Below are 69,535 nucleotides of genomic sequence, written 5' to 3'. Positions count from 1 at the left end.
CTTGAGACTTCAGGCAGAAACCTCTCTGATAGAGGGTATATCAGCGTTTCCATGGTTACCAAGGTCAGAGGAGGCTTCCCTAAACAACACAGATGGGTGGATGACACAGTCAGACCAAAACCAAACCAAAACTGCCGAAATTACATCCAACGTGACTTAAACGGTCACGGGTAAAGTGCAGTCCCTTGTTTAGAAACTAGTGAACCAATCAGACTAATTGCTCATATTGTAGGCTGATAAAGACCAGGACTCGGACCTTCAGAGGACAGAACGGAGAGAGACAGCATCCGAACAAAACACTCTGGTGTTTGCTGTTTTTGGTTCTCCACTTGGCCGAGTGCTTTCAATAAACGTTTTCAGCATTGAGAGACATCAAAAGTCTTGTGTGCACCTTTCTCCACTGCTGATCATCGCTCAAAATATCCACAACAATAATGAAGTAACATTAAACTTGGTGAAATATTGCAACAATAGTCTGACTCAGTGTGAGTCCTGGAGCCAACTGTCAATCACAGCTGTCAATCAACGCCCACACGGCAGACATCAAAGCTGCTATAAGTCTACAAATCTTATTAATGGAGCAATAATTCCCAAAATGACCACCAGCACACTTATTAGAGGACCTGAATCTAGAGATTGAGACCAGAATGACTCGTTGAAAACAATGACTGACTCAGTGTTTCTAGAGAGAAGTTGAAGCTTTTTGAATGGGAGTCAGTTGAAGAAGCTAGCGGCAGTTGGTGGTACTTTGAGGAACTTCAGCCTCAAAATATTGGAGCTGCTGGTTGGTTTTTAATAGTTTCTGGACAACAATGGAGGAATACGATATATCAGGCTTTGATACACACACAATACTTGTTAGTAGGTCAGTTCATTGTTGGTTTGGATCCAAACATGAGATTTAATGACAAGAAGAAAAATATAGAAAATTGCTTGTTTGGTTTCACTGCAGAAAACTTTAATTTCCTCTCAGGGTGACATTGGTTTCAGTTCAATCTATAAAAGTTAATTTCTGCAGGGAGAAAATCCATCCATGACAATTTAGTCGACTTTATTGATTGACCAAAATGGTTGGTAAAATAGTTGCACTGGCACACTTTGTTATCAGGAATTAAAACACACACTTGTAAAGCTAAAAGTAAGAAAGTTTAATTATTTTATATAAAACCACAGAAGATCCAGTATCAATTTACAAGAAAGTAGTACACATTACAGATAAAATAAATAACAAGGATTAAAATTCAAGGTAGAACAGAAACCAGTGCTAAATACAGGTTTTTACAAATTGGGATTAATTATTTAACTGCAGGCGAGTGAAAATAGATGGTTGTTAGTCTTGATTAAAAGGTCTCAGTGGTGGAGCTCAGTATGAAAACACTGCGGACTGCTTGTTAATCTTCGGGATGGTTACACAGCCTGCATCCTGTGAGCTGAGCGTCTGTGAAGTTCTGCCAGATAGGACGATGCCGGCGTGAGCTCTGTAGGTGATAAGCAGCAGCTTTGTAATCTGACCGGAGTGAAATGGGAGACGATGAAGTGAGGACAGAATCTGTGTCAGCTGCTCAACTCTTCTTACTTCCTGTAAGAGTTTTTGGCAGCTGCATTTTGGACTAGATGTTTTTTTTTTTGTGTGCAACAGTGAGGACGGACTGAGAACAATAATCAGGTCCGACTGTGTTAGAAATGGACAAACAGACATGGAGGAAAGATACCTTTGTGACGTCATGATGTGTCTTTCAAGTGAGAGTGATGAGTTGAAAAGCAAAAGTTTGGTATGATTTGTGGAAAACACACCAAAATACTCCACAGTCTCTGAGATGGAGAGAATTCAATTGGAAGGATTTAATTTGATATTTTATCACACCTAAAATCAAAAGTAAACAGATAGTGTTGTGTGCAGAGAGCCCAGTATTTGTATTTGTATCTGTATTTGTTGAGGCAACAAAATCATTTGTATTTGTATTCAAATAAAAGAAAGAGGTTTAAAAATCCTGTTTTTGTTTTTATTACGCTTTTAATTTTAGAAAATTAAAGTGTTACAATAAGTGTTCATGAGGTGTTCCCTTGGGAGCATTTCATTTGTGTCAGTAGTTCAGCTTTATCTCTTGGGGAACACCCCCAACTCCAGGAGTGATGTCCAAATTAGGAAAGTGCGTCATGTAGCAGGTGGATGTGACTCCCCTTGTTTCCTCCAAGCGGCAACCTCTGGGGCTGAAAAATGAAGCCAAAAACTGCAGTTCCTTGAACGACCACTTGAGGCTCCAAAAGCGAGTCAATCCCCATAGACCCCCATGTTAAAATGTCCAACTTTACAGCAGAAATTAACATGTTTACAGCCTGGTACAAACAACGGTTTTGGTCTCTGTAGTTAAGATTCTCCTGGTGGCTAGCTCAAAACTGGCTCAAGTCTGACAGCCCCCGTAGCAAACAATGGATGTCAATTATAGATGACATACTGGTGATGGAGCATCTTACATAGAAGGTGAAAATGAAAAAAGATCTCTTTGTAAAAAGCTGGGAAGATGGTTGTCATATAAGGAAAGAAGTGATTCTACATAACTGTACGCAGGCTCTGTTCTTTCTGAATGGTTATTACTGCTTTTTTAGCTGTTTGTTTCCCTTTTATTTAATAATCATATTATTATTATTATTATTATTATCATTATTATTATTATTATTATTTTCTCTTTGATAGTTTCTTTCCTAATCCGTAATCCTGAGGAGATTGTCTTGCAATGTATTGTCAACACTGATAACTAAAATAAGTAAAAAAGTTGTTTTTTTGCATTAAAAAAAGGTTTCTGATCTCTTTTGGCACTCGTCTGTTTTGCTACCTGAAGCTGAACACCAGCAGCTGGTCGGACACTGCATTTATGTGACAAAATCTGTCAAAATACATCCATCGTCTTGAAGTGCTGCTGCTGAATAAATGAACAGGCCCTGCGATACGTGACCAGCTTTTAGTCTTGTAGCTCTGATTGGCTGTTTAGCAGCTGTTTATCACCTCTCCGCTGCCTTCTTCATCACCTTCATCTGCCGTTTCTGATTACAGGCTGAGAGGAAAAAGGAAATAAACATTTATATACAAAAAATTAACAAGGTCTAAACACTGACGACTGAAGATCCAGTTGGACAGAACGTCTCACCTCCCAAACCATCTAAACCAGCTCCACTTCCTGTAAGCAAAGACTGATAAATAATCAACTGGAAAACACATCAGTTGCTCCTGGGTTTCTAAATTCAAGTACATAGTAGATCTGAGGAGATGGAGAAGAAGCTTCTATGACTCTCAGTTTGAACGTTTGAATTTTGCAGAACGATAAACATTTTAAGTTGGGTCACAATCTGCTGATCGAGTTTGACTATTTGTTGTTTTTGTTAAATATTTAAATGTCGTTCTTTTGGCTTCTTTTAGATTAAGAGACTTAAAGAGAGAAAGAATAAGAAGGAGGAAACTGTGCAGCCGTTTGAAGCAGCTCAGTTTGGATTCTTATGATAAAATGTTAAGTTAAATAGAGTCCAGAATCTGCCGTGAGAGATCAGGATCATGCATGAGCTCAGTAAAAGTCATGAAAATCTGCCAGTGAGATTATAAAACTCCATGTGTACAAGTGGAAATGTGGGACAGTTGTGCTGGAAGTATCAGGAGGCTGTGTCCTTTGAAGATGGGTTATTTTATTTTTTAAAGTTTTGAAATGTATCTGTGTATTTACTGGAAATGAAACTTGTGTGAACTGCAGTATGTTAGCAGCAGTTTTCTAGATGTTTTATTCAAACCGCCTTTCCGCTGCAGGAACTTTCCCCTGAGACTAAAGTTTCCTAAAGGACAGGAACTTTGGGGGCGGGGTTAACATGTGTGCCGCTTCATTCACAAAACAAGGAAGTACTTTAGTATCAATTCAGGATGAATTGGAGGACATTTCTCTTTGTTTGTTAATGTTAAAGTAAAGTTTGGCTTTGTTGTCGGCTTCCTGACTCGTTTTAAGAAAAAAGGGAGAAAAAGGCGAACGAGCTAAAGAGTGAATGAAGAGAGGGAGCAGAAATAAAACCTTCAAACACTCAGCAGATGATTTAATGTGGAGACAGACGCAGTAAATACAAAGAACAACAGGACGAATCTGTGCTGTTGTTTCCTCTCGTGTAAATATTTCAAGAGCTGCTGTCATTTTTTAATTCCTCGAGGGTCTAATTTGCAGGATCTGTCTGGTTCCTCAGATGCAAACAGGATGAACAACAGAGACTTTAAGATCCACGTTTAGTTCCTCTGGTTCCAAAGTACCTGGAACTTTGGGTCGAAAAGGGGTTTAACCTTTAACATCCACCTTAAGCCAGTTGTCAGCGGCAGCATCGCGCAGTAATGAGTCAAAGCAATTGGCACAACTTGAGATGACTGGAGAGGTTTGGGGAAACCAGTGACACCACAAACTAAAAACTCCCTAGCTCCCATAAGGTTAGGCCTAGAGGTCTGGAATATTATACATGTTGACAAGATGTAGAAGGTTTATGGTGTTCTGCATAGTTCTGGCATAAAGCACGTCCTAATTATTGTTATTCAAATATGACTCATTATAAATGAGAACCAAAAAACACTTTTTTGAGCCTTATTTGAGCTGATGTAGTTTTGTTTGTGTTTTAGCCGCATGCTAAACAAACACATTTCCAGAAACTAGAAGATGTCACTTATCAAATGAAGCCTAATACATGAATCACGGCCTTACAGTTCTTCTGTTAGAAGCTTTTCCAGTTGGGTATGCCAAATAGTTGAAAATTCTATAAAAAGAGTGGATGTTAAAGGGCTAACTTAACAAAATCAGTTTCTGGTTTGTGTTTTCTCCACATGTTAATCTTTGCTTTCCATATCTGGAAGTATTTTTCAGTTGTGTTACAGGAGGATTGTTAATAAAGTTGTTTATAAAGTCCTCTGATATTATGAACAGTGTATGACGACCTGCACTTCAGGTGTTGTAATTTCTTTATTTTGTTCCATATGCAGGCATTCATACTTTATATACTCACATAGTATTTTAATTATTAAAATAATTTACATATGTGTTCGTTTGTGTGAGTGTATTATCATGTACCAGTTAAAAGTTATGACACACTTTCCTGTTCACCTGAAGGAGAAAATGTGTCCAGACTTTTGACTGGAACTGTATATTTGTATATTTGTATTTCTGTATTTTTGTATATTTGTTTTTTTGTATTTTTGTATATTTGTATTTTGTTTATTTGTATATTTGTATTTTGTTTATTTGTATATTTGTATTTCTGTATTTTTGTATATTTGTTTTTTGTATTTTGTATATTTGTATTTTGTTTATTTGTATATTTGTATTTCTGTATTTTTGTATATTTGTTTTTTGTATTTTGTTTATTTGTATATTTGTTTTTTTTGTATTTTTGTATATTTGTATTTTGTTTATTTGTATATTTGTATTTTTATATTTTTTGTATTTTGTATATTTGTATATTTGTATTTCTTGTATATTTGTATTTTTGTATTTTTGAATATTTGTATTTTTGTATATTTGCAGGCTTTTTGTTTGCTGTTCTACATCAGATTGTAATTGTTTCATTTTTGTTCTTTAGTGTTTTTGCTGGTTCGGTTTAGTCTTTGTTTCAACATGACTCAGTACTAATCAGCGTCGTCAGCAGCTGCTGCTGCTCTGGTCACACTGAGCAGGTAGAAATATCTGAGGTGGTTTGTTCACACTGAAGAAGACGTCTGTGTCTTTGTGCTCGGTCATGTAAATTAATAAAAAAAGAGATTTCTAAGACTTCTTTCAAAGTGCAAAAGCTTTTTTTGACAGTTGAAACATTGTTAACAGCAATGTTTGAACACCAGGACACAAAGAAGGTGAAAATCTGATAAAATTTCCAGTGGAGATCATCATCATCATCATCATCATCATCATCATCATCATCAAAGTCATTACGGGCCCTTTTTACTTTACAGACTCCTCATTTTATACTCATTTCATGGATTTTTTTGAGCAACTTGCAGGTTTTTAACGGTTAATTAGGACATTTGGTACAAATTATAAGAAAAAACTGAAGTTTGCAGTTGGTTTAGTTGGTTTTAGGTTATTGACTCATTATAGACTATCTGGGTTCATACGTAAATGATCTTTTTTTGAAATTTCTTAATAAATGAGACTCTTGACGATTCTTTAACCGGCAGTTTTCAGTTTATATTTTTACATGTTAAACCCAACATTATCACATTAGGTCTTTTCAGTAATTTAATAAGAGTAGCTGCTGTGTAACTGGACATTTCTTTGAAAAGCGTTATGTAATTTGGTATTATGGGAAATGAAACACTGAAAACTAAGTATTTTCCTGTCGGTTGGAGAAAAATTGCCAACTAAACTAACCTAACAGACCCCCCCCCCCGCCCCCCTCCCCCCCTCCCTGAACAGTTAAATACCTGCAAATTACTCAGAAGATTTCCAGGAAATTAGTATAAAATTAAAGGAGCTGTAAAATAAAGTGTTACCAGATTCATCATCTGGGAACAATAACATTTCATGCCAATCCATCCAATAGTTGTTGAGATGTTTGGACTAAGTGGTGGACCACCCGGCATCAATAGGACCATCTGAAAATCTGTCAAAAGACTAAAAGGAAAAACTTTATTTAAAGGTGCATTTCATGCATATCTGACCAGTAGCTTTTTAAAATATATTGTCATAGACAAAAGTAGTGGTTCAGAGGAAATAGTCAGTGCAAGAAGTCACCAAAATAATTAGGATTCATCTTGTGGGACTCAGATATCACTGACAAAAATGTGACTAACAATGTATTTAATTTGATTTAAAACTCTGAATCGCACTAAGGTGATTTATAGGTATATTGGAGCGAGTAGAAGTTGTCTCCTCCAGTAAAAATACCAACATGGCTGCCGTCCAAACAGCCCGGCGTCAGTCTGTTGATTTTGAGTCCAGTCGACCTCTCAGATCTCGATCCTACATCAACACAACAACTGCGTCCGACTCCTCGAGGGCCATAAAACGCATGAGTTTAGTCGGTGGGCGAAGATGGCACCAGAAACAATAACATGACTGCAGGGGAAAACTGGCAACCCTGTAATAAAACACACAGCATGTTTGAAAGAAAAAAAAAAACCCACACAAGACACAAGTACAAGAGGTCACTGACGTCTGCGGATCAGCGGACCCTCGTTCTGCAGACGGTAGACTTCAGCTTCCTGGAGGTCAAAGGTCAGAGTCACGGTAGACTGACTGTGATGAAAGAATGTGTGTGATGGTCAGATAAATAGAGACCAGAGAGAAGATGTATAAAGTTATTCTAAACAGGAAATGATAACTCTGCTTTACTGTAAACTTTGTTACGTAACTCTTCAGATGAGATAAAGCTTCTTTAATTCTATATGGGAAGTTTACAGTGAGGATGAGGAGGAACAACACTGGAACTGGTCTTTGCTGCTTGATTGCAAGTAGAGCTGCAACACTTAAGTCATTAATATCCAGTTGTTAAAGTAATCACCAACTATTACGATAATCTTTTCATCGTTTTGAGTCATATTTTAAGAAAGAATGTTCAAATTCTCTGATTCCAGCTTCTCAAATGTGAATATTTTCTGGTTTCTCTATAACAATGAACTGAATATTTTTGGGTTATGAACTGTTGGTCAGACAAAAAAGACATTTGAGGACGTCACCTCGGGCTTTGGGAAACAGTGATCGACATTTTTCACCATTTTCTGACATTTTATGGACCAAACTACTAATTGATAATGAAAATTATTGTTAGTTGCAGCCGTAACTGGAAGTACTGGAGCTTTCTGCTGCCTGAACCCCTAGTAACTGACAGCTGATCACACCGTTGCCTAGCAACAGCAGGATGCCTTTCACTGTGTTTTCTGATCTGACGTCTCTATCAGCAGGACACGGTTGCAGAAATTAAACCGTTTTCTGATGTGTCACTTCTTCGGTTTGTGTTTGTAAAGTTGAAGCTGACGGTGAGATGTGGGTTAAAATAAACCAACGCTGACTGTCGGCAGGAAAAAGGAGGCAAATCGTTCCCTGACTCATAATTCCTACGACCACAAGAGAACTTTGTCACTCGAACGTAAACACAGTTATGTCATTTTTGCTCCTTCTGTTTTTTAAAGTGTCGAGTGGGATGTTTCCTTTACTCTCTCTATTTCTCTGTGCAGATTTATTTGTTTGTTAGATTTATAGGATTTGGTTCTTGTTCCTTCATCATGAAGAGTTTGGTCACAGAGTAAAAACAGCGATAAGATTGTAACTGTCAGGAGAGAAGTTCCTTGTACGGAAGATGCCACTGAGCACGTGCGGGATCACGGTTCTGTTTACAGCTTCGTTAGCTTGCCGTGCTACATAACACAACATCTGGACTTTGCAGCCTGGTCGCCAGAATAAAACAGCTGGCGGTTTACCTTTCTGCAAACCACAGAAACGTTGAATATCTACGTTTCAACAGGTGTAATACGTAGCATATTAACATTTCAACAAAACGTATCATATTAACATTTCTAAAGTGGTTAGTAAGTTTCTTGGCAGCAAGTTGGATGTCAGCAGAGACCATCTCGAAACCAGTGTCCGCTTCCCGTTTCAACCGACTAAAGCGAGTATTTTTAGCGAGACGTCAGGACATTTGCAGCCGTTTTTCTGGTGAGAAAACCGGCTTTTTTTAGTGAGACACCGGCCGTTTTTATTTTATTCTTCATTTTTATTTGAACCCAAACCATGATCTTTCCCCTAACCCTAACCAAGTGGTCTTTGTGCCTAAACCTGACCAGACCTGAACCACAGCGTTGTCACACCATAAAACATCATCATTCAACAGGTAGAAATGTTGATATGATGTATAATCAACGTTTCTGTGGTTTGCAGAAACGTTTAATGCCAACGTTTTCTTCTAGTGACTGGGTTGGACTTTGTACTACAGTATAAATTTCTTAAAGAACTTCAGCACAAAGTCCCTGCAGGAATTTTCATAAAAACTGACACGAACCAACGACTGCCTGGAAGAGAGAAGATCTAAAAACGTAAGAATTGATTTGGAAAGTTTAAAGCAGATGCAACTTTTAGTTAATGGGCTCAAACATGCAAAACTACTTGCATGTTGAGATGTAAATGAGAGAAAACCAACAGTTCAGACAGTCAGTACGATGACGGAGGCACAAAGATCTTCATCTGCAGCGACCACAGTAATCAGTTTTCAGTTTCCACTCTTTTACAAAATAGATTTAATTTCTGTCGACCGTCATCCTGCAGGGGCAGGCGCCATGAGAGCTTTACAGATGAAAATCATCTAATTTTCTTCTGAAATCCTCCATATCAAACACAATATTGAACACAGGCCGACCCTTAAAGCATCGCTTCCTCCCCGGGCAACTCAATGCCTCATTACAGCCGAGGCCATTAAAGCGGCGGGAGGATCCGTGCTGTCTGAGCCCAGACGTTTCATAACACAGTCCATATGTTCGTGTGGAGGCTCAGACCGCCGCAGCCGGGGGACTCCGAGGTTTCTGTGCAGGGGAGAGTGAGTGAGAGGGAGGGAGTGGGGGGGGGGGGGGGGGGGGGTTCAGGGTGGGCCTTTCATCCACAGAGGTGGTGGAAATGAATCTGCAGTCAAGATCACATCGCCAAGCCAGAGGAATCCAAATACTGCGCCCCCCCCTCCACCACCAACACCACCACCAACCCCCCTCCACTCCACCCACTGTGGGAATGTGGTTTCCTCCACACACACACACACACACACACACACACACACACAAACACACACATGCTGAGGTTCAGGCATTATGAAATCAGTCTGTAGGTGTGTTTTCCTGTGAGCTTGCATTTATTCATATGCATTAGGTGTAAAAGACAGCGTGTGTGTGTGTTTGCACGCTGTTGCACAACCGTCTTTATGAGGACCGGCGGAGTTTTACACATTAAAAGTGGGACATTTTTGAGTAAAACTGGCTGTAATATATAAACCACCACTGTGGATACGCACCACTAAAACCCCCTTTAAGGCCTTAAAGGACAGGTTCACAGTTTTTCAAGAGGAATGATTACAGCGAGTTATCCTTTTTCTACATACTGTATTTCTACAATATTACACGGTTAAACACTTGTTATACTTACATGTTTTATGCATTTATGATTTTTATGTTCTTCTTATGTCAGCATCCATATGGCAATGAAATCTGAGTTCATTCAATCAGCAACGTCTGGTGAAGTCTGCACCGCAAGCAGATTCTCAAAGTCTGCAGAGAGTCTACGTGAGCCCTCTCTCTCGGACTTGATGACTTGTGTATTTGAACAGCTGTTCCGCTTTGAGACGATGATGATGGCACCGTAGATAAAAAGTCAGAGGATCTCCGAAGTGATTACAATTCAAATTAAATTCATATCATGTTGAGATATTTCAGTCTGGTACATAGTTTTTGAGGTGAGGCCATTTTTATGTAGAGTGAGGACTCCATACTGGCTTTGCTGTTGTCTCTGATTGCATATCAAACCCAGCCCTTAAGCCCTTTTTATTTACTTCCTCGTTTGTCTAATTTAACGGCTGAGAGACGTTTGTAGTTTCTGGATTTGTTGGCTTCTCCGGTTCTTGTGATGGTAAAGAGTCTTTAGTTATCCAGAGGGGAAAGACAGGCCAAAAGGCTAATTTATTCCAAACTAAAAACAGCTCTGTTTAAAACAACACATTCTTCAAGAGTGAACAGAACTAAACTGCTGCTGCTGAACTTCAGGAACAAACACAGATGACTGTGTTCCCCAAACAATGTTCCTCAGATTTCCACTCAACAAACTGTTCTCCTGTTTCGCTCCTACACACAAACGCAGCGCATGTAATTACCGACCGCAGAGTGTAGCCGACGGGGCGTCTCATTGGCTGTCAAACTGACCTTCAGCCTGCCCTGGAACACAGTGTGTGTGTGTGTGTGTGTGCTTTTGTTTTGAAAAGATGAAACTGGAAGATGCGTTTAGGTAACATCTGATGAGTTAAGAGAGAAGATCTGTGAGATCCAGGGGAGAGTAATAAACACCTGAGACTGGATCACAGTAGCTGGTTATTTAGATAATACACACACAAACACACACAAACACACACAAACACACACAAACACACACTAGTCCTGATGTCACATCTCATCAGCCCTGCGTTAAAACCGTGGATCTATTATAAGAACTGGATTCTGGACTCAAACGCGGCGCCAATTCAGTCCAATGAGAATTGTTTGTCTGGTGCATGAGCCAAAAAAGTTTGTAGAGCTTCCGGGTTGATTTTCATTCAAAAAGCTTCAACTTCTCTCTAGAAATAAAAAGTCAATGGTTGTTTTCAATGAGTCATTCTGGTCTCAGTGTCTGTGTTGTTTAAGTCAAACATCTGCTGGTTCCAGCTTCTCAAATGTGAGATTTTCATGGTTTTCTTTGACCTTTGTGATGGTACACTCAACGTTTTGCTGATTTGGACTGACTATTTCTTACATTTTATAGACAAAATGATTAAAACTAATCGAATAATTGAAAAAATATTTTGCACATTAATGGATACTGAAACAACTGTTAGTTGCAGCCGATCAGCAGCTCCAACGTCTTGAGTCTGAAACAGCTGAAAGTTCCACCGACGGCCGCTAGCTGCTCCAACTAACTCCTGTTCAAAAAGCCTCAACTTCTCTCTAGAAACACTGAGTCAGTCATTGTTTCCAACGAGTCATTCTGGTCTCAATCTCTAAATTCAAGTCCTCTAATAAGTGTGCTGGTGGCCATTTTGGAAGTTATTGCTCTGTTAATAAGATTTGAAGACTTATAGTAGCTTTGATGTCTGCTGTGCGGGGGTTGAGTCGGACTATTTCACTAAGTTTAATGTTACTTGTTTATGATACCTGCCCTGTTAGCACACATGAACCTGAGCTGTGTCTCAAATCACACATTTCTGTTAGTACACTTTCATGTAGTACACTGTGTACACTATATGTTACTGGTGTTGTGCACGAATTTCTACAGGGAAGTGTTGTCTCAAATCAAACACAGCCGTTGTGCACTTACCGGAAATGACGATCGCAAATTAGCATTAGCTAGCGTTAGCATTAGCTAGCGTTAGCATTAGCTAGCGTTAGCATTCGCGTTATTGTTCCTGCTACCAAATCATTACAGACTGCTAAATTAACCCAAAAAACATACTGATGGCTTATATCCAACAACGGTTTAGTAGTGCTTAGTGCTAAAAAACATATATATAACTTAAATTTGTATAATGCAGCGATGTTCACCGTAGTTACAACGTACCCGGCCGCCAAGTGGTCCCTCCCCTTCTGCTATGTAGCCACTACGTACTTTTTGACCATTTTGAGTGCATTTTTCCATAATTCTGTGTGAACGCACTTATGCACTCAAAATGTTAAGTGTAAGTACAGAAGTATGCGATTTGAGACACAGCGCTGGTTTTAACACATCATGTCTGACACCAATGAAGGTCTGAAACTGCTGATTCATACTGGTCCCCAAGAAACTCCCAGTCCAGTCTTCAGTCACTCTGAACTTTAACAGAAACAGGACTAAACTCCTATATAAAGGCCAGTTTGCTCATAATGCAAAAGAAAACAAACAGACTGTGGAAAAACGAAGAGAAAAAACTTTCCGATCCCGCAAGAAGCCTCTTAGCACGGAAACACGCTGCTGTCTGATGTTCAAAGCTCATAATGAAAAAACACAGATGATCAAACACGGTGATATTTTAATTATAAGTAACACCAGGAAGTTTTACTGATGCAGAGACATTCTGTTTCTGCCATAATTAACCTTTAAAAGACAAACTGTGGTGTATTTCTTCCTACATATTGAAATGACTGTAAATGCTGTTTAGCTGGATGACATATTTACTCAACATGAAAACACAGTTAAAAAAGGGCAAATCCGTGTGTATATTTAACAGAAGGACTCGCAGCGATCGTGTTCGCTGTGACTTTTGTCTTCGGGTTGTAATGTGTGGTTAACCACTGGAATCTCAGCTCTGGCTGGGTTAAAGTGCTGGATCCGCATGTAATGTCATTTAATCAGCATAGTAACACTCAGCAGCAGCAGCAGCAGAGAAAACAAATTAAGAAATATATGAAGAGATAAAGATACCAGTTAAAGCTGCTCCGTATTTATCTTGGCAGATAAATGAGTAGATGTATGTAGTTTATGTGTGACAGCTCTGAGACCCTCATGATTTCCTTCTTTCCTTCTTTTCTCTCTGCGTCACGGATTTTCTCAGGGTTGTTGAGTTTATGTGGTTTCACTTATTTAACTGGTTTGAAAGGAGGAGACTGGCGTGCATTGTATGAGAAATCCCCGTTCAAATGTTCAGCAGAATTAGATAAAGAGCACAGGTTTAAAAAAAAAAAAAAAAAAAAAAAAAGTGCACTTAATGGTGAAAACTGTGCAGAAAAAATACAGTTTTTTTGTAGATTTCAGGATCCCTGAAGCAGAGTTTTGTATTTGCTTTGTTAGCACCTCCAATTTCACAAATGTGCTTCTGAAATGAAGAAATGTATCATTAATATTTATTTTTAAAAAAAACATAAAAGCTTTAAAGTTCAGAACCGACAGGACGAGCTAACGTTAGCTTCAGAAATAACACATTAAAATTTCAGGGGGCCAAACATTTGTTCTGAAGGGCCTCTATTTGCCACTGATGTAGGTGATGTAAAGGTCAATCACACACACACACACACACACACACACACACACATGTATGGACAATTGTTGTTGACAGCCGTGTTTACGTCTACCTTCCCGCCTGATGCTGATTGGAGTGGATGAGTGAGACTTTTCTTCCAGGAGAGGATCAGACCTCAGAGGAGCTCAGAAAACTGGGATTTAAAACCTCTCTCTCTCTCTCTCTCTCTCTCTCTCTCTCTCTGTGTGTCTATGTCTCTCACCCCCCCCCCCCCCTCCTCCCTCTCCTCCCTCCCTCCTTGCCTCTCTGCTCTCTCTAATCGCTATGTTGTGGTGGTGACGCCTTCTCCTCCCTCTCCTCTCCTCCTCTCCTCCTCTCCTCCTCTCAGGGCTGTATATAAGTGTGGATGGCTGGCTTGTGTTTCAGACTGACAGACTGAGGGAATGAACGCGGGCTTGTCGGACGCACGGCGCCGAGGGCCACCATGACCCCTGCCGTGACCCCCCCCCCCCCAAAAGAAGAGACCCTCACCTCCCCACGGACTGCTGGTTTCTGTCAGTGTGCAGCATCTACAGGTGAGCTCTTAAACTAAAAAGGTGACAAGTTTCAATATTTTATGTTAAATCAGGCTAAAATTAAACTTTACTCCAGCTTTTGTTTTTGTTGAGCAAAGAGGAAGATGAAGTGTATTTTTATGCCCCGAGGGAGGTTGCAACCCTGGGTGTTACAGCATGGCTCGGGCTGTTTTGGGTGATGCAGGAAGGGGGCGGAGGAGGGAGGGAGGAGGGAGGAGGGGGGGGCGCCGTGTCATGCCAGGAATGTTGGCTCACCCTTAACAATACACTGGCAGCGGAGAAAGTTTTTCTCATTTAGAAAAACAAAACATTTTTAAGTCTCTCAGTGTTTTGTTTTTTTTTTTTTTTACCCGACAGGCATTAAAGGACTATCTTCTAAGACTGAAGGTCTCATTTAGTTTCAGTCATTTGGCAGATGCTCTGACTCATAACCACGTACAGTAAACAGTCAGGGAAAGCTGACGGCACGAGAGGTCACAGTTTGGAGAAAAGTCATTGAGAGCAGTCGGCTATAAAAAGCTCTTTTCTGCTCATGAGTGGGGTTTTTTTACAGTACAAGGGGTTAAACTGAGGCTGAGAGTGTTGATTAGCTGACAGGATTTCAGGATTGTGCATTAAAAGCTCTGCAGTGAGATGAGATGAGAAAGGATAAGTTAATCTGAACGATGCTCTCTCTCTCTCTCTCTCTCTCTCTCTCTCTCTCTCTCTGCCTTCACTTGTTCAATGCAGCGTGCAAGTGTTTGAATGCAAAGCTTGTTTTGTTTCTACAAAAGTCAGATAAGATCCTCGTAGGGCAGGAATATGTTGAAAGTTAATAAATGTCACATCGTGAGGAGACGCAGCTTAAAATGTAAAGTCAGGGTTGCTCAAATGGCTTTTAATGCCTCAGTTGTCCTTTATTTTGCACTTGTAGAGGTCAGAGTCGAGTTATTAGACTCCTTAATATCTAATGTAAGAGCTAACTGACTTTCTCCAATAAAATTCAGCTGTTTTGCCTTTAAAAACAACCTCATAACACATAAAATCTAAAAATCATTAAAAATAAAAAGGTTTAAGAGGTTTTAAGGTGTTTAATTGAGCTTTAATTCTGCAGACTAATGTGAACCAAAAGAACTCCTTTAAATGAATGATATGCAGCATATTGACATGTCATGATATATATATTGATAAAGGGAGTCACATGTTAGAGTTTGTAGTTGATCATCACACTTACAGCTGCGACCGTTAATCGATTAATTGATTAGTTGCCACTATTTTGATAATCAATTAATCGTTTTGAGTCATTTTTTAAAGAAGAAAATGTCCAAATTCTCTGATTCCAGTTTCTTACATGTGAATATTTTCTGGTTTCTTTAGTCTCTATGACAGTAAACTGAATATCTTTGAGTTGTGGACTAAAAACATCACGTCATCTTGGACCTTCTGACATTTTATGGACCAAACAATGAATCAAACGGTTTCTTGCAGCCGTAATGACACTGCATGATGATGAGAAGACAAATTGGAAGATCTTTACTGTTGCAGATGCATTTGAACTGTTGTGCCAAAGGGGGTAAATCTTAAGATATAAACACATTGGTGCTCTTGAAGAAAGAAGGACTGCAGTAAAACATTTCCAGAAGGAGCAATCTTCTGTTTATTGATCCACAGGAAGGAAACTTTTACAGCAGTAAGAGATACAGACTGGTGACAAATTCATGGAAAAACCAACAGTTAGTGTCTCAGTAAGGTGCTGAACCACATCTCTGCAGACCAGCGCCGATGGTTTTTGCACCACTGAACTCAAATGTGCATTCAGATGTGCATTCATCTTTATAATGAAGGGGTTTAAACACTGCAACCCTACTATAATATCCTTCTCTGTGTAATTGTCGACAGACTGTTCTTGCCGACAGTCTGATCACGTCCTGCGTTGACGTTCTCAGTCACCTGAGGAAGAGTTACTCTTCTGTTTTTCCTCAAATATCACACTAATACACGAGCATCACAATCATCAAACCACAATTTACTGATGTCTTTCCCATAAATCTAAATGCAGACGTCACTTTAATCACTGTTCCTGTTGAAACACGAGCTCAAGATCTTCTCCTCTCACCATCTAGATATAAAATCATAATAAACTGGGCCTGCTCAGTGTTTTTATAGACACCACAGAGCATGACTGGATGTTAATTGCTTAATTATACCATGCAGTGCACCTGTGTGGAAGCATCTGCATTCATTATGTTTCTCCACACATTTATTCAAGGTTTTTGCTTCAATTTGTCAACCGTCTGTACATATTACAGACACACACAGAAGTTAACTAGTTGTGTTAATTTAGAAAAACAAGCAAACTTTTGTGAATTAAACTACACAGTTTCATTACACTGATCACAGTTTATCCATCAGAGAGCACTGACGAGTTTATTTTAATGCTGATTCTTATCAGAAATGTTTGTGTGTGTTGTGTGTTTAGGTAAGAAAACAAATATCGTTAAATATTATTATTGGATTTTTTTTAAAAACTATAAAATATTATATCAGTATCAGCCCTAAAAATCCATCATCATTCTTTTTCATTACTAGTATTTTGAGATTTACAAATTTTAGGTAAAAAACATGGTTGAACGTTCTCGCTTCAAAGTTTTATTGAAACATTTGTTTGTTTTTTAATGGAAGATATAAAACATCTCTGCTGATAAAATATCTCTCTCCACCTTCTTCCTTGATAAACGTGTGTTTACGTTGACGGAAACAAACAGATATCTTAGGAAAAAAAAGTAAAGAACCATCATTTAACTCCTTTTGAAAAATATACGATCTTGGATAGAAAATAATCCTTCTGCCTCCCTTTCATTATTTTCATCGCCATCAGTTTTGTCTTCTCTCTTCCACTGAGGTCATCCATCTGTTTTCTCCATCTGACAAGTCCACCCCCCAAAAAAACCCAAACTCACCCATCGTCTTCGTCCCGGCGGAGGGATTTTTGGAGGCTCGGCTCCTCATCAGACGCTGTCATTAGCTTTCTGGCTCCGCTGAGTGGAAAAGATTTCGGCTTTGGTGGTGGTTCCCGTTCTCTCCGGCTTTTGTTCTCAGGCTCTTGTGTGTGAGGACATGAATCATGACCACATTCATGACCACCAAGCAATTTTTGTTCAAATGCTTCTCTTTGCTCTGGTTAACATGACTCAACCGGTATTGTATGTTTGATTCATGGATGGTCCTCATGCAGACTCATGTTGCTGAGTGTTTGAAGAGATGATTTTGAGGAGATGAGCCGCAGTCTAGTTTGGAGGATTTTCATGGTTCCTTTTCAGTTGAACCATCACATGCTCCTCCGGGCGTTGAGGCCACTCTTCGTCTGATAAAAACGCTCGAATGAATCAGTTGGATAAACTCTTTAATACACGGACGTCAGGCTAAAGATGAGCATCTTTCTGGACAGTTACACGCTGCTCAGATAACGCTGATAGCTGCAATACACGACTGACAGCAGCTATCTGACTCAGCATTTTACTCTGTCTCACGATCTGTGAACAAATAGCATGACTTTACACTTTTAAATTGAATGCGGTGCATACGCCAAAGTCCAGTTTTGCATGCAGGTGATGCATTTCTAACCTTTTCACGTCTCATTTAAGGCCGTTGGTTCGGTTTAGGCACAAAAACAACTTGGTTAGAGTTTGGGGGAAAATCATGATTTGGGTTAAAACAGTAAAATGTGGTGAATTTTTTGATTGATTGAATTGTTTATGTAAGTGTCCTGCACCTTTCTGCCCATATGGACTTACAAGACACTAGACAAAAATAACCAAGATGGCCACATGATGTATCGTAATGTACAGTTCCACAGATTCAGAAATAAAACATTTCAGAACATTTAGTTTACATGGAAGAAAATGTCCCGTTATGATGGATACAATGTTCTCTGTTTTAGCTGCCAAGCATCTCCTATAAATCTCACTAAAATAAAAATTTCCATATTAAAAAGCCAACTCAACACCTCAACATGGGATTACCAAAACAAATCAGGGTTTTTCAGTTCTATCTTTTCAAACAAACAATTCCTTATGTCATTGTACAAAGAGCATCACAAAAAATACATAAACATTCCTCTTCGGGAATACCTTCATATCTGCCTACCTGGTAAAAATGTCCAGTTAAAATGCCTGATGAGAACAGTGCTCTCCTGCTGTTTTTGCAACTTAACCATCCACCTAAAACACCTCCTTCTTAAAGCCAAAAATCACCTTATAGAAGAAAAGAAAGTTGTATTATATCACTTCCCTTAGAAGGAGTGGTTTATCTCCTGCACGTTAAATTGAACTTCGGCGTATGCACTGCATGCAAAGTCGTGTTATTTGTATGCAGATTGAAGGCTGCAGGCTGCACTTATATTAGAAATCATGTTTTTGTAAATGATGAGGATGATGTCTGTTATTCGGTTCAACACGTCTGTCCACAGTAAGATATCACTGCTGACCAAACTACCATGAAATTTGAATATTAATGGTACCCAGAGGACAAATCCTGATGATTTTCGTGACCCTCTGACCTTGTCGGGTAGGATCACATCACATTATATGATGTCCACGCTGCACAGACAGAAGATGTATCCATGAAAGCCAATCCAGAGCAGAAATGTGCTGAAATGATTGTTTTTCTGGATCATCAAAGCTGGGAAATCAGACAGTTATATATCCTGACATGCATGTCAGCAGAGCTGATGTATTAACCTACATGTTAACAACATGCGTGGATGTTTTCATATGTGGTACAACAAAGCTGGTGTGTGTTGTCATCTGTTCTGGTCCCACTATCAGGACACAGTATGATGTTTTGTTCTGTCTCAAACTGTCATATTGTGGCTGTAATGAACACTGCAGCCTCTAGGGGGAAACTAGCTGGACTTTAGACTGTTGAAGGCAACAAACAACACTCGCAGCCATTGTTCTCTTGATATATGCATCAACTGGTCACAATACGCCGACACGCATCACTTCTCTGGAGCAGAGGTTGCAAATCTTATTGACATGCAACCCCTCAAAACAAAGCTATGTCTACTTGTGACTTTGTCACCGGTTGCACATGTTTATGAGCAGTAAGCAGTTAAATCAAAGAGTTTTTCTTCTCAGATTGTTTTTCTTTAAACGGGACAAATTCTGCTTTTTGTGGTTTTCTGTTATTTATATCCTGTTATGATGTCGGATACTAACGTGGTCAAAGTTCCAAAACTTGAGGTGAACATATGTAGAAATGCTGCCTGCAAGTCAAAAGTCAGAGCTTCAACCTGCTCTGAACGCTTCGTTTGCAACGTTTTTTTCTACCTTGCCTTGGTTGCGAAGGTTTTTCCACGTGTTCACGTTACCCTCTCTCATATTTCAACTTGAACATGTACAGATATATTTGAGAAGTTGACATTTTGAATAAAGAAAAAGAAAAAAGTAATGAAATTTGCTACTATAGTTTGTTTCATGGTTTGTTGATGTATCCTCCTGAACGGCCAGAAGTCGGCCTTGACGCAGCTTCCTGAAGCTGACCAATCAGAACAGAGTGGGCTCATCAGGAGTTTTTAACTGGAAATCATACAAAGGTATTTTTTGTAGGAACCAGAATATAAATAAATATTTTCAGGGGCCTGAACAGATACACTTGTCCAGTAATAATAACTAGAAAAAGGCTAAATTAGAAAAAAAAACCTATTTAAAGTGTTTCTATCCTCTTAATCATCATCACATTTTTCTTGGGACCCATTAGGGGGTCCTGAGCCCCAGTTTAGGAACAACTGCTCTACAAAAACATTTGTTTTGTTATTTGTTTATATTTGTTTGTCCCTGGACCGGCACATCTGGGTTACTGTAGACTGACTACTTCCTCTGTCTGTATGGTGTGTGCAGTGTGCTGCAGGCGCTAAATGACATGACTCTTACTTTTGAAAATCTATTTTGTCTGAACTTTGCCATGTAACAGGCTACTGGTTTATAGTTTCACGCAGAGCTGCAATATATAGATTACCAGCTTGTCAGAACATTATTATACAACTATTTTAATAATCAATGAATTGTTTATTTAGCTCATCATGGTATCAGAACCCCAAACATTCTCTGGTTGCAGCTTAATGTGAGGATTGCTGCTTTCCTCTGTGTTATATTGTTTATTGGAAACTGGGTGTCGTTGGGATTCGGACTGTTGATCGGACAAAACAAGACATTTGAAGACATCACCTCAAACTCTGGGAACAAGAGATTTTATGAAATAAATTAATAAATAGTTGCAGCCTTGTATCTTTTATCCATCATGTTTATTACACGTATGAGGTCTGCGTGTCGTCTGTGCAGCTTGTATAACATGCACGTATAATTTAAAGCGGAAAAGATCTGATGTTCTGCTTGATGCAGTAAGAAGTTTGAGTAAAGAGCACCACTGTTCTTTTATGTTTAATTTATGCAACCATTACATTGCAACCATGTCACTGGAAATACTTGTTAGAAACCAGACCCCCTTTTTTTTGTCAGATACTGACATTATGAAACACGGCCAAACAATTAGAAGAAATAACCTATGAAGAAAAAAAGGAACTTGGATCAACTTATGCTGATTGTAAACTGAAATGGTTTCTGGGAATACTACGAGGAATGATCCAGGATTGACTGATAAAATAATAACAAGCTGAGCTTTTGAGTTTTCAGGTTGAGTTACGAAAACCTTTCCAGTTCATTTCTATGAAGATCAAATAGAGGCTTGAACAACATGCACGTAGCTGTTTATGGTTTGTAGATACAGGTCTTTTTTAAATCAGCGGACAGCAGCATGAAATGTCAAATGCTTTCATGGTTTCTGAGGCGTGAACGCGGTCTGAATCAGGCTGAGCGAGTAGTAATGTGACTCGGTGACGTTGGAGCATATTTACATGACAGATGGTGCGTGTGAGGGAGTCTGTTATTCTGGCTCTCGTCCGTCATCCGCCCTCCACCGGGAGGTTTCTGCTTTTATTCCCAAACATCAACACACAGGACGTGCTTCAACCTCTCCTGGCATCTCTGAATGTTCTCATCTTTCTACCGCCTCCATCAAACTGTTCTGGCTTCATTTACTCCTGAGTTTGAAATGCTTTCGTTGGGCATGAAATTCACTCGTGTTCCAGGAGTACCTGGTGTGAAATGAGCTCCGTCGAGATCGTCGAGGTTTGCACAGCAGCACTGTGAGCTTTACTCCAAAAGATTGGCCCGTCCTTCAGTCCTCACATGAACACACAGATAAAGAGGTCATGAACTGATCTGTTATCAGCTGTGTAGAGATGCAGTGAACTACGAGGTGACGCGCCAACATTCCTGCCTTCTTCTTCACCTTTGCGCTGCATCGTCATCATCATCTGCTGTTTTGAGAGGCAACTGTGGTTCAAATTCACCCCCGATTTTCCAACAGAGACATTGAAAATTAGATGGTCTCTTGTATTTGTTGAATGAGGGGAACCATTCCACAAGAACCACAGACATCAACAAACTCTTATCTTAATCACTGCCAGACCGGCCTGCGGGCACCGAACTCTTCTGGATAAATAATTCACTTTGACACAAAACTAAACTTTAAACATGAACTCTGATGTCTTTAATCTGAAGTCGGGCCCCCTTATTGTCTTTCCTGTGATAAGAATTTATTAACTGCAGCACATGAAGCCTCTCAGATGGTCCCAGACTGTGGTCACATGGTAGGTTTTTCTTTGTGCATATGATGAACCAAATTAACTGAAGAGTCTGTCCTCGTCAGTCACCCAAAAACAACCTGTTACGACCAATTACTATGGCTGCCATCTAGCGTCGTAGTAACTGTGAGGTGGAGCAGTGGTGCAGGTCACATGATGTATATATATGTGGACACATTTCCTCATTCAGAGGAGGAGGGTGGATGGAGGCTTTAACCCAACAGTGGACTTTATCCACTGTGGTCGCCAGAATAAAACCTAACCCTAACCCCTAACCCCTAACCCTAACCCTAACCCCTAACCCTAACCCCTAACCCCTAACCCTAACCCTAACCCTAACCAAGTGGTCTTTGTGCCTAAACCTAACCAGACCTTAACCACAGCGTTGTCACACCATAAATCATTATTCAACGGGTAGAAAAGTTAATATGCTATGTTTGTAGAAATGTTGATATGATACGTATTTCACGTGTTGAAACGTAGATATTCAACATTTCTGTGGTTTGCAGAAACGTTCAACGCCAACGTTTTCTTCTGGTGTCTGGGTTGGACTTTACCACAGGAGACGCTGTTTGTTTCCTGTTTACAACCGTGAGTTGGGACAGTTTAACCTTAACCCCCGTGGTTATTATTGTAGCCATGATGATGAAGATGGCCACATGTTTCTCTAATCTTTACAAAATGATCATTTTAACCCAAACCATCATCTTTCCCTACACCTAACCAGACCTGAACCACAGCGTTGTCTCATAAAACATCATTATTGATTAACAGTGACGTGTGACGGTTTTATAAAACACAGACAGATGATGTCGTCCTGCTGATTACTGCTGATAGAGACGCCAGATTATGTGTCGTTCTGGAGTCACATGATCAAACCACGTATCTGCTCGTTTAATTCGGACCACTCGTTGTAACTGAGGCTCCTTTTAGATGCAACACAATCAGATTATCTACAGTTTGAGTCTCTCCCCACGAGGAGACTGTTCTCACCTCAAGCATGACAGCATTCATCGTTTGTTCAAGCACTTTAACGACCCCGTTTTCCTGACAAGCGACCTCTTGTGGTCAGAGATTAAATGATTTGTCGATTGACAGAAAATTAAACTGCAACCAGTTTGATTATGGATTAATTGTTCCAGTCCCTCTTGGGTTTTTGGGCCTTTTTTAGTCAGATAAATAAAGCAATTTAAACTGATGCACATGTATTTGTCACTGAAATGTGGCCAATGTGTGCTGCACATAAGTTTTCTGTCGTTCTCACACAGATCAGATGCTCTATACACACAGAGCAAATGCAATTTAACGATTACTAGAGTAGAATAGTGGTGTGTAAGACCCTGCTGAAGGGTGTGCTCACAAAAACAATAGGCGTTGGTGTTTTCACCCGTGTCATCTGCTGCCCTTTAGAGAGACGGTTGGGTCAACAAAGCATGTGACTTCTCACTTTTCATCTAACAATCGTTTCTTTTAACCACGACAGTCTTTCCCAAACTCAACTAAATAGTTTTAGATGCCTAAACTTAAACAAACCACAGAGGTGATAGAAAAAAGACAGAAATACAAGTTAAAAATGAATCAGAAACATTCTTATCATTAATCATCATCATCACGTCTGCTCTGCTCTCTGCCAAGCATCAGATGGAAGTGGTTTCAGCTCAGACTTAAAGCCATTAAGCAGTCGTACATCCATACATTTCCTGCGACGCTGCGGTACAGACGGCTTTGAAAAATGATCCTTCTTCTCTGAGTCAAATTATCTCCAATCCTACAGTGGAAAACTGGCAGGAAAACAAAGAAAGGAAAAGACTTTGATTCTAAACCAACATATCTGAAAGGGGGGGGGGGGGGTTCCTGCTTTTCCTTATTTGTTTTTATCATCCTCATTTCTTCATTTTTATAAATACTCAGCTAATTCATGTGTCTTCTTCAATACATCTTACTTACGGTTATAAGAAATATTACTGGCAGCCGCTGCCCCACTTACAGTACAGTAATAATCCACCTTTCCCACTACAGGAACTCATAACTTCTTCTGTTTCCAGTATACTCTCTCCCCACCTTTGTGGCGCCTTCCTGAACCTAAATTTCAACACAACCCAGAAGTTGGTATTAAAACCAACATCCAGGAAATTAATATTGTTGGACATGTGTTTAGATAAGCACTGCAAGGATGCCAACAGTATCTCAATGAAGACTAAACCAGCAGTGAGGTCCAAACCGGAGGCCAGATGCATAAACGATGCACACGCACACAAAAACCATGCATACGCCATTTCCTGCACATAAACTGGTATTTATAAACACTTAATGTTGTTGATGTGAACACCTCACACTGACTTCAGACCAGCATACTCATGTCTTTCTAAAGTTGGTAACCAGCTGCACTGATTTTACTGCATTTACACAACGATCTGTAAGATGCCAAAGAAAGATGCATTTATAAACGTAACGGTGATTAATTACCTGTTTGATCAATTGTATCATTCTTTTAATTTACATAGGCTGTTAATATTCTTTTTATTTCATCCTTAGTTGCGACAAAGCTTGTAAAGTTGGTTTAGATATGAGCTACTAACTAATAATTGATCACATTTCTGAGATATTATGTTGATGATGGTTTACAGGTTCATGTGATGAATGATATGGATGCACAGCTGTGCGTAACACAACTGGTGAAAATACATTTATTCTTCTTTCCTGTTTGTTTCATTGACAGGTTACAGACTAGTGCAGCAGGCAGCAATTTGATATGAAAACAGCTGGTTAGGGGCGTCTGCATCCATTTATGTCTGATTATGGGAGTGGAAATGAGGCTCGTGCCGAGTTTCACAATGACTAAGATTCATAAAACAGAACCTTGCGTACACACAGCTCTATAAATCTGACGAAAACAATGCATCTGCATATTTCTGGCTTCAGTTTTAGTCGTGAATCTACAGAGTTTTATGCATCTGGTATTCAGATAGCAGCACATGGTTGTAGAGTAACACTTAAACTCACTGAGAGACTGCAAAGACTGAAGTACAAATTTCAGGCTCCTGATTGGTGTCTCTGTCTGCTCTCTGACTGGATGTTTGGTTCAACCAGCTGTAGATGAGACGCAGAGATGCAGCAAACACCGAACCTCAATGAGACATTTGGCGGGGAAGCCTGTCATTATGGCCTGAGGCTTCGGCTCTGGTCAGAAGACGACTAGATGTAGACAGAAAAGCAGCGGTCTCTCCGGCAGAAATCCCCGCTCCAATCCCTGGGTGTCAACTGACTTCCTCTCTGTGACCTCTGACCTCTGGGTGCCATGGAAAGAAGTCAAAAACTATTCATGTCTCTGATGACAGAAATAGTCAAGAGATAATTCAAACGTTTAACCTCATGTAAGATAAACCACACATCCTGTGGAGGGAAACAATGGCTGCAGAAGTTAAATTTGTATTATTTGAATCTGGGCCAGCTGACTCAGGAACCGTTGATCCAGTTTTATAGAGCAGTCATCCAGTCTGTTCTCTGCACGTCCATCACTGTCTGTCTGGTTGGGTCCGTCATCAAACAGGAACAGACTACAGCGGACAATCAGGTCTGCAGAAAAGATTATCGGTGCCACCCTGCCTAACATCCAGGATCTGTGCACCTCCAGAGTCAGGAAACAGGCAGGAAAATCACTGCAGACCCGTCACACCCTGAACATAACCTGTCCCACCTTTTCCCTTCTGGTAGACGCGACACAACACTGTTCACACAGGAACAGCTTCTTCCCTCCTCGCCGTCACACTTATGATCAGTTAACTCACTGTGGAGCTGTGCAGTAACACTGGTCACCATAATACCCACTGCATCTATACATTATATACATCTATGTTAGTCTAAAATACAAATGTGCAATATATTCCACTCACTACTGTATAACTGAACAGGCCGTACATAACCACCTACTTACTATATGTATATATAGTAACGTCATTTTCTTTTATATTAATATTTTAATATTTATCTCATCACTCTTCACTTCTTTGCACTATTTATATCCTTTTAAACTGTGAGAGTCAAATTCCTTTTATGTGTAAACATATTTGGCCATTAAAGATGATTCTGATTCTGATTTAAGAGACAATTGAAGTTAAATAAAAACAATGAAATAATTATGTAAGGGGTAATGTACAGCGAGCGGGTCGTTATTGTGAAATGAAGGCCGACAGGGTAATGCAGGTCTTGAATCACAGATTTTTGTCAGCGACAGTATTTTGGAGTCATGAAGCAGCTCTCTTTTTATTGTGTGAGGATAAATTTTCAGTTACATTTCTGTTCTCGTAGTGTAACCCTTACGAAAAAAACACATGCGAGTTATCACATATGAAGTGCTGTTTCACATGTGATAACTCACATGTGTTTTAACATGTGAAACATTCAGGGGCACATGTGGTTTTCGGACATTTCACATGTGATACATTCAGGGGCACATGTGGTTTTCGTACGTTTCACATGTGATGCATTCACCGGCGCACGTGGCAACATTCACAATGGATTTGTGAATGTTTATCCAACACGGAGAATATGTTCATGTTTATGAGTCATTTTCTGTCAGATGAGTATTAACAGAAGCTGCTGTCACTCTGTTAGCCCTCACGTCCTGATGGGAATTATGACAAATGCCCTCAGATACAACCCTGAAACTGTTACAACACCATCTGTACGACATCGCCGCCCCCCCCCCCCCCCCCCCCCGGAGTAAACAATGCTGAGAAGAACTGATATAATTGACACTGATTGCTGATCCGTGGTGTACAGGGTGTAGAGGGACTGAACACACTCCAGTGTTGGTGGTGATGGTTGGAGATGTGTTTTGGTGTGAGGATGTGTTGGTCACTGAGGAAGTTGTGCAGTGATTGTCGGTGTTGAAGGGGATGTGGGAGGCATCCCACAGCATCCTCGGTTCCCCTGAGGTGATTCACTGGTGTGGAACCAGGATACTACAAATGTTTACACTGAGGGTGGTGCCACAAGAAAGGTCAGGAGGTCATTAGGATGAATCATCTAGGGAGCAGCCAGTACTTTCCAAAATACGCCACCAAACTGTTGGTAAAGTGGAAATTTGAAGCTGAGGATACTGATGTTCCTCGTATACTGATACAGATTGGAGCATTAACAGATCATTAGTGTCTGATAATCAAACACAGACATTTAATTTAACCTCCTGAATGCTGCTTTCTTTAAGTTACTTTAAATTCCTGTTGTTTCCATTACTTTATTGACAAAAAACAAAACAAAACCAACAAAAAAACCCAAAACAAAACAAAACAAAATAATGAGTCAATTATTCAAATGCATTAAATTCAAATATTCCAGACTCTCTGAAAACTATTGGGAGCAAATAAATTTTAAATAGCTGGAAAATAAATGTGGATTTAGTTTCCTACAATATGAGGTTATGCAGTCATTTTGCCAAATACATCCCAAATGTTTGCACAGACTTAAACATGGAAAAACTATCGGCTCCTAAAATGTAAAAGCACATGGCAAAGCTTTCATGATCCACTATTGTGCTGACACAGACTGCGAGAAGAGTAGAACAGACATTTATTTATATGACAGAATTTGTGGATGACCAGTTTGAAACCAATTCAGAGGGATTCCTCCAGCTGTGACTCCCATAAACTCACTGAACAGAAACAATATAAAAACCAGTCAGAAGGTCAAAAGAGACTCGTGTTTTTTTTTTTTTTTCTTCCTGCAGACAGACTGTAACACTTCACACTGTCATTAAAAGTGTTGGGTTTGTCTCTGCTGCTTATTCTGTCAGTCTGTCAGCACTTAGAAACACATCAGGACATATAACACCACAGTTTCTCCTTGTTGGGGTTGAGACTCGATGTGGGAGGTTTGTAACACTCATATGTTGAATCTTTGCTCTGGGATATTCTTTAAACACTTAATTTAAGCCTCAGATGTTGTGTTATTCCTTACACGTCTTACAAAAAGCAGTGTGTAGTCGGGGTCACATTTCACATGTCTATGAGTTGTTAACAGCTCCACCAAATAGTGATTTTTCCCTCTAAACTTCTCACATGCTTTCATTTCAATAAATGTTCAAATGATCCAATATTTCAGCAAAAATCAAAGATTAGAGAAAAAGTCCAAAAACTGAAAACAGATTTGTGTATCAGAACTTTGTTTTTTCTTCTTTCCTCTCCCATTAATCATCTCACCACCCCTCAGATTTATCTGCTGACCCTTTGGAGGGGCCCGACCCCTAGGTTGGGAACCACTGGACTAAACTAGCTAACTGTATATAAAGTAGTGTAAACTAGCTCCACCTCCAGCAGCTACAACAGTAACATGCTGCTCTAACACTGATGCTTCACTATTAATAATCTAATGATGTCATATATAATAATATATCAGTCAGAGGGACCAAACCACTACTTTTACTGCAATACTTTAACTACATCAAGCTCATAATACTTATGTACTTTTACTGCAATACTTTAACTACATCAAGCTCATAATACTTATGTACTTTTACTGCAATACTTTAACTACATCAAGCTCATAATACTTATGTACTTTTACTGCAATACTTTAACTACATCAAGCTCATAATACTTATGTACTTTTACTGCAATACTTTAACTACATCAAGCTCATAATACTTATGTACTTTTACTGCAATACTTTAACTACATCAAGCTCATAATACTTATGTACTTTTACTGCAATACTTTAACTACATCAAGCTCATAATACTTATGTACTTTTACTGCAATACTTTAACTACATCAAGCTCATAATACTTATGTACTTTTACTGTAGTAGGATTTTTCATGCAGGACTTTTACTTGTAATGGAGTATTTTTACATTGCTGTATTGGTACTTTTACATAAATAAAGGATCTGAAAACTTCTTCCACTGCTGGATTTAAACGCAGAAACAAGTTTTTAAAATGTACCTTGACGTCGTACCTGCTTCTTTATCTTTTACTGTACACAGAGTATCATTGTTATTGCTCCTCGTCACCTCCTTTTGAATAAATTTGCTGAAATGTTGTTGATGGAAACATAATGATTCACCTCTTTTTGCCAAAATTTCAGAAATTTGCTTAAAACATGTGCAATATTTTAATGGAAATGCTGTCTCTGGGTGGAGCAAACTGATATCTGCATTTTTTAAACCTTTCCAAATGTAGGAAATATCTGAAATATATCATCATTTGAATAAGCTACACTTCTCTTCCTCTTGAAAAAAAAATTCAATAGTATACCGACCTCAACCCGAATCCTAATCTTATCCATTCATGAACACTTGCACCACAAATGTGACCCCTAATTAAATAAATTACAGATCTGGAGAGCGAAGAAGCCACAGAATAAAGACGATAAAATAAAGTCATTACTCTTCATTTACAGTGGTCATGACAAAGTTATGCAAGAAAAGCTCAATATCTCTTGCCCTCTCTTCAGGATGATTGACAGCTGCTCCTCCTGAACCCCAGGATGCCTGTGGTGCCAGTGGGCGGGACATCCTCCTCCCAGCATGTGGTACCTGTCGCCCTCACCTGCTCCTGGCTGCTGCTGCTTTTCCACGCTGCCTTCGGTCAGAAACCCGCCAAGCTGCCTCTGATCGGCCGGAAGCCCTTCATTGCAGCCTGGAACGCCCCGCTGGACATGTGCACCATCAAGTACAATGTCACTACCAACCTTGACCACCTCTTCCAGATCCATGGGAGCCCGCGTGCTGGTTGGACGGGCCAGAACATCACCATCTTCTACGCCAATCGGCTGGGGTTTTACCCCTACTACACGCCGCAGGGTACCGCCGTGCACGGTGGTGTGCCGCAGAACTGCAGCCTGGACCTGCACCTGTTCAAGGCCTACCAGGACATCAACCACTTCATCCCTGCAGAAGACTTCCGTGGCCTGGCTGTCATCGACTGGGAGTTCTGGCGGCCTCAGTGGAGCCGTAACTGGCACAAGAAGGACATCTACCGTAGAAAGTCGAGGGAGCTTACCTCCAAGGCGTACTTCAACGTGACAGCGGCGCAGGTGGAAGAGCTGGCACGGCGGCGCTTTGAGAAGAGCGCCCGGGCGTTCATGCAGAGGACTATTCAGCTTGGGACGCGCCTTCGTCCCAACGGCCTCTGGGGTTTCTACCTCTACCCTGACTGCCACAACTACAACCTGCACGACCAGAACTACACAGGCTTCTGCCCCCTGCTGGAGAGCCTGAGGAACGACGAGCTGCTGTGGCTGTGGAACAGCAGCACAGCGCTCTTCCCCTCCGTGGCGATCAGGAAAAGTAACACCAACAGCATCAGCAACCTGCACTTCTCCCAGAACAGGATACGAGAGTCGCTCCGCGTCGCCTCGTTGACCTCGAAGGAGTACGAACTCCCAACCTACGTGTACCTGAGGCTGGGCTACCGAGACGAAGCCATGGCCTTCCTCACCACAGTAAGAACAGTTTGTAACAAGAATGTAGTTGTTTTACTGTCTTAAAGGACAAGTTCACAATTTTTCAAGTCTTAAAACATCAGTGAGGTGTCCATATGAACAGTGAAATAGGTTCCACACAGTCATTTAGTGCAAAAATGCATTTAAAAGTTGAGCTTAGTCATATCAAGTGGATATCTGACACATTTACAGTCTTTTTAGCATCAAATTCCCTCTTTGTGTTTCCTCAGACAGTGTTTCCCTGTTGAGCTGCAGGTGGAAGTATAGTAACAAAAAGAGGGACTTTGGCACTAAAAAGACTGTAACTGTGAAGCTGTTTTAATTGTATGTTTGCCTTCTATCTGTGATAACCAATGAAAAAACAAGCTCTACTCTTATGATCCCTGTATAAATGACTAAACAAATACTGCTACTTCCACTTAGAAGTCAGCAGTCTAAAAAAAATCCAATTAACATTTCAAATAAAAAATGTGCTCCTGATCTCAAATCTGAGTGGAAAAAGAAAGTGATTCTCATTTTGAACAGACTTGTTCAGCTCTAAATGCAACCAGACTCCAGCAACAAATATTTGAGCCTAACCCCAAATTTTTTCTGGTCTTTAAACGCTGGCATTTTAATGAAGTAGAGCACAACTTTATTTCAAGGGTGGGGGAATGTTATAGCGCTGCGTACGCAGACGGCGAGCTGAAAGGTTGGTGCTGCTGCCTCAACTACAACATATGTCAGCACTGAGATTGATCCATAAACGTTATAGAGAGCAATCTGTGTTTGTTTTACATGGCACAAACAGAGCTCTCAAAAATCACAAAACACCTTTCATGTATGTTGAGTTTTTCCTCTTTTTTCTCTACAATTGTGCATCTATAACAGCTTGAAATGTCCTCTGAAAATACAACTATGAATGTTATTAATATATGGAAGTCTTACTGTCACTAAATGTAATCCGAAATTTGATCAGAAACATCAATTTGTTGCCCACACCAGTCTATATGTGGGATTGTTTCCTTTGAGCTCATTAGATACCTGAAGCCATAACACAACTAATCGATAAATCAATTAATAATTTCAGCTCTGGTCTCTGATGAGTACAAATGATCCCTTTCATTTGTCACTTTAATCAATTAAAAGCTCTAGTGTCAGTTTAGCCTTACTCTTAACCAAGCCAACACAACCTTTCATTTTTAGATGAATGTATTGTGGAGAATTTCTATAATTTTCACAGTATCAACTATTGCAACTTATATATAGATGTTTAATAAAGGCACTACAATGCACACAAATCTCTGACATTAAGATTTGTACAGTGACTGTTTGCGCTGACTCACAGTCAGGAAGGTCAAAGTTTACTCACCGCTGCCATCTAGTGGACGTCCAGAGAAAAGCAGCTTACTAAATAAAAACCCTCTGTGGCTGAACAGCATGACTGTCAATAAAAACAGAGGAAGTTTTTTTTTATCTTACGAGCCCGACTGGACAGCAGACTCAGTTATGAGTTTTAAAAATAAGTTTTTAAATATCTATGTCAATGTATTTTCATTCACATAGTAGAAAAACAAAAATACATCTATATATGCATCTATTTTTGTCCATTTTTGGATAGTTTAAATAGTTTAGGTTTACCTTTACAAATTATTTACATTCAGTAATAAAGATTAAAAGAGATCAATAATAATTTTCTTTTTATTTGTCTGATAATTCAGCTTGACTTGTCCCTCGCTGAAACTCTAAATGATTGTTTCCGTCATGTTTGGACTCTAAAAGTTCATAAAGAGAAGGGTTTTTTTTGACTGTTCACTGGGCCTGGTGTATGTGTGTTAGTGATGGAGACAGTGACATGTGATGTGTCTTCTCCTGTGTGTGTTTCCTGCAGAAAGACTTGATCCACACCATCGGGGAGAGCGCTGCTCTGGGAGCTGCAGGATTCGTCATCTGGGGTGACCTGAACCTGACCTCATCACGGGTAGGTGTCCATTCAGCCGTGTGTTACTTTGTGTAAAATCACACCTGCTGGGAAATATACCTCTCAGTTATTGCTGTGAGGATTTTTTTACTTATAATAAATATTGCATGTTGTTTTGGCAGAAGATCAACTGCCTGACTTTCACATTTGTTTGGTCCTAATTTCTGTTGTTGAGACGGACGGAGTCTGTACTTTCATGTGAAAAACATTCTTTCCTCAAGCTTCTTGATTTGTTTTGGACACCAGACAAAACCTCAGCTGTAAATATAGTCAGACAATAGAGAGTAGACATCATGTGGTCGCTGTGTGTGTCGTCTGTTGTGAAACCACTCTGACATTTTGAAAAGTATAATGCACTTTTTTTTTTTTTTACTGCCTGCTGTGACCCTGTCTACATGGAAAAGGCTAAACAGCATCTGACAAACCAGGAACTCAGGAGTGTTTTTGTGATTGTAGTCAGTGATGGAAGAAGTATTCAGATCCTTTACTTATGTAAAAGTACCAATACAGCAATGTAAAAATACTCCATTACAAGTGAAAGTCCTGCATAAAAAATACTACTACAGTAAAAGTACATAAGTATTATGAGCTTGATGTAGTTAAAGTATTGCAGTAAAAGTACATAAGTATTATGAGCTTGATGTAGTTAAAGTATTGCAGTAAAAGTAGTGGTTTGGTCCCTCTGACTGATGTATTGTTATGTATGACATCATTAGATTATTAATACTGAAGCGCACAATTAAATTATGTTATCGCCCTTCAAATTAGCAGAAAGCTAACTGGACGTCAGCCAGCTCGGCTGGTGGAAGTCTGCATTCATGCATTCATTCATCCGGCCAGCGTGGGAATGTCAAACCCGACACCAGATTTAAAACTCCAGTATACTGTGAAATACAGAGAGACTTGAGTAATTGTACTTACTTTCCACCATTATAGTTGTTTTTACAGTTAACAGAGTTTTCCGGTGCTGAAAAAGCACAACACCTTCATCCCTCATCAGCTTGGTTTGGACAATATCAGCCATGTCAACCATCACAATCTCAGTGCTTGGTCAAATATCAGATCTTTCAACAGTTAAAGCTGAATTCACTGATTTATTTATTTGTGTTACCAGGAGGCAGAAGACCTCCACAACAAACTGACAGACAAGCTGAACAAACACATTAGCAGCTTATAAGGTAGTTGTGGCTAACATGTTAGCAAACTGCAGCGTGTTTGTGTCCATCTGATGACTGTAAGTCCAATATTTACTCCTCTTTTAGCTCTGGTTTGGACGCTACCTGAGAGAAATATCCGCTCTATTCACCAACTAGTCTCTAACTTTGTCTGTCTTCCGTGCTGGACCGGTAGTGAACTATGAGTTTATCAGAGATGGTTTGATGAAAACAGCTGCCTGCTTCTGATGGAAATGCTGAAGCTAAAGCATACAGTAAATCTACTGTAACACTACGAGATAAAAGAGGCTAAAAACCAGAGCTGATAGAAACGTGAATACTGGACCTACATCCATCAGGTGGAGACAAACACGACTCCAACGGGATGATTATGTTGCTTTGTGTCTGCTGGATGTGGACATGGGCAGGTGTTTGCTAACATCTTTGGCACAACAACTACTTTATAGGGTGATAATGTGTCAGTGTTTATTGTTCTGCTGCAAAAAAATGCAGCTTTAATCAATATAACTACTCTATCCAACCTTAAACATCTCAACCCAAAAAGTGCATCATATCATGACTATCATATGTCCTGTTTCTACAGTACAACTGCACCAAAGTGAAGTCCTTCCTGAGCCATCGTCTGGGTCAGTACATCACCAATGTGACGCGAGCCGCCGAGGTCTGCAGCGACTTTCTGTGCCAGGGGAATGGCCGCTGTGTCCGCCGAGACCCCCAAGCCCGCCATTACCTCCACCTGAGCGCCAACAGCTACAACATCCAGCCCTCCGGCGACGGGGACTTTGCCGTCACCGGGTGGCACTCGCAGCACGAACTGCAGCTACTGACTGAAAGGTTTCGCTGCCACTGCTACGAAGGCCACGAGGGCGAGCGCTGCGACAGCATCAACGAAGTGAAGGAGGACGACGAACAGTGGAAGGAGGAGGACGACGAGCAGGAGAGGCGCAGGACGGAGTGGGAGGACGAGCAGGATGATCAGTGGGAGGGAGGGGAGAATGCGGCGCCGCCAACCGGCTGCAGCCCTCACCTGATGTTGTTGATTCTCCTGTTGAATTTATCGTTAGTGAAGACGGTTGTATGATGCACTCTGCAGTCATTTTCAACACAGAGCATCATCTCATGGCCTTTGGTCTCTGACAGCTGCTGACAGGCTTCAGACATGTCAGCAGCTCTCTGAGGCTGTACTTACGCACAGTGGTGCTTTGAGCTAAATGCTAACATCAGCATGTTAACATGCTTACAATCAGTGTGTTTACATGCACCTTAGTAACCAGGTTAAATGGGTAAACCAGGAACACATTTACATGCTCTGTAGTTACTGTGAATCTGTGTGTACATGCAAAACATCAGTAACCAGATTTCTCTCCTACCACCAACCTTATTTTGAAAGAAATCGGTATTCTGAGGAAACCAGGTTTCTCTAATCCTCTACCCCAGTTACAGAAACCAGGTTTCTTGTTTACATGACAGTTAAAAATGCATGTAAATGCACTGAATGATAATCCTAACATGTTGATGTTAAGATGTTGATGTTCATCTTCTTGTGTTAGCATGCTAACATTTGCTGATTAGCATTAATCACAAAGTACAGTTGAAGCTGATGGGAATGCCATCAGATCCAACTGAATTAATGAAAACTTTGTCCCCTCAGAGGATCACCAAAGTCATTAGAGTTTATCTGCTTGGGAACTTCTATCTGTATCAAATTATAGTCAAGACACTTCACTCTGAACCAAAAAGTGGCGCTAAAGGAAAGGTCAGGAGATCACCAAAGTTGGTAGGCATCGTCTTCTGGGGACCATGGATGCATGTACAAATTTCATGGTGATACATTTGACAGTCTAGAACAATTTCGGAACAAACTGTTTCCTGAGCCGTGTCGCTAGTGTGGCTAAAAACATGACACTTCCCTTTTTAAGTGGTGTGTTGGCACTTTACATGACACAGAGGTGTTTCATGTTGACAGATGAAGGTTTGGTTGGTTGTTATACAGTTCAACCAGTTAGATTTTGACTTCTGTGATAATCTGCACTGCCTCTTTGGCCAACAACTGCATCAGTTCTCCCAGGAATGTCACTTTGTAAATGTACATACTATATGTTTTACTTTTAAAGGATAATTCTGGTGATTTTCTATATTTTTCTTCTTGTCAACAAGTCTCATGTTTGGATCCAAACCAACAATGAACTGATCTACTAAAAAGTATTAGTTGTAGCTGCACAGAAGAATAAGCTATATCTGCCTTTGATGCACACACAATTCTTGTTAGTAGATCAGTTCATTGTTGGTTTGGGTCCAAACATGAGATTTGTTGACAAGAAGAAAAATATAGAAACCGCCAGCCAAATCCTCTAAAAGCTTCAGTTTTTGAACATGATCCAGTAAAATCTGCAGGATGATCCTCAAGTTTGTTTTCTGGAGACACAACAGCGTCTCAAAAGGAAACCAAAGGGTGCTAACACTACAATACGGCCATATGTAGGAAAATAATCCCCAACATCTGACGCTTGGTCTGTGGTGTTTTTTTTTTTGACGATGTCCTTAAAGTATTGCTGATGATATGAAACTCAATTTTCTCTACAATAAGCTGTGGTTTTACTTGACAATATATATAAACTGTGTATTTTTTTATCTTTTATTGTTGCTTACATTATACTCTTGAAAAACAGCTTGTCGGGAAACTCCACATATTTGAGCCTTTTGGGACGTGTTGTGTACATGTTTGTGGGTGCTATTGATTTCAAAATATTATATATCTGTATCTTTTACTTTTGTTGTGTTTATTACCATACATACATCTTAAGTATAGAGGATCAAGTCTGTTTTGTTATATGGACTGGTGTTGTTATTGTTGATCTGTCAATGTAGAGGTTGATGTTGGAGTATCTTGGTTTGAAGGAATCAAATCAACAGACTGGCTTTAGTCTTTGATGATATCTCATCTTGTTGTGTCTGAGTGGAACAAACAGTTATATGTCTGTCTCTGAAGCTGATGTACAGTACTGTAGGTTTGACCGAACACTGAACAGGATGTAAAAGATGGCACATACTGTATCTGAATACACGACTCCGTGGTTCTTTGTGGTTCTACAGTTCTTCAACGCCTGATACTTGCCAAAGTTGGTTGTTCCAGTTCAACCCACTGGGTCAGTGTATTTGGGACAAAAGTTCAATTTAGTTAAATGTTTGGTGTATAAAAAGCTTCTGGGAAGTAAGGTGTTGGTGGATGGTTGGGTGTAAACACAAGTATGTTTTCTTTTAACCATGACTGTAATCTTTCTCTAACCTTAACTAAATATTTGAAAATGGCCACATGGGTCATTTTGTATGGAAGGACTTGGTGACTTAAAGATAAGTGCACATTGTTTGATAAAGTTGAAATATTTTACAGTAGAAAATGTGTCTTCAACTCAGTTTATGACCACTTGCGTGAGTCTGCTTCCACTTGTGTCTTTTCATTGACTTCACATACAATTGTAGCACTTCTTAAATTCAGTTTGCATCCGGTCTGAACAAACCTCAATGTTCCTCCCCGTAAACATCAGCATTGTTTTTTTTCTGTAGCAGCCTGCACATAAAGAGCTCAATACTTTTTAGAAAAAGCCCTGCAGTGAAACTGACTGGATCTGAGGAAAACACTTACATTCAAGTTGGACATTGGCTTACTAAAATGCAGCCTGTGTTGCTCATATTATCTGACTATTCTCGGGTTTAATCCAAATTTAGAACAGACTAGAAACCAGAGGCATTTTAAGTTGTGAACTGTGGAAAACGTGAACCTGGTTCTTCAAGTCAAACATGTAGCATCTGTCTTGAGTCTCTGTAACACTGATCCTGCTTCAAACTGAATCAGTACTTTCATCTCAAACCAGCCTTCAAGTAAAGTTCAGGTCTAAAGAGTTTCACTTGATACAGTAACTGTTTCCTGTGTGTACAGACTGCACTCACTGTGTTTTATATTATCTTAAGATTGTAAACCGAATATGCAACAAGGACTATGCAACATGAGAAATGTTACCTGAATGTAAATGCACTGCAAATAAAGATTTTTCTTCATTACACCTGTGTCACTTTTTTTTCTTTCTGTGCACATAAAAAGATGATTTCAGGGGAGCTGCTGGAGGCCATGTTGAATCACCAGAGAAACAAGCTTCTCTTGTGGAGTTGCACAACAACAGCTTCAGTTTTTTATTTGTGCAACAGGTGCGTGCAACATGTGTGTTACAGTCTCACAAGGGCGCTAGTGTGGCAGCAGACATTTACTATTCTTTGTAAAATGGCACAGAGAAGGATGGAAAACCCTCAAAATAGACTTCAATAAAACTCAAAGTCACTCTTGTCACATCTACCAGCTGGTTTCCCGCAAATACTGAGGCCTGAAAAGAGGAAGAAGAGCGGACAGAGACATTACAGTCTGTTCTTACTGACGATGACACATGAAAAATATCACACATCGGGAAACCTGAGAGCATTTCATATGAGGAAGATACTGTTCTGTAGCTCAGTCACTCACCACACAGTTTCACTAAGACCTTTCGCTGAGCCCCATCTAGCTTGTCAGTAGAGCCACTCAGTAGAGCTGGTCTGATAGAGCCAGTCTGATAGAGCTGGTCTGGTAGAGCCGGTCAGTAGAGCCAGTCTGATGGAGCTGGTCTGGTAGAGCTGGTCAGTAGAGCCAGTCTGATAGAGCTGGTCTGGTAGAGCCGGTCAGTAGAGCCAGTCTGATGGAGCTGGTCTGGTAGAGCCGGTCAGTAGAGCCAGTCTGGTAGAGCTGGTCAGTAGAGCCAGTCTGATAGAGCTGGTCAGTAGAGCCGGTCTGATAGAGTCAGTCAGTAGAGCTGGTCTGATGGAGCCTGTCAGTAGAGTCGGTCTGATAAATCTCAAGGCAGAGTGATAGAGTCCAGAGGTTGAAGAGTGGAAGAGAATGTGTGTCTATAATAAAGAAACTAAAACATTAATTGAACTTTTCTTCATCTTTCTTCATTTTTCTTTACCTCATCAATATTTTTAAAAGTAGTTTTGGTACTTTTGTCTAAAATTGTTTTCATCTTCCAAATGATTTATTGTCATTACTCCCACTGACCCCAAATTTAAAAATGTCTGCCTCTGTTGAGATTGTTAAAGTTTAATTAGTTCAATTATGATACCAAAGTGTTTCATATGTGCTACATACAGTATAACGAGTGAATGCATTGATGATTTGAGAAGTTTTCTTCTCTTTCTCTGCTGTGCCAAATTGTAAATGAAACCAAATGGAAATCTGTTAAACAATTGAAATCACAAAAAGGTGTTACACCTGAGCAATGCATTAACCCCTGAGCCTTCAACTAAGGATCCAACAGCTGACTGCATGTGGGGTCCAGGCAAGACATCGGGACGTTTATCAGATAACAATCGAGCAGAGTGAAGAAACAGTTTTCCCTGACACATGAAACAGCAAAAAACAGACTCAGAGAAGTTTAGAAAGAGTGAACAGTCCTTCCCGGGTCACTGAAGAGAGCGGCAGGTAGAAAAACAATTTAAAATTCATATTTTACTCACCTGGTTAGAACAAGGAGATTATTAGACACTTTTAAATAATATAGAATCGATCATCTGAACATTTTCTGGACAAGATGTCTTCAGTTTTAGAGTTTCTGCAAAATTTGTAGCAACAGTTAACTAACTGTTAGATTGAGTTTATGTTCGTCTTTGATTAAATTAATTCATTAATTAAGTTGTTATTTGTGATCTGCATTTTGTGATTGCCAGGTGAAAACCATCTTTTTTTATTTGTGCAACATATGCATCCAACTTATGACGATTGTTACAGTCTCACTACGACGCTAATGAGACAGCAGAACTTGTCAGACGAAAACCTCATCTTTACAAAATGTTAAGTCTTTGGGAAATAAGAAATAATGTAAATAATAATCAATTTATATTTATTAAAGCTCATTAGCATTCACATATAACACAGTAACATTGGGAAATGAGATGCATGAAGGAGAGAGCTTGATTATTTAAAACAGTTAAATTAATTCATTAATTAAGTTGTTATTCGTGATCTGCATTTTGTGATTGCCAGGTGAAAACCATCATTTTTTATTTGTGCAACATATGCATCCAACTTATGACGATTGTTACAGTCTCACTACGACGCTAATGAGACAGCAGAACTTGTCAGACGAAAACCTCATCTTTACAAAATGTTAAGTCTTTGGGAAATAAGAAAAAATGTAAATAATAATCAGTTTATATTTATTAAAGCTCATTAGCATTCACATATAGCACAATAACATTAGGAAACAAGATGCATGAAGGAGAGAGCTTGATTATTTAAAACAGTTACACTTATTCAGCACTTGTATTTGTTAATAGAAAGCTGAAAATGACAAGTCTGCAGCAATGTAGACTCGCTGTCGGAGGGTTTTATTGTCCACTTCCTGTCTGCACTAACAGGTTTGGGACGACCTTTGATACGACAAACCCTCCATGTGAACATGAAGGCGGAGTGGACGGGGCAGAATATGTCGGGGATTGAGAGTTACTTGTTGTTTCTTCTCTTTTTCTGTCCAGAGCCATCATGATGGTCCTGCCCTTCCTGTCCCGCCTCACCCTCTGTATCATCGGATCCATCGCCACCGTCCTCGCCCTGCCACCCACCGAGCCGCCACTGATCCACGACCACCCCTTTGTGGCCATATGGAACGCCCCCACCGACGTGTGTCAACAACTCGACATCCCACTGGACACCGCAGCCTTCCAGGAGGTGGCCACACCCCGTAGGGTGCCCGGTCAGTTCCTCACCATCTTCTACGAGGACCGCCTCGGCCTCTACCCTAAAGTCGACGATACCAAACACAAGCCCTACAATGGCGGCGTTCCCCAAAAGGTTAACCTGACGGAGCATCTGGCCATGGCCCAACGCCAGATAGATCACTTAATCTCCCCAAATTCCTCTCCTGGGCTGGCTGTCATTGACTGGGAGTCTTGGCGCCCCCTGTGGGATCAGAACTGGGGATCGAAACGTATTTATCGAAACCTGTCCATCCTTCAAGCCCTTCAGATGGCCCCGTTATTATCATCAAAGCGCATTTCCAAACTGGCAAAGAGCCAGTTCCAGAACGCCGGGCGGCGCTTCATGGAGAAGACCATCAGCCTCGGCATCGGTGAGCGTCCAAGCCGCCGCTGGGGCTTCTACCTGTTCCCTGACTGCTACAACTACGGCTGGGAGGAGTCCAGCTACACAGGGAAGTGCTCCGCAAAGACCAAGGAGCAGAACAACCAGATGATGTGGCTGTGGGAGCGCAGCACCGCCCTCTTCCCCTCTGTCTACCTCCACAGTGCCATGAGGAACTCCCCCAAGGCTGCGCTTTTCGTCCGCAACAGAATCCAGGAGGCGCTGAGGGTGGCGGCGCTGCCTAAACGGCCGTACACAGTGCCGGTCTATGTCTACTGCAGGCCACTGTACCGAGACCAGACCCAAAAGTTCCACACTGAGGTGAACCAGCTTGAGTTACTTGTAAACTAACCTTAGGTTGGGCGTGTAGGTAGCAGCAGGGACTGTTTGAAGGTTCGTCCATGTTGGTGCTTAAACCAACATGGACGAACATGGATGTAACCAGCCTGTTAATTAGACTGGATGTCCATTTGTTTCTCTTCATTCTTCAGTCTGACATGGTGTTCATGTTAAGGCCTCTTTACTCTCCTGTATGGTCCCTCGTGGTGAGATGAGTTATCAAACTTGATTCAGTCATTAGAATCGCTTTGTCTTCAAAAACTGCTCTTCTGAGAGCACTTACTCACCTAATATGCTCTTTCTCTAACTCTCTATCCTTCTCTAGTTCCAGCTAATCTGCTAAGCACTTAGGTTACTTCATGCTGGCCTTGTTGCACTTGTGTCAGGTGGAACAGTACAGTGGCCCTGAGAGCTCAACGCACTGCAACTTAGAAAACACAAATAGAAAAACAAAAAGCTAATCAAGAAAACATGCACAGTATTGATAAGGAAACACTGCAAAGTGAGAGAACAAAATCAAATACAGAAAAGCTGCAACACAATAGAAACCGGTTTTAAAGGAATCAAGGTTCAGGCAGGTGAGGCCCTTTGTGGATTAACACTCGAATCCGGGCTGGGAACCTTTGTTGCATGTCCCCCTCCCTTTTCCTGTTTCCTGTCATCTCTCCACTGTCACTCTCTAAATAAAAGCACAGAATGTCAAAAACAATGACAATAAAAATAAGTTAAGTCCAAGCATGTTCATCACTACTTAATGTCCCTCGAAAACTGTTGTTTTAGAAACTGATTTTTTGTTCTGTGTTTCTTGCATTTGGTTGTGTTTTCATATTTGGTTAGCATAATACACAGAATGATCATTGCACCATATCTGAATTAGTGATACAGTGATTATATGATCATATCATAATATCACTCAAATATCACTTAAAAGGCCTTTAGCATTTCACAGGTAGTCGACACGTGTACCGGGTTTTGATCTAGTCTCCTGTGTGGCTCTTCCTCCCTCAGGCTGACCTGGTGAGCACTGTAGGAGAGTCTGCAGCTCTGGGAGCAGCAGGGGTCGTAATGTGGGGAGGAACCAAAGACTACAACAACAAGGTAATCACACTTTTCTTTTCTTTTTTTTCTGACTGCCAACTAGTTTATTCACTGGTTGGCAGCAGTGTAAGAAGTACGTGTATAATTTATTTAAGTAAGTACTAATACAGCAAATTAAAACTACTCCATTACAACTAACTTTACTATAGTAAACTTAAAGTACATAAATGCAGTACTTGAGTAAATGTACTTAGTTACTTTCCACCACTGCTGGTTGGACTGGTCTGTCTTAATATGATATTCAAATGCTTATATGAACAGATATTTTCTCAGAGATGAAGCAGAGGGCAGCTGTGTGCGTCTGCAGCCATGATATCATATTATATATGTGAAACCCTTCACAGGTCTACAAACAGGAACAGATGACCAGGCGTTAATCAGCAAATAATTAGTGGATCATGGTTTCTTGTTTTAGGAGGAACTGACTGCTTTGACACTGAAGTGTTTTCTTTATCTCGACTGACAGGTTGACACGTGTGAACACTACTTCAACTTCATTTGAATTTTCTGTTTCTTATGTGTGTTTAATGTATTGATATTTGACGTTTTTTTTATTGTTTTAATGTTTTTGTGTTTTTTTTGGAGTAATTTTAAAATAAATGACTCGTTTTTTTTAGTAGTGAAATGACAAAAATACATCAGAAATGCTTCTTTAAAGGATAAGGCTGCAATTTTCTACATTTTTTTTCTTGTCAACAAATCTCATGTTTGGATCCAAACCAACAATGAACTGATCTACTAACAAGTATTGTGTGTGTATCAAAGCCTGATATATCTTATTCCTCTGTTGTCCAAAACATTTAGATGCAATTTAGATAAATGCAAGTTAATGTTGGCTGAACTTTTATTCATTAAATTAAATTTGTATTTATTTTAGTTTTTGGATTTTAACCATTTTTGTATGTAAACATTTTGATTTCTTCTTAAAAACGAAGCCACAACACAACCTGATGTTGTTACAGCACCTCAGATCCATAAATATTTTCTCATTTTCTAACATTTGACAACAAATTTACATTTTACACTAAATTCAATGAAAATGAAATGAAATCAATGAAAGAAAGATTTAAATTTCAGTTTAGTTTAAAAAATTAAAAATGTTTTAGACTAAACTGAACCCATAACTGACCATTTTCCTGTTCTAACAACACACCTGCGTCTCAACTGTAAACCCCGCCCCCCTCCCTGCAGGGATCGTGTCACTCTCTGTCTGAGTTTCTGACGTCCACCTTCAACCGGTACATCGCCAACGTGACGGCGGCCGCCATGCTGTGCAGCAAAGTCTTGTGCCAGGGGAAGGGCCGCTGCATCAGGAAGAACTATGACTCCGCCAACTACCTGCACCTGAACCCCGCGCACTTCAGCATCGTACGGGGTGAGAGGAAGTACATGGCGATCGGTCTCCCCTCTGCCGCCGACCTAAACGCCTGGGCCGAAAACTTCACCTGTCAGTGCTACGCGGGAGGAAGCTGTTCACCGAAGCTGACGCGTCCGACCACGATCCAATTCATCTGGGTGTAATCGGCCTGGAACAGCGTCCCCTGCTGGTGTGATTGTGTAGTGATCTGCATGACGTTAAATTTAAAGATTGTTCATTATGTAAAAACAGAAAGGGATGAATCTGGGTGAAAATATTTCATAGTTTGCATAATTAAATGTGACTCTCACCTGAATCAGACATAATACTGTGATTTGTTTGAATTAAAGCTTAAATGCGGCCTAAACAAAAGTTTTTCTGAATCTTTTTTTCTTTCACAAACTGTTTTTTTTATCCAAATCAAGATTCAGTTTACACAGAAAATACAAAAAACTGTGATTATTTCTGTACGATCTGACTTTACCAACAAGTCCTCCAAATTAAACGACCAAACATTCGGTGTGATCATGTGACTCCAGTACGACATATAGGTGCGTTTTCTAATCTGGCGTCTCTATGAGCAGTAATCAGCAGGACAACATCATCTGTCTGTGTTTTATAAAACCGTCACACATCACTGTTAAACAATTATGATGTTTAATGATATGACAACGCTGTGGTTAAGGTCTGGTTAGGTTTAGGGACAGATGATGGTTTGGGTTAAAAGATCAAGGAGTGTGTTACTCTCTGTCTGAGTTTCTGACCTCCACCTTCAACTCGTACATCGCCAACATGACAGCAGCCGCCATTCTGTGCAGCAAAGTCTTGTGCCAAGGGAAGGGCCACTGCATCAGGAAGAACTATGACTCCGCCCACTACCTACACCTGAACCCTGCGCACTTCAGCATCAAACAGCATGAGAGGAAGTACTTGGCGACCGGTTTCCCCTCTGCTGCCGACCTCAACGCCTGGGCCGAAAACTTTACCTGTCAGTGCTACGCGGGGGACAGCTGTTCACCGAAGCTGACGCATCCGGTCAGTAGAGCCCGTCAGATAGAGCAGGTCTGATAGAGTCCGTCAGATAGAGCAGGTCTGATAGAGTCTGTCAGATAGAGCCGGTCTGATAGAGTCCGTCAGATAGAGCAGGTCAGATAGAGCCGGTCTGATAGAGTCCGTCAGATAGAGCAGGTCAGTAGAGCCGGTCAGATAGAGCCGGTCTGATAGAGTCCGTCAGATAGAGCAGGTCAGTAGAGCCGGTCAGTAGAGCCGGTCAGATAGAGTCCGTCAGATAGAGCAGGTCAGATAGAGCCGGTCAGTAGAGCCGGTCAGATAGAGCAGGTCAGTAGAGCCGGTCAGATAGAGCAGGTCAGATAGAGTCCGTCAGATAGAGCAGGTCAGTAGAGCCGGTCAGTAGAGTCGGTCTGATAGAGCCGGTCAGATAGAGCCGGTCTGATAGAGTCCGTCAGATAGAGCAGGTCAGTAGAGCCTGTCTGATAGAGTCCGTCAGATAGAGCAGGTCAGTAGAGCCGGTCAGTAGAGCCGGTCAGTAGAGCTGGTCAGTAGAGTCGGTCTGATAGAGCCGGTCTGATAGAGTCCGTCAGATAGAGCAGGTCAGTAGAGCCGGTCAGTAGAGTCGGTCAGTAGAGTCAGTCTGATAGAGCCGGTCAGATAGAGTCAGTCTGATAGAGTAAGTCAGATAGAGCAGGTCAGTAGAGCCGGTCTGATAGAGTCCGTCAGATAGAGCAGGTCAGTAGAGCCGGTCAGTAGAGCCGGTCAGATAGAGCAGGTCAGATAGAGCAGGTCAGATAGAGCAGGTCAGATAGAGTCAGTCTGATAGAGTAAGTCAGATAGAGCAGGTCAGTAGAGCCGGTCAGTAGAGCCGGTCAGATAGAGCCGGTCTGATAGAGTCCGTCAGATAGAGCAGGTCAGTAGAGCCGGTCAGTAGAGCCGGTCAGTAGAGCTGGTCAGTAGAGCTGGTCAGTAGAGTCGGTCTGATAGAGCCGGTCTGATAGAGTCCGTCAGATAGAGCAGGTCAGTAGAGCCGGTCAGTAGAGTCGGTCAGTAGAGTCAGTCTGATAGAGCCGGTCAGATAGAGCAGGTCAGATAGAGTCAGTCTGATAGAGTAAGTCAGATAGAGCAGGTCAGTAGAGCCGGTCAGTAGAGCCGGTCAGTAGAGCTGGTCAGTAGAGCCGGTCAGATAGAGCAGGTCAGTAGAGCCGGTCAGATAGAGCAGGTCAGATAGAGTCAGTCTGATAGAGTCCGTCAGATAGAGCCGGTCAGTAGAGTCGGTCTGATAGAGCCGGTCAGATAGAGCCGGTCTGATAGAGTCCGTCAGATAGAGCAGGTCAGTAGAGCCGGTCTGATAGAGTCCGTCAGATAGAGCAGGTCAGTAGAGCTGGTCAGTAGAGTCGGTCTGATAGAGCCGGTCAGATAGAGCCGGTCTGATAGAGTCGGTCTGATAGAGCCGGTCTGATAGAGCCGGTCTGATAGAGCCGGTCTGATAGAGCCGGTCAGATAGAGTCGGTCTGATAGAGCAGGTCAGTAGAGCCGGTCAGTAGAGCTGGTCAGTAGAGTCGGTCTGATAGAGCCGGTCAGATAGAGTCAGTCTGATAGAGTAAGTCAGATAGAGCAGGTCAGTAGAGCCGGTCAGTAGAGTCCGTCTGATAGAGCCCATCTGAGTAACAACCCTATCATATAAAATACACTGATGCCATAAGCATCACCAATAATAAATGCAGAGTGGAAGAGGATGTGTGTCTATAATAAAGAAACTAAAACATTAATTGAGCTTTTCTTCATCTTTTTTCACTTTTCTTTACCTCATCAACAAAGTAAAAAGTAGTTTTGGTAGTTTTGTCTGAAGTTGTTTTCATTTTCCAAATTCTTCTTTAATACGTTCAATTATGATACCAAAGTGTTTCATATGTGCTACACACAGTATAAAGAGTGAATGCATTGATGATCTGAAAGGTTTTCTTCTCTTTCTCTGCTGTGTCAAATTGTAAATGACACCAAATGAAAATCTGTTAAACTATTAAAATCACAAAAAGGTGTTAGTACAACAAATACTGTTACACCTGAGTAAGGCATTAACCCCTGAATCCTCGACTCAGGATCCAACAGCTGACTGAATGTGGGGTCCAGGCGAGACATTGTTTATCAGATAACAATCGATCAGAGTGAAGAAACAGTTTCCTCTTACACATGAAACAGCAAAAAACAGACTCAGAGAAGTTTAGAAAGAGTGAACAGTCCTTCCCGGGTCACTGAAGAGAGCGGCAGGTAGAAAAACAATTTAAAATTCATATTTTACTTACCTGTTTAGATGAAGGAGATTATTAGACACTTTTAAATAATATAGAATCGATCATCTGAACATTTTCTGGACAAGATGTCTTCAGTTTTAGAGTTTCTGCAAAATTTGTAGCAACAGTTAACTAACTGTTAGATTGAGTTTATGTTCATCTTTGATTAAATTAATTCATTAATTAAGTTGTTATTCGTGATCTGCATTTTGTGATTGCCAGGTGAAAACCATCATTTTTTATTTGTGCAACATATGCATCCAACTTATGACGATTGTTACAGTCTCACTACGACGCTAATGAGACAGCAGAACTTGTCAGACGAAAACCTCATCTTTACAAAATGTTAAGTCTTTGAGAAATAAGAAATAATGTAAATTATAATCAATTTATATTTATTAAAGCTCATTAGCATTCACATATAGCACAATAACATTGGGAAATGAGATGCATGAAGGAGAGAGCTTGATTATTTAAAACAGTTACACTTGTTCAGCACTTGTATTTGTTAATAGAAAGCTGAAAATGACAAGTCTGCAGCGATGTAGACTCGCTGTCGGAGGGTTTTATTGTCCACTTCCTGTCCGCACTAACAGGTTTGGGACGACCTTTGATACGACAAACCCTCTGTGTGAACATGAAGGCAGAGTGGACAGGGAGAATGTGTCGGAGAGTTATTTGTTGTTTCTTCTCTTTTTCTGTCCAGAGCCATCATGATGGTCCTGCCCTTCCTGTCCCGCCTCACCTTCTGTATCATCGGATCCATCACCACCGTCCTCGCCCTGCCACCCACCGAGCCGCCACTGATCCACGACCACCCCTTTGTGGCCATATGGAACGCCCCCACCGACGTGTGTCAACAACTCGACATCCCACTGGACACCGCAGCCTTCCAGGCGGTGACCACGCCCGGCGCGGTGCACGGTCAGTTCCTCACCATCTTCTACGAGGACCGCCTCGGCCTCTACCCTAAAGTCAACAATGCCAAACACAAGCGCTACAATGGCGGGGTCCCCCAAAAGGGTAACCTGACGGAGCATCTGGCCATGGCCCAACACCAGATAGATCACTTAATCTCCCAGGATTCCTCTCCTGGGCTGGCTGTCATTGACTGGGAGTCTTGGCGCCCCCTGTGGGAAATGAACTGGGGATCGAAACGTATTTATCAAAAGCTGTCCATCCTTCACGCCCTTCAGATGGCCCCGTTTTTATCATCAAAGCGCATTTCCAAACTGGCAAAGAACCAGTTCCAGCACGCCGGGCGGCGCTTTATGGAGAAGACCATCAGCCTCGGCATCGGTGAGCGTCCAAGCCGCCGCTGGGGCTTCTACCTGTTCCCCGACTGCCACAATTACAACTGGAGGAAGTCCAGCTACACAGGGAAGTGCTCTGCGAAGACCCGGGAGCAGAACAACCAGATGATGTGGCTGTGGGAGCGCAGCACTGCCCTCTTCCCCTCCGTATACCTCCACAGGGCCATGAGGAACTCCCCCAAGGCTGCACTCTTTGTCCGCAACAGAATCCAGGAGGCGCTGAGGGTGGCGGCGCTGCCTAAACGGCCGTACACGGTTCCAATCTACGTCTACTGCAGGCCACTGTACCGAGACCAGACCCAAAAGTTCCACACTGAGGTGAACCAGCTTGAGTTACTTACAAACTAACCTTAGGTTGGGCGTGTAGGTAGCAGCAGGGACTGTTTGAAGGTTCGTCCATGTTGGTGCTTAAACCAACATGGACGAACATGGATGTAACCAGCCTGATAATTAGACTGGATGTCCATTTGTTTCTCTTCATTCTTCAGTCTGACATGGTGTTCATGTTAAGGCCTCTTTACTCTCCTGTATGGTCCCTCGTGGTGAGATGAGTTATCAAACTTGATTCAGTCATTAGAATCGCTTTGTCTTCAAAAACTGCTCTTCTGAGAGCACTTACTCACCTAATATGCTCTTTCTCTAACTCTCTATCCTTCTCTAGTTCCAGCTAATCTGCTAAGCACTTAGGTTACTTCATGCTGGCCTTGTTGCACTTGTGTCAGGTGGAACAGTACAGTGGCCCTGAGAGCTCAACGCACTGCAACTTAGAAAACACAAATAGAAAAACAAAAAGCTAATCAAGAAAACATGCACAGTATTGATAAGGAAACACTGCAAAGTGAGAGAACAAAATCAAATACAGAAAAGCTGCAACACAATAGAAACCAGTTTTAAAGGAATCGAGGTTCAGGCAGGTGAGGCCCTTTGTGGATTAACACTCGAATCCGGGCTGGGAACCTTTGTTGCATATCCCCCTCCCTTTTCCTGTTTCCTGTCATTTCTCCACTGTCTCCCTCTAAATAAAAGCACACAATGTCAAAAACAATGACAATAAAAATAAGTTAAGTCCAAGCATGTTCATCACTACTTAATGTCCCTCGAAAACTGTTGTTTTAGAAACTGATTTTTTGTTCTGTGTTTCTTGCGTTTGGTTGTGTTTTCATATTTGGTTAGCATAATACACAGAATGATCATTGCACCATATCTGAATTAGTGATGTAGTGATTATATGATCATATCATAATATCACTCAAATATCACTTAAATGGCGTTTAGCGTTTCACACTTTCACACAGGTTTTGACCTAGTCTTGTCTAAGAATGTGTCAAACCTCCTGTCTTTTCCTCCCTCAGGCTGACCTGGTGAGCACTGTAGGAGAGTCTGCAGCTCTGGGAGCAGCAGGGGTCATAATGTGGGGAGGAATCAAAGACTACAACAACAAGGTAATCACACTTTTCTCAAGTTTACCCACTAGTTGGCAGGGGTGTAAGAAGTACTCATATCCCAATGTCAAAATACTCCATTACAAGTAAAAGTCCTGCACGAAAAATCCTACTACAGTAAAAGTACATAAGTATTATGAGCTTGATGTAGTTAAAGTATTGCAGTAAAAGTACATAAGTATTATGAGCTTGATGTAGTTAAAGTATTGCAGTAAAAGTAGTGGTTTGGTCCCTCTGACTGATATATTATTATATATGACATCATTAGATTATTAATAGTGAAGCATCAGTGTTAGAGCAGCATGTTACTGTTGTAGCTGCTGGAGGTGGAGCTAGTTTACACTACTTTATATACAGTTAGCTAGTTTAGTCCAGTGGTTCCCAACACTGCTACACACTACACACTGCTTTTTGTAAGACGTCAAAAGACAAAAAGGTTGGAAACCACTGGTTTCATCTTTAACAATGTGTTGTATTTTAAAAGCTTGTTATATTATCCATTGTGTCAAATCTTCATCTGAAAAGTAACTAAAGCTGTCAAATAAATGTAGTGGAGTAGAAAGTACAATATTTCCCTCTGAAATGTAGAAAGTAGCATCACATGGAAATACTCAAGTAAAGTACAAGTACCTCAAAACTGTACTTAAATGCAGTACTTGAGTAAATGTACTTAGTTACTTTCCATCACTACTGGTTGGACTGGTCTGTCTTAATATGATATTCAAATGCTAATATGAACAGATATTTTCCCAGAGATAAAGCAGAGGGCAGCTGTGTGCATGATAACATATTACATATGTGAAACTCTTCACAGGTCTACAAACAGGAACAGATGACCAGGCGTTAATCAGCAAATAATTAGTGGATTATTGTTTCTTGTTTTAGGAGGAACTGACTTTATCTCGACTGACAGATGTGTGAAAGCTTCCTCAACTTCATTTGAATGTTCTGTTTCTCATGTGTGTTATTTTAATGTATTGATATCTGATGTTTTTTGACTGTTTTGATGGGTTCTTTTTTGGAGTGATTTCAAAATTAATTTTATGGGGTTTTTGTTTTAGTAGTGAAACAGAAATGCTTCTTTAAAGGATAAGTCTGTCAATTTTCTATGTTTTTCCTCTTGGGTTAGGTCATGTTTGCACCACACACAAGTTGATGTTTGCTGAACTTTTATTCATTTAATTACATTTTTATTTATTTTAATTTTTGGATTTTAACCATTTTTGTATGTAAACATTTTGACTTCTTCTTAAAAACGAAGCCACAACACAACCTGATGTTGTTACAGCACCTCAGATCCATAAATATTTTTCTCATTTTCTAACATTTGACAACAAATTTACATTTTACACTAAATTCAATAAAAAATTCATGTTTAAAAAGATGAAAAAAATATTTAAATTTCCTCTCTGGGTCATTTTTTTTTAAAGAAAATTCCTCGACTACAATGAACTCATAACTGACCATTTTCCTGTTCTAACAACACACCTGCGTCTCAACTGTAAACCCCGCCCCCCTCCCTGCAGGGATCGTGTCACTCTCTGTCTGAGTTTCTGACGTCCACCTTCAACCCGTACATCGCCAACGTGACGGCGGCCGCCATGCTGTGCAGCAAAGTCTTGTGCCAGGGGAAGGGCCGCTGCATCAGGAAGAACTATGACTCCGCCAACTACCTGCACCTGAACCCTGCGCACTTCAGCATCGTACGGGGTGAGAGGAAGTACATGGCGATCGGGCTCCCCTCTGCCGCCGACCTCAACGCCTGGGCCGAAAACTTCACCTGTCAGTGCTACGCGGGAGGAAGCTGTTCACCGAAGCTGACGCATCCGACCACGATCCAACTCATCTGGGTGTAATCGGCCTGGAACAGCGTCCCCTGCTGGTGTGATTGTGTAGTGATCTGCATGACGTTAAATTTAAAGATTGTTCATTACGTAAAAACAGCAAGGGATGAATCTGGGTGAAAATATTTCATAGTTTGCATAATTAAATGTGACTCTCACCTGAATCAGACATAATACTGTGATTTGTTTGAATTAAAACTTAAATGTGGCCTAAATAAAAGTTTTTCTGAATCTTTTTTTCTTTCACAAACTGTTTTTACTCAAATCAAGAATCAGTTTACAGAGAAAACACAAAAAACTGTGATTATTTCAGTACGATCTGACTTTACCATTAAATGACCAAACATTCGGTGTGATCATGTGACTCCAGGACAACATATAGGTGCGTTTTCTAATCTGGTGTCTCTATGAGCAGTAATCAGCAGGACAACATCATCTGTCTGTGTTTTATAAAACCGTCACACATCACTGTTAAACAATAATGATGTTTAATGATGTGACAACGCTGTGGTTAAGGTCTGGTTAGGTTTAGGGACAGATGATGGTTTGGGTCAGTAACTCTGCAGCTCCTCTCGGCTTTACGGAGCTTTATAGCGAGTTTCAGCTCATTGTTTATCTGTCCGGCTGCAACTTTACTGTTCTGGTTCACTCTCAGTTAGCTGTAGACTAGCTGGTGAACATAGTGGAGCATTTAGCAGCTAAAGAGCCAGATATTTCCCTCAGGAGTTGGTGGAGAGTAAAAACAGAACTAAAAGAGAGTGAATACTGGACTTACATTCACCAGGTGGACAGAAACACGACTCCACATGAATGATAATGTTGCTCCGTAACCGTTGGATGTGGAAATAAGCAACTGTTTGCTAACAAGTTCAACATATCAACTTAAAAGCTGATGATGTGTCAGGGTTCAACACTTTTTTCTTGCAGGTTTAAAGAGGGGTAGGAGCAGTAAACACAAAGTTCAGGGCAGCATCTGAACTCGTTGCTGTTTACAGTCAATCAGTGACCTGTTCTTCCCCGTGTTGTGCTGTGTGAATCACTAACGAGAGAGACAGACCGTTCTTACCGCAGATATTTTTACTTGTCATAGCAAGAAAGTTCAGGTGTAGATAACATGGTGATGGATTTGTTCCATTTAGGTGTGTCAATAAACCAGCAATAACAACATCAAGGCGCTGGCACACCCTGAATAAAATGCAATAATTGCGTTTTAATTTCTGTCTGTATTGGTGAGACAGTGCCGTAGGCGAGAATCTGAGGACAATAAGGTCAAGGATTAGTCAATTAGTACACTGTGTGTTTTTAATCAAACATGCGTCATATAACAAGGTGTTTATTATTATTAATGGTAGCAGTAGAAATATATATGAAACATGAAAATAAAAAGGTAAAAGACAGAATAAAGGTTAAGAGAGACTCAGCTAATCAATACTTAAGAACTGCAACAATTGATTAATCGATTAGTCGACCATTTCAGTCACTTTTCAAACAAAAAAGCTTCATAAATGTGAAGAGTTGCTGCTTTTCTTTATCATACAGGATACACAGGATAATACAACCATCAGGGTTTGGACTGTTGTTGAAGATGTCACGGGCATTTTTCGATATTTTCAGACATTTTATGGACTTAACGATAAATTGATTAGCTGTAGGCCTAATATATTGTATACTCTATGAAGCTTTTCAGTCTAATTTAGCTCCTAGTTTTGATATTACAACACATCGAGTGTTTCCAGCAGTTGCGGCCGGCGGTTTTCATCAAACAAGCTCTAAAACATCATCTGCCATGTTTAATCACACCACAAGCTGTTAAGCTGCCAAAACACTAAAAATAAACAAACCAAATCAGGTTTATCTTTTCATATCAGGGGTCCGTTTCACAAAGCAGGTTTAGTGAAAACTCAGGGTCTGTTAACCCTGAAATGAGTAGATCAACTCAGAGTTCAGGATTAGACTCGGAGTTTGTTGAACCTGCTTTGTGAAACGGACCCCTGATCTATGTGGTTCTACATCTGATCCATATCTGGCACAGAACGCTCAGATCGGAGTTCATGTGGTTTTTTGGCACATGTAGCCTGTCGTCATCACTCAGTGTCGGCACCTCACAGCCCGCCAAAAAAAAAACCAAACACGTATCATCTGTATTGTTTATTAAATAATCCTGGACATGTGTGCAAGTACATCCATGTTTATGATACGACCTTATTGTTGTTATTCCAGATGCGGCTCATATTTCAGTGTTTTGTTTGTTTTTTATTATTATACACAAACATAAAACACATATTCAATACTCACACCCACAGAGAAAAAAAACAAAACAAACAAACAAAAAAACCATAACTTACACCACAAACAAAAACAACAAACATTCCACATATATACACACATATACAAACACACATATATGTACATACATGTCAAGCATTATATGTAGTTATGGTACAAAAATAATAATTTATACAGCAACTTAAATTAAATACATCATTCTATAGAAGGAACTGAACTAACTATTCAGTGGATACATGTCACTTACAAACATGAATATGAACCATCGACTATCATATCAGAATTGAACATTAAGGCCTGTAATGTAGGACATGTCCCCTAATGTCTGATGTAAACAGATCAACAGATTAACTGCAGATTTTATTTGTGTTTTCAATCCTTTTAAACAGTTAACAACATGACAAAGAACTTCCTGTGATGACTTGTCTTTCTCAGAATGTTTAATTTTTAGGGAAAATTTCGTATTATTCACTCTGCTGGCAAAATTAGTGGAAAACATCTTCCCTTTAATAGACTTGTTGACTGAATCCAACTGAAAATCAGTTGATAATAAGTCTGAACTTTGGGCAGATGTTGCTGGTAATCTGTAATGGAATCAGCCGTGTGATTCATCATCCTGATGATAAACCAGTTGGACTTCCTCAGTAGGTTTCCAATCACAGCTGACCAAGTTCAAACTGTCTTTGCATTCCTCACGTGTCCGGACAGAGGCCTCGGATATTTGTCCACCGCATTGTCTTCAACCTGGAGCTTCCTCAGATATCTTCCTCCAGGCAGGGAGGAGGAGGAGAAAAAAAAACAGCCTGGAAAACTCCAGGACCTCCCAATAAAAAACGGAACACCCCAGGGCTGCAGATCCACTTTGCTTTGACAAGTTTCCACAAGTGTTCTGGCTGTAATTTAAGCTGCTGCAACAGCTCATTTAAAGACGAGCGATTTAGACTCACAGAGGAGTGTGAGGTTAGTGTTTACGACTAACAGGTAATCATTTCAGCTTTCATCAAGCGGGCAGTTTGGACAGCGGGACCCCCCCACCAGAGCAGAGCAGGTTGGTACGTTGTTAATGACGTCTCATTTAACTGTCTCATTTGGGTTCAAGAGGTTTATTGGTGTTTTTGGTGTTTCTGACATGACAGAAATCATAAAACTGTCAAATAATAAACCTATAAAATATCTGTCTGTAACCTGCCTGGAGACACAGATACTGTATTTACACATCAGATCCTGTGACCTTGTAAAAATAATAAAGCTGACACTGTGCAGAGTGTGTAAAACTATTTGACTATGTGAGACTGCAGACAGACAACTATAATTAGAAGTAGAAGTATCTGTATGGTCTGTAAGGTGTCTGGTTTCAGTTTGCTCCTTTGTGTTGGTTTTTTTTATTGACTAAGCCTCATATAACAGATTTATCATCAAAACATCAATACAATATAAATACAACAGTATCAGCACAGATGTTGGCAGATGGGCAAAGTGGAATATTACATCTTTTTCTAATCTAAATCTATTTATAGAGCACATTTAAATAATATTATTTTATATTTTACATTTTTCTTCTATTGTAAATTCTTCATTTTGTATTTATTTGTAGTATTTAATGCTACCGTAACAACACAAGTCAAATTCCTTGTATGTAATCTGATTACCTTGTTGGCAATAAAGCTGATTCTGATTAAAAACGACCTCAATAATAAACATAAAGTAGAATTTTCACCTTTTATGACAATGTCAACAAAAACTGAAAATGTAGAAGCTTCATAAAAGTAGAATTTATAGCAGAGCTGCTGTGTTGGATTGTATTAGATTAAACAGGTGTTCCCTATAAAGTGGCTGGTGAATGTATTGTGGCTGCAGCCTTTCAGCCTTCATGTTCTATATTAAACTGTGGTTTATGGATGTGCATTTACATTTTTCAGATAGCACATCTTTATTCATTCAGGCTGAGTTTTGCCGCCTTCGGCTGCAGTGTTTCTTCACACGAGCAGCTGCAGGTGACGTGTCCTCACAGCCTCAGTCATTGAGGAAAGAGAAAGTGTTCTTATGTGTTATTTCTCAATAACAGAGAAATGTTTAACTGCTTGTTTAGTCGCTGCAATGAAACGAGAACTATAGTGACTTCAACAGAAGCCGCGCTGCTGATTCATATTTAATCTCTTTTTTTTTACGCAACAAAGGAAACACCAAACATTTACTCAGCCAGCAGCTCTTTGCAGGATATTAAAGACATAAATCCTTCCTGAAGTCACGGCATGTGGTGCCATGTCGTTGCACCTGTCATAACTCCACAGTTTTATTTTTAACTTGAAACTGGAGGTTCCTCCGATCCGCTGGGCTGAAAAAACTTCACTGACAACATTAAAGAACATGTAGTGGTTAAAGTGTGTTAGGCTGTAGTTTCTCTCCCAATTTACCTGAATTTTTAAGTAATAAAGTGGAAAGTTTAGTGTGAAACTAACCAGTAACAGCAGAGTTAGTGGTGACTTTACACTCGATCAAACTCAGTTGGTGCAGCAGGTGTTGCTGTTCTCTTGATGGAAGCAAAATACTAAATTCTCACGAAGTCCACAATCAATCAAACACTTCACTCTTGCAGGATCATGTTTGGCTCAGTTCAACATCTCCACTTTGTCTCTCTCTCTCCTTGCATCTCTTCTCCTGTCTTTCCCAGGTGTTTCGCATCGGTGGTTGATAACGAGTCACAACGAAACCCCCTGAACTCAAGCACCTGTGCTCAGACTGCAGCCAGAGGAGAGCAGCAGGTGAGCCAGCTGTCAATCAGCGGCCGTCGGCAGCGCTTTAACATTCTTCAGCCTCACAATGCGGTAGCTGCTGATTGGCTCTGACCCTAAAAAGTTTTTTTTTGGCGCTAAATTCCAGTGTGTGGACACTGTTGTTTCCCTTATGGACACACTGGAAGATGTTTGTGAATGAAGCAGCTGATAAACACAAACATGAAGACACACTGACACACAAAGTCAATATAAGGAACTTTTATTTTCTGTTTTATTTGATTGCCTGCTAAACTCTTCTCATTCTGCAGGAAATACATTTGGACACATTTAGAATGTTTATTTTTGAAGCAAACAGTGAATCTATTTTTAAACACAATTCATTAATATCATGAAAAATAATGACTGTTTGGGACTTTAAGGGGATGATGTGTAAAATCACCTGCTGTCTTTTTATTACAGAATCAGACCAGACTCTCTGTGAATGCAGAGTTTTTAGGAGGAGTTATTTTGCTGCTATTACTGAATTAAAACAAAAACCAAACTTAAATCTTCCTGATATTTAAAACTCACCTGTGTGATATAAATAGCTTCAAACACTCAGATGTTCAAATATCTTACAGGAAAATCTTTTTCAGATTTAAACGGGGCGATTTGATGTTAATATGAGTTTCTTTTTTGACAGCAACACATTTTTCTTGCTATGATGATGTCAGAATGCAACATTCAAATTTAAATTTGTAAAAATACATCTGAACAGAAGACAGAGAACATTTCGTTGACCTTCTGCTTTCCGTCTTTGCTAAATAAGACTTTGAGCAGCGACTTCCCCGCCAGGTGCTGTTTCCAGCTGTTGAACCTGGTAAGCTGCAGAACAGGTGTTAGGACATCGTAGATACATCTCTACGTCATTAGCCTAAAAACTAATTCTACCATCCTGCAAATTTAAAAACTTGATTTAAAAACTTTTAACCCCTTAACATACACCTCAACTAGCTTTAACGTGGAAACCAGAAGCGTCTACAGCTATACTAGTGGCGCTATGAGCTAAATGCTAACATTAGCATGCTAATATACCCACACTGATAATGCTAACATGCTTTAGCAAGTTTAACAAGTTTAGTAGGTATAATGTTTACCATGTTTACTCTCTTAGTTTAGCATGTTAGCATGCTAATATTTGCTAATTAGCACTAATTACAAAGTAAATCTATGGCTAGCTATGGGAACATCTTAAATTTTGAAGGTTACTGGACATAAATCAAAGTGTTGGACAGATTAATTGTGACCTGATGATGACGCCAGATGAAAAGTCAGAGGATCACAAAGGCTGATACAATCCATCCTGAGGGGGACATGAATGTTTGTACGAAATTTAATTAAATGTTGTTAAGATATTTCACTTAAAACACAAATGTGAACCTCATGGTGGCGCGAGAGGAAAAGTCAGGGGATCCATGAATGTCTGCATCAAATTATATCGCAATCCATACAGTAGTTGTTGTGATATTACCACAGAACCATGACACGAGCATGACTAAAAAATGTAAGTAAGTTAGTTAAAGTTAGTTTAAGTTATGTGGACAAATCTTGAATATACAACATGGAACTGAATGACTGAAGTTTAAGGGTTTTGAAAAGTGGCTAAATTATGCTTTCCGTGTGCAAGAATGTTACTACGTTATGGAAGGCAGAGAGAAACATGTTGCTGTCTGTAGACTAGATTTGTCTAAGTTTAACACCTTTGTGTGAAAATTTCTATGTAGTTGTTTTACTTTTGTCCCTTTTCAGAGACAACCTTCATGAAGTGTGAGCAACTCTGACATCAGGACAAAGTTTACTCACTTTAGAGCTACAGAACTGATACTCACCTCTTATTATTCTGTTGCCTTTTCTTCACAGATCAGATTCCTGTTTCAAAATGAACAAAGTCAAACTATTCGATGAGAAACAACATTTCCTCTCTGTCGTCATCGCCACGTTGGCCCTGTTGTGCTCCAGCTACGCCTTACCGAGGACGGACCCTCCCATCCGTTCCGACCTCCCCTTCCTGTTCATGTGGAACGCCCCGACCGAACTGTGCAACATCCGCTTCGGCATGCCCCTTGACCTCTCCTACTTCGACTTCGTCAGCAGCACGCTGAAAACGGCGACCAACCAGAGCATCTCCATATTCTACACCGACCGCTTTGGCATCTTCCCCTATGTTGACGAAGACACCGGCGAGATGTACGATGAAGGCCTGCCACAGCTGGTAGACCTGCAGGAGCATCACGAGCTGGCGGAGGATGACATTGAGTACTACATCCCCGCCGACCAGCCGGGCCTCGCCGTGCTCGACTTTGAGGAGTGGAGGCCGCAGTGGATCCGAAACTGGGGCAGCAAAGACATCTACCGACAGATTTCCATCGAAACGGTCAAGAAGAAGAACGCGACGTTGACCGATGATGAGGCGGAGGACCGGGCGAAGATCGTCTTCGAACGCGCAGCCAAGAGGTACTTTATCCGATCCATCCGCATCGGGAAGAGGCTGAGGCCCAACAGACTGTGGGGTTACTACCTGTACCCCGACTGCTACAACTATGACTACAACAAGGACATGGACGGCTTCACCGGAGAGTGTCCCGCCATCGAGTACAACAGGAATGACGAGCTGCTGTGGCTCTGGAGAGAGTCGACGGCGCTCTTTCCCTCCATCTACCTGGAGCTGGTGCTCAGAGACTCCCAGCAGGCCCGACTGTTCGTCCGCTATCGTATCCAGGAGGCCATGAGGGTGTCAACGCTCCCCAACAGCTCCTACTCCATCCCCGTCTACGCCTACATCCGCCCCGTGTACAAGGACAGCGTTGACGACTACATGTCAGAGGTGAGATACAAAAAAACACCTTTAGGCACAATGTAGGTTACTCCAGAAAATACTGATCTCTCGCTTATGTGATTGTATATTACACTGCAGGTAACCATAGCAACAGTTTACACTTTAAAATACCAAAGAGAATATACTGTATATACAGATGACCTTTGCTCCTTTGGTGAGGGGACATGGTGGAAGAGACAGAACTGACTCCCAGGTGTCCATGTAGAGACGATTGACAAGAAACTGGATAAAATTTTTACCTAGTGATTTTTAGTGTGTGTTCCCACCTTAAATCTTAATTTAAAGTGTGTACTTGCTAGGGATGTGCAGAGAACCCAGTATTTGTATTTGTATCTATATTTGTTGAGGCAACGCAAAAATTATTTACATTTGGATTTGTATCCAAATGAAAGTGGAAATAGGTGTAAAAATCCAGTTTTTGTTTTTATTATGCTTTTAATTTTAGGATATTAAAGTGTTAAAGTGTTTATGAATAAACTACCTTAACCCTAACCCTAACACAACGGGTCTTGAACCTGAGTCTCCCAGATCATAGACGACTGCGCTGATAACTGAACTAAAACCAAGTGCATTGTAAATAAGCAGACAGACCTCTACCTATTTATACACCCATAACACATTTACATTTACATTACGTTTACATTTTTCATTTAGCAAACGCTTTTATCCAAAGCGACGTACATATGACACTGATACAACACAAGCAGGGATCTAGTCAGGAGACAACAACACCAGTAAGTGCCATAAAGCTTAATTTTGGGCCCGATAGGACGTAGATGCCAACAGGCAGTGCAACAAGGCAGTGATTAGAGTGCATTGAGTGCATAGAAGCATGTTTTGTTTTTTTGGTGTTCGCGAAAGAGCCTGGTCTTTAGTCTTTTCTTAAAGATTGAGAGGGACTCTGCAGATCTAACAGAGTTTGGTAACTCGTTCCACCACCGGGGAACTACAGAGGAGAAGAGTCTAGCTAGTGAGAGTAGTAGTAGACCTGAATGAGGGAGTTCAGGTAGGCAGGAGCTGTTTTAGTTGCTATTTTGTAAGCGAGTGTCAGGGTTTTGAATTTGAGGTAGGAAGTAACACAGAGACAGTACACCGTGTAACATGTAGGGAAGAACTTCAAAGGCAATTCTTGCTTTGCACTTTTCATTTATTGCTTATTTTTTACAACCTAACTGTGGAAAGAAGAAGAAGGGGAACAACAGGTTATGGAGAGTCCCTTGAAAGCACTTTGCGTGTGTCAGTAGTTCAGCTTTATCTCTGGGGAACACCCCTAACTCCAGGAGTGATGTCCAAATAAGGAAATGTGCGTCATGTAGCAGGTGGATGTGACTCCCCTCGTTGAGACCTGCTGATAGACGTCACAGCGGAGCAGAGGAGAGACACTGAGATAACAATGTAACCGACCTGAGCGCTGGTATTTGAGGAGGAGGTGTCATTTTAGTTATTTTTTAACAAGATACCTGGAAATGGACCCAGAGTTTTGCTATTTATCAATCAACATGACCTGCTGGTAGAAGGCCACTTCCTGCTCTTCTCTAACTGGCTGTTATTTCACAGTTTGATCTGGTCAACACTATCGGAGAAGCTGCTTCTCTCGGCGCCGCTGGTGTTGTTTCTTGGGGAGACATGAACGTCACCGACTCTGAGGTAGGAAGTGACATCACTCTGGGTTTTTTGGGAAAGTTTTGAACATATTCTTCTGCTAAATTTAATTCACAGCAACTAACTGACTCAGTTTCCTGTAGGATTCCTGCTTTGACGCTCGACAGCACCTGGAGAAGGTCATGAACCCGTACATCCTGAACGTCTCCACGGCGACGCAGATGTGCAGCGACGCGCTCTGCCAGGGCCGAGGTCGCTGTGTGAGGAAGCGCTGGAACGACGACGTCTTCCTCCACCTCGACCCGCGCCGTTACAGGATCCAGCGGCAAAAGCACGGCGCCCCGCTCACCGTGAGCGGCGGCCTCTCGCAGGACGACATCGACTGGTTCGACCGCAACTTTGACTGCATGTGCTACAGCGAGGAGCCGTGCCGATCGGTCCTGACGCTCAACGTCATCGAGGAGGCCGTCGTCAACCCACGGAGTCGCTCTGCCGGATGCCGCACTTCTGACAGGTCCCGCCTCCTCCTGCTGGGGATGATAATAGTCTGTCTGAAGTATGTCGTGATGTAAACTGTAAATTAACAGAAAGTTTGGACTATTTGTGTGTGACAAGATGTTTAAAGATATCTGAGCCTGTTGTTCATTCATTTACTTGTTTTTTGCGACTGTTTTTATCTGGTTTGCCATTAAAGATATTTTTATTTAGTTTAACCAAATCTCTCATTCACTCTTTTATATTAATGGAGGATTAACCTGCAGCCTGGTGACCATGTGCTCACATGGTCTACATAAAATGAAGTTTAAAATGTCTTTTATAATTTGTGAAGCGCTAAAAGTTGCATTTATTGGCATGACAGATATTATTATTATTATTATGATATTAAAACAAGGTTTTGACACATCAACCCCTCGACATAAAACAAATATGCAAATTCCCACATTATACATTTGCAATCTATTAAATTACACTTTTCGACTTGCTTGCTCCTGAACTTTCAGCTGTATCACATGTCTTTATGAGTTTATGGAGTTTATCAGTTGTTGAACTGGAGATGTTGAAACTTTCTACATATATAATTTATTGACACTTCGTGAACCAACCTTGGTTATGTTCCAAACCAAACGGAGACTCTGTAAACGAGATGCTTCCAGGTTCAGGTTTCACATGTCTCGTCTGAAATAAAATATCACAGAGTCGTAAATTCTCCCCAGATTCCAGTATGACACACACGTCCGTTATCAGGCTAGTAAAGGAAAGAATTTCTTGCACAGAACTCAGCTGTAAGCAGTGATGGAAGAATCAATGAGTAAAAGTAAAATAAGTAAAATACCACATTGTATAAATACTCCATTACAAGTAAAAGTCCTGCATTTAACCCTTTCATGCATGAATTATGAAATCACAGAGTAAAAAATTTTTTACTGTTTATTTTTATTCTTAAACAAGTGAAAAATCATGTCAGTAACTCTTTTTTTTTAATATATTGAATTTTGAAATGTGTCCACTGTAGTGGACACCAACGGAGTAAAAAGTTATTCATGGAAATCAATATAGGCAATATATATATATATATATATATATATATATATATATATACATGTTTATATATATATTATTTTATTACTAAGAGCAAATGGTATGAATACACATAGGAACATTAGATAACAACAACAATAGAGAGGACATTTGAAAAACAAGACCGAGGCCCGATAGACAGAATGTACCGTTTGTTGCATGACGTCCACCGGAGCGGACGGATCAGATGTATTTTCAGTCACAGAAAATAATGTACAAGAAAAATATTATTAAAAACTTGATAAAAGTATTTCAAACATCTTATTTAGTTGAAAAATATACTTTTTACCTGTTTTTTTTCTCTGAGAATAAAAGTATTTAACAGATATTCCTGAACTACTTGGTGCATTTCCTCCCACCACCCGCCGCCATGTTGAATTTATGATTCAATATCACAAAATCACAGAGAGTCAAAAATGATATTCAGCTGAAATTGTAGACGACACTTTGGGGGTTCAACACCTGGTAGTTGGGACATGGTGCTACAAGTTACATGGTTCAAGATGGCTTCCAAATATCTGTCCGCTGTAGTGGACACCATGCATGAAAGGGTTAAAATTCTACTTAAGTGAAAGTACAGAAGTGTTATCAGCTGAATGTACTTAACGTATTAAAGTAAAAGCACTCATTATTGAAAATTGGCCTTTGTGACTAATATATTAATGTATATTACATTAACAGATTGTTAATTGTGATGCATTTATCTTCTACTGGCCCTTTATGCAGCCTCTCAGCTCAGCCTCTGTCTGAAACAGCTCCTGTCTCACAAGATAAAACTTATTTAGTTAGAAGATTAAAGGACGAGTTCACAGTTTTTCAAGTGTGTCATAAAACAACAGTCAGTACACTGAAACCTGTTTTTCTAACTGTAATCATTCCTCCTGATCATACTGACCCTTAGAAGATCCCTTCACCACTGTAAGGAGTTAAAATGTTCTTTATTCAGATAATCAAAGAAATGAATGAATGAATCATTGTGTTTTGTACAGTTTGCAAGCTGCTGCTGTCGTTTAACAAGAGCATGACAATGGAAGTTGCATGCATCATCAATTCTTGATTGTGTCATAAGCTTACATAACATCTTGCAACTGGCATTTTTCTATTTAAAATTGTTAGACAGGCAGTTGAGTCTTGGAAAATTTTATGAATCATAGACTCACCAGACAGGTTTTGCTCTAATAATCCATCTGAGTAGGTTACTAGAGTCCAAACAGCCTCAATCTGAGAGGAGCTGCTCTGCACCTCTGTACTAAGAAGTTAAAGGAGTGGTTCACTATTGTTTAAATGTGTCTTAAAACAACAGTCAGGAGCTTAAATGAACAGTAAACCTGTTTTTCTTGCTGTAATCATTCCTCCTGTTCATACTGACCATTAGAAGATCCCTTCATAATGACCTTACAATGGAACAAGTAGATATCTTTCAACGTTACAGTCTTTTTAGTGCCAAAGTTCCTCTTTTTGTTACTATACTTCCACCTGCAGCTCAACAGGGAAACACTGTCCGAGGAAACACAAAGAGGGAATTTGATGCTAAAAAGACTGTAAATGTGTCAGATATCCACTTGATATGACTAACTCAGACTGATGAAGCTGAATAGAAGCTTCACAGAGACTTTTAAATGACTGTGTGGACACACTGTGGATTTTGGCCTCCATCACTTCCATTGAAAGCACATTTGAAGGATCTTTTAATATCCAGTATGAACAGGAGGAATGATTCCAGCGAGGAAAACCTCTTTCACTGCTCATATGGACACCTGACTGATGTTTTAAGACATGCTTGAAAAATTGTGTAGCAGACCATAAATATCCACTCCCCCAGGGTGAAACTCCAATATTAGACAAATGTGCAAACTCAGGAGTTCATCCAATGTTTTCTAATGATTCCAGCATTGCTTGCATATGGCACTAAAACTGAGGTGAAATTAAACGTGTGTTCAGGTGTAATCGGAGATTGGAGGATTTGAGTTCTGCTGCAGGAGAAACTGTCTGAGCTGCACTGCAGGTTGTTGTCCTGTAGGGGGAGTCAGAGCTCCGTCCCTCCACATATCAGACTCACTGAACCACAAGTATCACAGCTGAACCAGCTCCCTCCTCACAATTATACAAACTTTTATAAAAAAACAAGAAGAAAATAACACTAATAGACCGATGAAAAACACCAAAAACACTGACTGTAGAGTAATATGGAAAAACATTTGAATACGGTGCACAAAGAGAGGCTGAGGCGGTAGTGATGGTGGGTGGGGGGGTCGGGTCTCTCTTCATTTTTTCCCTTCATTCTCAGCAGCTACTGAAGCTTCATTCACATTTGGAGTCATAAATATAAACACAGACCAGTCCACTGTAGAAACCCAGTGTCAGCTGGCATGAATGAATAAAGCCCCTCAGGGACTTCAGACTCTGAGACTCACAACTTCTCCCCTTCTCGGCCAAAACTGACAACTATTTAAAATAATGAGAAGTAAACTCCAGTCTTCCTGTTTTCTGGTTTTAAAACTCTTCCTCTTCTGGCTGTAGCTCCTGAACCACAGTGACGAAAACACCTTAAAGTTTCTTTTTGAAAGTGTCAGAAACACTGTAGGTGACACAGAAACAGAGCAGCAGGTCTAAATAACCGTCTGTGTCTGTGTCTTTAAAGATGAAGGACAGTATGTGGCTGTAAACAAAATACCAGTGAATACCTGCCTCTTTTTTTTTTTTTTTAATGAAAAGGTCCAGGCAGATTTCCAAAAATGACATTTGGAGAGACAAGAAGGGAGCGAGGGCCAACTAGCAGACGCCAGCAGTTCTAGCTGAGTTACTAATGAGGTTAAAGAAACCAGAACATTTTTTGACAGCGGCTCCAAACAGCAGATATGGAAGCTGCCGTCTGTCTGTGTTTCATTTCAGGTTTTTAAAAAAAGGTCACACCGAAGACCGGGCTGAAATACAAGAACAGGACTTTGTAGAGCAGCCAGTAACTGATGCAGCAGGACCAGTGTGACCCGTAACTCTCAGACACACTGAAAACCCTCCTGATCCAAAGAGAGTTTTTATATTTTCACTCTTCAGACTGGTTCACCTCAAGATCTGAATCAAGAATATAAAATTAAACATTTTCTCTAAAGTGTGAAAAAGGATTTTTGTAGCTTCTTGAAGGCTTTATAATCCCAGATCCTAATACGCACATTTGTAAATATAATACATATCGATGGCCAAAGCACAAAACCTTCTATCTGCAGAATTTCCTGATTGGTGGATTTCACTTTGGATGATGAGAACGAGGAAGGTTTTGCTCATATTCAGTCTGTCTTGCAGGATAATCCCGCCCTTCATCGTGACAGAAAAGTCACAAAACAAAACAGAAACACAACGCAGAGTCTCTGGATGTGTAGAGAGGCTGCAGCACGAATCACTGAACATTCATCTCCAGCAGACGAGGAAGCAAATACACTGAATTTAAGGAATTCTGACTCTTGTATACTACAATGTAGTAACTATTACATTTACTACGTCTTTTTACCTGAAAACAAACTTAATTTTATTTTTAATTATTAACTTAATTTAGAGCATCGTTTTGTAGAACCTCTTCCAACTTGCACCAAGTGCAAAAGCTCCTATCTGCACTTTGCAAAGCATTAATATCTATAACACATAATATAATAATATAGTCCAAAAACAGTGTATTATGTGTTGGGTATCTTTAACAAATAGCATTCTGAAAGAAAACCAGTTTTTTTTTAGTTTTCTCAAAAAAAGTGTATTTTTCAGATCGGAGGTTTTGCTCTTCGGCCGTCGATATCTGTGCCGGTTTTCTTATTTTATAGAATGAAAGTGATGTAAATTTTGATATATGTGATGCTGAATCTGATGTAATGTGTATCATATGACATATATGTTTTGATATTTGTGATATTTTTTTTTGAGGGATGCTCTTTTTGATGCACTTTATTGAACTGATAATTGCTTTGAGATGTTTATCACACCCGTCATCATGGAGCTTATCAGCCTATCAGTGAGCATGGATGTATAAATATAGGTGTGTTATTATTATTAAACTATCTCATATGAACTATCTGATTACATTTTGTAGCTTTGAGTAAGTGTGCAGGCGTTTTTTCACTCGTACTGAAGAAAAGCCCAAAATGCAAGAGCAGCAGTTTGTAGAGCAGTAACAGTAACTGATGCAGCACTAAAGAGGCTCTAACAGCATGAAGTAAAATACCTCAAAATGTACAAAAGTGAATCTCAGAGTACATTTATGTGGAGCTCAGTGTGTCAGCGAGCACACTGACACTGTTTCTGTTTGTGTCCTCGAGGCAGCGGGGTGTTTTTCTTCTGTTTTCAGTTCTGCTGTCAGAAGCGTTTTTCCTCCTCCAGCGGGCCGGCTGCAGTCATCTCGTCCCTACTGCTGTTTCTGATTTCACACAACAAAGATCTGAGGGACACGCAGCTCCTGCACACAGAACGCCGCTACCGACTCAGCAGATCAGATTATTATAATTTCATCACAGCTCAGTTCATGTAAAAAAAAAAAAAAAGTCTCTCTGTCGCCTCTCCAGAACAGAAGCTGATGGAAAAAGTAGAAGAAGTCTCTGCCTGAAGCTACGTTCCTGTGTGTCTCTGCAGTGGGAGGTCAGGGGGGGGGATGCAGAGACCCGGGTTTGGTTCAGGTTAATTAAAGATTCTGCCGTTGTATTAAACAGAGACCAGGATCTTTCATCAGAGTCTGAACACAACCACAAACACTGAAACGCTGCTGCAGTTTCTACCAGCAGAGATTTTACTGCAACATCTGGTATTTTGATGGGAAAAAAGGACACTGAACATTTAATTTATACGTTCAGTATCCACAGTTACCAAGTCCATTAACTGACAACATTTTCTCATAATACATAAAAAAAATCCATCAGTGTCATTCAGTCGTCATTACATTACTCAGAAAACATATTTGCGTAGTTTAAGACAGGTTTGTACCAAGCCAGAAGGTTTGAAATCACTGCTCCAAGTTTTAAACACTCTCTCAGTTTTTACTGTAATTATTACTAAATTACACTGACATATATGTTATCAATCTATCTGTAATTGTGTCATCCTGTTCCTGTCCATATTTTTTCTTTCTTGGTTTATTCTGTACACACAACATCTATTTCCTGTCTGTACGTCCAGGAACAGGGATCCTCCTTGAGGTTTCTTCCTTTTTTCTCCCCATTAAAAGGGTTTTTGGGGAGTTTTTCCTCATTCAAACTGTGCATCTAAGGACAGATTGTACAGATTGTAAAGCTCCCTGAAGCAAATGTGTGATTTGTGATAATTGGGCTGTATAAATAAAAAATTATTTGACTTGACATTGTTCTTTTTCAGGAACCACTCTAAGAATTTACAGGGTAAAACTTTATTTTACAGGTGCTAAAGTTTCCTATAACGTCCTGGAAAGAATTTTTTTTTTTTTTATAAATTTTAAAAAAGTTTCTTGCAAATAATTATGTAATCACAGCTAAAATAGTGACAATGTTAAGGTGGTTCACTTATAATTAAAGCAGCTACAACAATGCATTGACTCATCAGTATTAATAATGTTAAATGTATTTAATATTTCAGTCACAGCCTGATCTTCTGCTTTTACTTTAGTACCTAAAGTAAATTTAGCTGGTAATACTGCTATACTTGTAATTTTATTGTAATGCAGTATTTTTACATTGTAGTATTAATACTTTTACTGAAGTAAAGGATCTGAGTTCTTCCTCCACCGCTGTTAAATATAGTTACTTCTTATTTTCACTGGTTGTACATTATGACATGAGGAGAATTGCATCCTAGTAAATAACGTGTTCCTCATGAGATAAAACAGTCTGTAGTGTCTGTAATGTGCACGGCTCAGTACTAAAACACACAGTCATTGTTTAGTGAATGACTGAATTCCAGAGCACAGTGAGATTTTATGTCAGAACTTATGTTTGGCTCCGTTTCACATCCTCATCCATATTCAGGACTCGTCAGCATCAGCTGGTCTTTCAGAAGAGTTCGGTATCTGAGTGACGGAGCTGCTCTGACGAACAGCCGGCCTGTTGTTACATGCTACATGAATATTTCATATATCCAGAATCTCTTCCCGGTTTCTGCTGTGACCTGCAGCCTTGACACGACATCCTGTAGCTGAAAAGATCTCTATAACAGTCAGCGAGGCCCTGCTGAAGTGCTGTTGTGCAACCAGCTTGTTTTAACTGTCCCCAAAACTGGGAGCAGTAGTTGCAGTTGGGTAACATTTATTCCAAGACTGACAATGATGATGAAGTTTAAGAGACCCGTTTAATTGCAGCAGCTCACTCTGGGGGCCCTTAAACAATAAATACAACTAATCTGATGTGTTTCTGTCCAGCTCTTGGCCCCCAGAACCTTTTTTATTTTACAATCTACAACATAAATCAGTTCACGTTTCATTTCTGGGTCACTTTAGAGTGAATGTAGCAAATACGGAGCCTTGTTTTGTTTACAACTGCAATGACAAAACATTTTAATTTCATGACTGTTCTGATGTGCAGCTCTAACTGGATTCTTCTCCATAGCAACAGCGACCGAGGCTTATGGGTATTGTGGTATTTTGAGCCGTCAGTCATGCTGAAATGATTTGTCCACTAGTTTTCATCAGAAACAAGTAGTGAACACATCAGCTTTAAGTTGATGTGTTGAACTTGTTAGCAAATAGTTGCTTTATTTCCACATCCAGCAGTTACGGAGCAACATGATCCTCCCATTGATAATGTCAATAATAACATGTGAGGTTCCTCAGGGTTCAATTCTTGGTCCTTTATAGTTTCAATCTGGTTAAAGCTGCTTGAAATTAAGTTTTTTGTCCACTTGTTTTCAGCAGAATAGTCTGTAAAAACTACTTCTGTCATATTATCAGTTTATAAAGTACTTGTGGCTAACATGTTAGCAAACAGTTGCTTATTTCCACATCCAGCAGTTACGGAGCAACATTATCATTCATGTGGAGTCGTGTTTCTGTCCACCTGGTGAATGTAACTCCAATATTCACTCTCTTTTAAGTCTGTTTTTGCTCTCTACCAACTCCTGAGGGAAATATCTGGCTCTTTAGCTGCTAAATGCTCCACTATGTTCACC

At 40.4% G+C, this 69,535-nt stretch overlaps 4 protein-coding genes across 6 annotated transcripts; all 4 read left to right on the top strand.

Annotated features, from left to right (window-relative positions):
* The first annotated feature begins 12,209 nt into the window (after positions 1–12,209).
* On the top strand, positions 12,210–37,551 carry LOC122985170 (hyaluronidase-4). Its single transcript, XM_044355640.1, has 4 exons — positions 12,210–14,231; positions 29,368–30,357; positions 32,228–32,317; positions 34,076–37,551. The coding sequence occupies exons 2-4, from the start codon at positions 29,401–29,403 to the stop codon at positions 34,571–34,573; spliced, it is 1,545 nt and encodes a 514-aa protein (XP_044211575.1). The 5' UTR covers positions 12,210–14,231; positions 29,368–29,400; the 3' UTR covers positions 34,574–37,551.
* Positions 37,552–38,931: 1,380 nt separating this feature from the next.
* On the top strand, positions 38,932–43,815 carry LOC122985178 (hyaluronidase-5-like). Its single transcript, XM_044355650.1, has 4 exons — positions 38,932–38,998; positions 40,051–40,975; positions 42,002–42,091; positions 43,283–43,815. The coding sequence occupies exons 2-4, from the start codon at positions 40,058–40,060 to the stop codon at positions 43,610–43,612; spliced, it is 1,338 nt and encodes a 445-aa protein (XP_044211585.1). The 5' UTR covers positions 38,932–38,998; positions 40,051–40,057; the 3' UTR covers positions 43,613–43,815.
* Positions 43,816–46,575: 2,760 nt separating this feature from the next.
* LOC122985177 (hyaluronidase-5-like) lies at positions 46,576–51,567 on the top strand. The gene is made up of 4 exons (XM_044355649.1): positions 46,576–46,730; positions 47,460–48,384; positions 49,419–49,508; positions 51,035–51,567. Exons 2-4 carry the CDS (start codon positions 47,467–47,469, stop codon positions 51,362–51,364), a joined length of 1,338 nt encoding a protein of 445 aa, XP_044211584.1. The 5' UTR covers positions 46,576–46,730; positions 47,460–47,466; the 3' UTR covers positions 51,365–51,567.
* A 2,677-nt stretch (positions 51,568–54,244) lies between these two features.
* Positions 54,245–61,565, top strand: LOC122985173 (hyaluronidase-5-like). 3 transcript variants are annotated; one of them, XM_044355644.1, is made up of 5 exons: positions 54,246–54,686; positions 56,310–56,400; positions 58,273–59,236; positions 60,806–60,895; positions 60,994–61,565. In XM_044355644.1, exons 3-5 carry the CDS (start codon positions 58,292–58,294, stop codon positions 61,420–61,422), a joined length of 1,464 nt encoding a protein of 487 aa, XP_044211579.1. In that variant the 5' UTR covers positions 54,246–54,686; positions 56,310–56,400; positions 58,273–58,291; the 3' UTR covers positions 61,423–61,565. The 3 variants fall into 3 exon arrangements, with proteins under 3 accessions (XP_044211580.1, XP_044211579.1, XP_044211578.1); XM_044355645.1 differs by lacking the exon at positions 56,310–56,400 and having other exon boundaries at positions 54,245–54,686; XM_044355643.1 differs by lacking the exons at positions 54,246–54,686; positions 56,310–56,400 and adding an exon at positions 56,546–57,232.
* Positions 61,566–69,535: the final 7,970 nt, after the last annotated feature.

This window comes from Thunnus albacares, chromosome 7, assembly GCF_914725855.1.
Source record: "Thunnus albacares chromosome 7, fThuAlb1.1, whole genome shotgun sequence".
Taxonomy (NCBI): Eukaryota; Metazoa; Chordata; class Actinopteri; order Scombriformes; family Scombridae; genus Thunnus; species Thunnus albacares.
The sequence above is the reverse complement of the archived record's forward strand: the minus strand, read 5'-3'. Positions and strand labels throughout refer to the sequence as shown.

Excerpts from the sequence above, each read along its gene's own strand:
- LOC122985170 (XM_044355640.1), top strand. The coding sequence starts at position 29,401 with ATGCCTGTGGTGCCAGTGGGCGGGACATCCTCCTCCCAGCATGTGGTA. Across the intron at positions 30,358-32,227 it reads CCATGGCCTTCCTCACCACA|AAAGACTTGATCCACACCAT; the intron begins GTAAGAACAGTT and ends TGTTTCCTGCAG. Across the intron at positions 32,318-34,075 it reads TGAACCTGACCTCATCACGG|TACAACTGCACCAAAGTGAA; the intron begins GTAGGTGTCCAT and ends CTGTTTCTACAG.
- LOC122985178 (XM_044355650.1), top strand. The coding sequence starts at position 40,058 with ATGATGGTCCTGCCCTTCCTGTCCCGCCTCACCCTCTGTATCATCGGA. Across the intron at positions 40,976-42,001 it reads CCCAAAAGTTCCACACTGAG|GCTGACCTGGTGAGCACTGT; the intron begins GTGAACCAGCTT and ends TTCCTCCCTCAG. Across the intron at positions 42,092-43,282 it reads CCAAAGACTACAACAACAAG|GGATCGTGTCACTCTCTGTC; the intron begins GTAATCACACTT and ends CCCTCCCTGCAG.
- LOC122985177 (XM_044355649.1), top strand. The coding sequence starts at position 47,467 with ATGATGGTCCTGCCCTTCCTGTCCCGCCTCACCTTCTGTATCATCGGA. Across the intron at positions 48,385-49,418 it reads CCCAAAAGTTCCACACTGAG|GCTGACCTGGTGAGCACTGT; the intron begins GTGAACCAGCTT and ends TTCCTCCCTCAG. Across the intron at positions 49,509-51,034 it reads TCAAAGACTACAACAACAAG|GGATCGTGTCACTCTCTGTC; the intron begins GTAATCACACTT and ends CCCTCCCTGCAG.
- LOC122985173 (XM_044355645.1), top strand. The coding sequence starts at position 58,292 with ATGAACAAAGTCAAACTATTCGATGAGAAACAACATTTCCTCTCTGTC. Across the intron at positions 59,237-60,805 it reads TTGACGACTACATGTCAGAG|TTTGATCTGGTCAACACTAT; the intron begins GTGAGATACAAA and ends GTTATTTCACAG. Across the intron at positions 60,896-60,993 it reads TGAACGTCACCGACTCTGAG|GATTCCTGCTTTGACGCTCG; the intron begins GTAGGAAGTGAC and ends AGTTTCCTGTAG.